This window comes from Papaver somniferum, chromosome 10, assembly GCF_003573695.1.
Source record: "Papaver somniferum cultivar HN1 chromosome 10, ASM357369v1, whole genome shotgun sequence".
In the NCBI taxonomy this organism is placed as follows: Eukaryota; Viridiplantae; Streptophyta; class Magnoliopsida; order Ranunculales; family Papaveraceae; genus Papaver; species Papaver somniferum.
In genome coordinates, this window is record NC_039367.1 from 90,776,977 (window position 1) to 90,849,065 (window position 72,089).

Here is a 72,089-nt window from a genome sequence, read left to right on the forward strand (position 1 = left end):
TGATTTAGGTAATTGAAAGTGAGATTGAATAGTTGGATTTTGAATAGTTCGATTAGGGATTATTGATTTAGTTTTTTTTGTTTTTGTTTTTGTGTTGTTTGAATCAGCTGTGCGAAAATCCTCAAGGTAAGCTAGGGTTTCTTTCAATTGTTTTGATGTTTTCATTCTTGTATGAAGCAGCTTCAACTTCGATTTAGGGGTTACCGGTTTAGTTCATTTTGTGCGTGTGAAATGATATGCTAAGTTCCAATTATTGATTCTTCAGTTAAATGTTGGGTGTATTTTGTGGAATGTGGGGTTGAATCTTGTTTAAAATTTCAGTAATGTGGAACTAATTTTGGGTTAAAACTTCATTTAACCTCTAGTTCGATTTGAGATTTTGGGAAGTTAAAACATCTTATGTTGTGATAGAATTTGTCTTCAACGTTTGATTTGTTGTATTTTCTGGATTTCTTGGAGATATATAGGTAAACTGATGTTTTACTTGCTTGCAGGGCTGAAGACTGGTGCTTGTAACTCTGCAGCAGGATCTGCAAACACGGAGTTTGGAAATACCAAGGTCAGTGTGTCTGTGTGAGTGAGTATAACTTGTATGAGTTTAGGTAAAGGATTAGAGTTTTATTATTGGTTGAAATCGATAAAAAACATCCAACAGAGTTTTACTATTTCTTGAACAACATTCTTTATGCTTTATGACTTTTATGTTCTGTGTTTTACTAATACTTTATTCATGTTGTTCTCAGAATGTCTGAAAGTCATAAAGCATCCAACAGAGTGTTGAATATTCAACAATTGCTTCAAGTTCAACATTCTTTATGCTTCAACTTCAGGCAGTCAACCAAATTCCGAACAACCAGAACAAGAAGATCAAAGTGTTGAATATTCAACAATTGCTTCAAGTTCAACACCTTCTTCAAGTAAGAGATTAGCAGAAGTAGCGGATGAAAATCATCCACTTGTTGTTGCTTTGTTGAAGAAATTGCGTACAACAAGGTCACCGGCATGGGATGAATTCACTAGGAGAATCATTGTACAACCTGTAAAAGGGAAGACAGATGAGGAAGAAGATGTACTTATGGGTGAATGTCATCATTGTAAAAGGTTAGTACCTGCTCAGAGTGAACAAGGAATTACCCGCTTGTCTTATCATCTAAAAACCTGCCTTGAGAAGCCTGAAAACAAGACAGGCAAGAGGAAGATTAGCACTGCATTTAAAAAAGGAGGTAATAACCAAGTTAAATTACTTAATTGGAAGTATGATCCTATTGTTATGAGAGATTGCCTTGCTAGAATGATTGCTAAGCATGATTACCCTCTTAACATGGTTGAGCATTTCTACTTTAGAGAGTTTATTAAGTCTTTAAACCCTGCTGCTAAAATGCCATGTAGGAATACAAGTAGAGAGATGTTATGAGGTGTTATGCTGAAATGAAAGATGACTTGTTACTACAATTAGAGAATTTGACTTCCAAATGTAGTCTTACAACTGATATGTGGACTGCCAAATACACTAAAGATGGTTATTGTTGTGTTACATGTCATTTTATAGATGATGAGTGGAATTTGAAAGCCAAAACCTTAGCTTACATTGTAGTGCCGTCACCACATACAGGAGATGCTCTCTCAGATTTTATCAAAACTTGCACTTTGGAATGGAACATAGATAGGAAATTTTTCGCTTTGACTGCTGATAATACTCCAGCTAATGGTGTTATGATGAGAAATCTTATCACTTGGCTAGATGGTAAAAATTGTTTGTTGCTTGGAGGAAAAATGTTTCACATGAGGTGTAGCAACCACATACTGCATTTGATTGTATTGTATGGCATGAAAGTAGCTGCTGAGTTTATAGAGGCTATTAGAGATTGTGTTAAATATGTAAAGTCTTCACAAGCTAGGAAAGAAAAGTTTGATATAGCATTGGCACAATGTAGATTTTCTGGAGAAGTTAGTTTAGATGTGGACACAAGGTGGAACTCCACTTTCATGATGCTTAAGAATGCAATTAAACTGCAGGAAGGTTTTGAAAGACTTAGTGAGTTTGATTCTGATTTCGATATTCTACCATCTAAACAGCAGTGGGAACAAGGAATAGAAATATGTAAATGTTTAGAGGTTTTTAATACTGTTTCAACTCAGTTTGCAGGGATTAAGTATCCAACTGCAAATCTGTAATATAATGGGGTTTATGAAATTTACAAATGCATCAACAGTTGGAAAGATAGTGAGTTTTTTTATATCAAAGAAATGGGGTCGAAAATGAGAGAAAAGTTTAATGGATATTGGAGTGAGAGTAACTTTATTATGAGCATTGGAGTGGTTTTAGATCCTAGGTATAAGGCAAAATGGGTTAGGTTCACATATAAAAGAATGTTTGGAGATGCTAAAGCTGCAGAACTTTATGAGAAATTCAGAACATACTTGTTCAAAGTTTACAATGCATATGAATCTCAAAACAGCAATGCAGCTCCTGCTTTCTTTAGAAACTCTGTCGCTCGCATGAATGTAAGAAGCTCAGGTGCATCTAGCACAGATTATGCTAGTTTTGTGTTGAAAAATGATGAAGATGATGTTCAGAAATCTGAGTTAGAGACATACTTAGCAGAACCAATTCTTCCAACTCTAACAGCTCAAGATGAAATGAACTTTGATATATTGGTTTGGTGGAAGATGAATGGTTGTAAGTATCCAACTCTGGCAAAGATAGCAAGAGATGTATTGGCTGTGCCAGTGACTAGTGTGGCGTCAGAGTTCATGTTCAGCGATGGTGGAAGGGTCCTAACAACTCATAGAACTTCACTAAGTCCAGATTTAGTCCAAGCATTGCTGTGCTTAAGTGATTGGCTGCCAGACTTCTTTGATGCAGGTAAATCTTCGTTTCTTTTCCTTTACTTAATTCTTTTCCATATTAGAACTGTAACATATTAATATTAGATGAGCTACCATATTAGATGAGCTACCATATTAGATGAAGAACTGTAACATTAGATGAGCTACCATATTGCACTTGTTTCAGAACTGTAATTAGAACTGTAACATGTAAAAACATATTAGATCTCATACACTAGTAGATGAGCTAATATAGTGTCCAAGTATTGAGCTACCCTAACCAGGTTTTTGTGATTGTGAATGCAGATATGGAAGTCGTCGACTGAAGTAGATGCAAAATGAAACCAGCAAAGAAGATCTAGCATGTTTGAGTGTAGTTTTTTGTTTGTAGTTGCAGACTCTGTTTTTGTTTGTTTTTTTCATGTGTGATGTGACTGAGGTGTTTGTGTGGTTTGTATTTCTTACACCTGAAAAAAAAAACTGTCAAAAAAGCTTGAAGAACAACCTAAATTTTCAGCATTTCTGCATTTGCTTCTGTGATAGGCATTATCGGATTTTAACGGATAAATATCCGTTATCCGATAGATTAACGTTAACGATATCGGTTTGTATTTTTGATATCCGCCGGATATTAACGGATATCGGATATCCGATAATTCTTAACCTTAACCTTATCGGATTGTCTAATATCCGGCGATATTTATCCGTTGACAGCCCTACTATTTGGGGAGGAAACACTAATTAGTGATCTTGGAAGAGGAGGAAACGCAAAATAGCCCTTATATGTATAAATTTAAAATATTTTATGATTTACAGTCATTTTTATATTTTTGCAAATTAAAAAGTAACTTACAGAAACAAAGTGAACGGCCTTCGGCCGCCTAATCTGATCAAGATTATGATTGTCGGCATACGAATTTGTCCTCCCAAATTTAAAGTCATGTCTCCGTTTCTGCTTCTCATATATATGATGCAACACAATTCAAGATATATAGTTAGTTACAAGGTGAACATATTTGATTTAAGGCTTATGAAAAGACAATGTTGCGAAACTTGACCAATTTAAGTATTTTACTACATTAATCTTTAATGCACTTAACATGAATGCAAATGAGAGTTCATGTAAAAAATAGAATTTAACCCTCGAATAAAGATTTCTGGTTACGTCGCTGCCCGCCTCTCATAAAGAACCCTCTATATGGAATACTCTTTCTATGCGATTGTTTCCTTTTCCTACTATCAACCACAACCTTATCAAAATAATTATTACCACACTTCACAAAGAATAATGATTCTAATCAGATAAAGCAAAAATCTCAATTGAAACTTAACCAGAAGATTAGCAGACCTTTTGTATTCTAATATATCTATCTTATTTTAAAAAATAAGAATAAATGCAAAATGAAGTAAATCACTGCACAAAAGACAAATCATTTAGAGCCTATTTGGTACAATTTTTAAAAACAGTTTTCGAAATAGTTTTCCACTGTTTTAAAAACATACCTTTTTTTCCTTGTTTTCATTTTCTAAAAATTGTTTGGTAGGATAAAAATTGTTTTTGAAAACCCATAAAAATCAACTAAATCATATCAAATGTAAAGACCCGTCTAAGAGATAGTGATACTGGGCATGACTCACTTGCGGTCATTCCACCGATCTCTTACGTTGTTCTGAAAAGAAGAAGAAGAAACAAAAAAAGAAAAAAGAGAAAATACAGAAAACAATAATTTGTTGTTTTCATTTTTTTTGTTTTCAAAAACAAAACTAATCATAAAAATCCAAGGTGACCAAACTTGTGGTACAAAAACCCCACTCAAATGTTGGGATTCATTAAAAATCCATCTTAAACTAAATTGATACAAAAACCTCAAATTTTAAAAAAAATTGATACAAAAATCCCAAATTTCAAAATTGGTTTCATCAAATTTTATGATGAAACAAAAAATTGGTTTCGTCAAATTCTATGAGGTTTCATCAAATTTTGGTTTCATTAAAATCTTTGGGGTTTTTGTGTTACTTTTGTTTTGGCGGGTTTTTTGTGGATGGATAGTGACACCTTTGGGGTTATAACTCGCGGACCATTTCAAAAATAAAAAAACAAATAGAAAACATTTTCTGAAAATGTCCTTACCAAACACGTTTTCTTCCGTTTTTAAAAACAGAAAACTGTTTTTGAAAACTGTACCAAACATGCTCTTAATTTTTTGTTTTGGTGCTAAATAATTTTTATTTTGTTTTGGGCCTTAAAAATCCCAAGATCCTACTTGAAACTTTAGGTGCGCTCAACCAACCAACATGGGAGTGAGACTCATAATACTCTCTCCTCTCTTACAGAAACAAAAGCAGAAAAAAAAAATTCCTAAAAAAACTCTTCAAATAGCTTCCATCCCAAAAGGACCAGATAACGGAGCAAAAAATTTGTTTTATTTTTTTTTCTTATTAGATTTTAATGTAGGATTTTCAATTTTGTTATGATTTTGATGTTGTTTGACATATCTCTTCGCTTTTGTATGATTACGTCTTCACTATTATTAATTCAAGGTGATTATTTCGAACGCGTAATTGGGGGATATTGGAAAAGGACAAAAGTGGATTTAAATATCAAATCAGGGTCACCCCTTATCTATGTATTTTAACTAATTCCTAATCTACCCTCCACTAATCAGGTTTAGTATTTAATTATAATTAGAAAATTTATAAGATTATTTGATAACTGATTAGTGTGTATATTTGAGTGAGGTGAGAGTAGAAGGAGGGAAAAAAATATGAGTGAGAAATTTTTTTGGTGAAAATGGTGGATGATTGTGATGAGAGAATTGCTGCTGAATCTTTAGCTCAACTACAACAAGGAGTATATCTTGAATCTTCTGCTAATGACAACAATTCATAATTGCAATTATTTGTGGAACCAACACTCTTGGATCATGATTTTTATGAGCATGAAGTGTTTCGTGAAGAACCAACCCAAGAGAGTAAACAAGTTCAACATACAAGCACTCCCAATACTCAGGTGAAGGTGCCAATGTGTTGAAAATGTATTTTTTTCCTTTGAATCCACCATTGTTGCAGCTGAAGCAGCTTGGTGCCGGTATGGACGTAGTATGAACACAATGCTGGAAACACTATTACCGGCATAGTATTCATACTACAGCCATGCTGGCCAATAATATCCCCTATTTTGAAATGCAAGCCGACATTGTATTCAACCAAAAAACTATGCCGGTACAAAAGTTACTTTTTACCTATCACGGAATATTCTACGGAATATGCTACCGGCAGGTTCAATTCTAACGTTATCATGCCGGTATCTCCAAGAAAACATACATGAGTAAGTGAATTTGAAATTTAAATATCCACGTGGTTGATTAAATATCGACCAAGACGGCACTTTGTACCGGCATGGAACCATAGGTAATGAGCATGCCGTCACTAAATTTTCCGGCATTGATTTCCAATGAAATTTTATGCCGAAAGCATTTCAGATTTGGTCTTCAGTTTCGGTTCAGTTCGAGCATGCCGGAATTGTGGTCCGACATAGTATTTTAATTTTTTTTTGGAACTAATTTAATTTTCTTTTCATTCGTTCCTTAGATTGTGACATATATTGATCCAACAAACGCAAGGCCGCTTGGTCAGGATACGTCGGAATACTATAAAATGCCACCGGTATATTACCAAAGAATACTTTTCACCTAGTATCTTGAACTTTACAAATGGATTGCTTATAATGAACCTTATAATCTCCCATTGTTGTCCTTATGTAGGGAATAAAATCTAAAAATGAAGCAATTGTTTGGGATAAAGAGACGGCACTTAAGAACACATGTGTGTTGGTGAGGAATACCCAAGGTTCAAAGATTCGTTTTGAGATGGCTTGCGAGAGAAGTGGGGAATACAAGGAGAATAATAGCCACAAGAGAAAGAGTTATATATGTCCAAAGAACACTAATAGGGTATACAAGACTCGTACGAGGAAGGATAATTGCCCCTTTAAGCTTGTATTCCATTTAAGAGACAAAGAATGGGATTGTATGGTGTGGTTCAGCCACCATAACCACCCGGATCCGGAAGATTTTGTTGGTCACTCTCTAGTTGCGAAGCTAAAATCTCCTGAAATGGAGGATGTGAAGAGATTGACCAAAGCATGTAACAAACCAAGATAAATTCTCAGAGGCTTCAAGGAAAAGGATCAGACGAACATTTATTCTCTAAGTACAATTTATAGTGCATAAGCAACTATTAGAAAGGTGGAATGGGAAGGTACGAGCGTTATGCAAGAATTTGAGAAGATAGCTTGGGATCACAACTACACACGTATCATTAAAAGAGGGCCGGACAACAATCCCCTTCAAATATTTATTTCACATCCTTTGCTTGAAAAATTGGCTCATACATGTTTTGGTGTTCTTATGATGGATTGCACCTACAAGACAAACAAATACAATATGTCGTTATTCAACATCGTGGGACAAACATCAGACAAGGTATCATTCACATTGGCTTGGTGTTTAATGGAAAACAAGAAGGATTATAATTATAATTGGGCATCACGAAAATTGAAATTACTCTTCCGGGAAAATCATCTTCCGAGGGCCTCATAACCAATAACGATGGCGCATTAATGAATGCAATATCCGACGTCTTCCCGGATGCACAAAATTTCCTATGTACATATCATATACGTCAAAATGCGATAAAATCTTGTCATGCTTTGTTTGAACCCATTAAGGCGGATATTAAGAAGAGAATGATTGTTCAACTAGAGGAAAACATTCGCAAGAACAAACTATCACCCGAGGAAGAAAAAGATGAAAGAGGAAAGATTAAAGAGCGAATGGACAAAGAATATGATGAAAATCATAAAAAGTGGTTGGAATTTCTAAGAGATTGGGAGAAAGATTATTGGTCTCTTACCGAGGATACGTACGAAAAGAATTTGAACAAGTTTATTGCCAATTGAAACGAAGTGTATCCAAGTGTCGTCTCGTATTGTCGGAAGCGATGATTGGATAAGTACAAGGAAAAATTTGTGCGTGCATGGACAAACCTGTATAGACACTACGGTAATTAAGCAACTAGTGTAACGGAGTCCGCTCATGGTAGATTTAAAGATCTCCTCGAGTCTAATATAATTTTCAACCAAAGCATATACCCCAGAGTCCTTTACTAATTTCTGGACCTCTTTACATTCCTTATTCAAATGCCAATCACTCGCGGCTTGGTGTTGGAAAACACGCACAACTTCTTTATGATCCTACAATTAAGAGACAATACAATTAGGAGATTTTACATAAATACAAAATAATACATATGCTCGCGATAAAACTTCTTACATAGGTTTGATAGATAGTACGAGACCACGTGTCCTTGTAGCCAAATAGTGGTACCGGATCGTCAGCTTCACCCCAAAATTTATCACCACCAAGGTTAGGTATCATGTCATTAGAATGAGGAAGGTGCGAACCTTTTACTTTGACTACTTTATTCTTCTCTTGATCCCCTTCACCTTCACCTTCACCTTCACCTTGTGTCGGTTGTTGACTTGGCCCACCATATTGCTCAAAAACTTCGCTTTGGGTTGTTAATTGACTTGGCCCACCATCTTCCCCTTCAACCTCATTATGTTCCTCCTCGACTTCCTCTTCATCATGCTCATCGTGCTCAACTGTTCCAGTATGTTCACGGATTACGAGTTTTCTACGGTCACCACCACTCTCTCAATTTTTCCCTCTTGTAGAGCCTGCCCCCAAATGCTTGTTGCGACCTTATTCTTTCTCTCGAGGAGGCAGAGACTCAGGAGCACCAAGATCGTTCTTTTTTTTTTCTTAATGCCAGCATCTTTAGCTTTTGCTTTCTTAGCTTCCTTGGCTTTAGATATCAAAAGAAACACGAAATAAATATAAGACAACTCACAATCATATCTGATGCCGGCATAAATATGCTGAATAATGGCACAGAATCATCGGTGCCGACATTGGTTCACGAAATAACGTCCATGCCGAGACTAAAAAACGACATAATAATTTAACAAAAAACTATTTCGGGACATGAAGCCGACATTGTGGAATAAATGTCGACAATGCCGGTAGTCTTAGGTAATTCCTAGGTTATTCCTGTATACCAAAAGAGCACTGCCGGCATATGCGAGAAAAATTAAAAAACAATGCCGTAACATGGTAGCAGCATGGTATTCATCCTATTTTCAATGCCGGTAGTCTTAGGAAATGCCAAGGCTATTCCTGTATACCAAAAGAGCACTGCCGGCATACACGAAACTATTTATCACAATGCTGTAACAAGGTTACCGGCATGGTATTCATCCTAATTTCAATGTCGGGACAAAAGATTCAGTTTCAGGTGATTTAAGTTTTGTAGCCGACATAGTATTCATACTAAATTCATGCCAAAACTAGTTACCGGCATGGTATTCATACAAAATACAACGCCGAACTCGGTACCGGCATTGTATACATACTAATTTCAATGTCGGTATTGACTGTAACTCAACTGTTTGAGTTAGGGTTCGCGATTCTAACCTAAACCCACTGTCTTAAATCGATTAAAACATTCATAGAACAGTTCATAATCACTTACCTTCTCACAGAAGCCATTTTTTCGAGAGTTTGATGGTCCGAATACTCTTCTTCTTCTTCAAAGGAAATTCGATTGATCTTTTCTTCTTGTTTTTGTTGAGCTATGGATTTTGATTTTGATTGCGGACTGGGATTGGGTTTCTTTCGTGGAGGCATGGTTATAGAATAGGGTAATCGATGAAGAAATTTTTGAATCGACGATGAAGAACGATGAATATTTTTTTTCTTTTCGAAACCCTAACATACGAGTGTCCCGGAACATATGAATAGGGGGATATGAATTTGGTTTTTTGCATTTTTGAATTTAAGTTTTAAGATTTTTATTTTGTGGGAAGGGTAGTATAGTCTTTTCATAATGTTTTTTAATTAACTAAAGGGTATTTTAGTGTTTCTGCACCCAAAAAACACCCCTCAGCAGACACTATTGGATGGGGATAGTAATTCATATCCCCCAATTAATATAAATATCCCCCAATTGTGCGTTCATCATTACAAGGTATTTTGAACGATTTATAAAGGGGGATACCAGTCCTACTAAGTGATGATACCATTTCATCGATCCAACGGCCAGGATCGGTGGGATCTTTTTGTCCTATATGAAACGGTATCAGCACTTAGTAGAACTAGTATCCCCCTTTATAAATCATGGTATTTTGGTTGGGTTTATGGTTTATTATTTTGGATTATTCAAAATGGTTCAACTCGGCGGCGCTTCGATTTTTCCTTCAATCCAAGAGATTTTCGGCATCCGGGTTTGTATCAAACAACAGTTAGAGCAAATTACTTCTCTCTTTTAAAAGCATCTCTTTTTGAAGAAGACAACTATCTTAAATGATCAGATTTGATTCCGATTTTTAGCATCCATGCTCCTCCCTACAAAAATCGGATACTATTGCAGTTCATCGCTTTTTCTCTTGGCGATTTATTTATAATTTGTATCTTTATTTGGATTTTATTTTTCTCGTTGTATGTTGTTCTTGATTATCTTGTAAACATCCATGTAACCTCTATTTTGCCATAAATAAAATGTTACATGATATCAGAAAAAAGTAAAAATAAAATTGCAAGCGTTTTCCTAACAGTAAACTCTGAGTCCGGGCTATGCAGTAAACCGGTGTCCAGATGGACCAGATGGAAAAGGAAGAAGCACCTCTGTTAGGCTGTTAGGCGCTAGTTAGAAACTACTGTACGGCAAGACCTCTACGAATGCATCAATACCAGCGAAACACCTAAATCTGTACCTAGTCACTTGAGTTGTCAAAGCTGCCTTGGTTCTTGGCCGAAGCCAACGCCAAGACAGTCAACTACAAAACACTCCAAACCAAAGCTATACTGATTGTCTTTTTTATTTGTTTACGCAGTTGTACATCCAATTCGCCTAGAGCCGAATTGATTATCCAGCCACCAAAAACCGAATAGGGTCGGCCGATTTTGCTGAATCGTCCGGTTAACCGTACAAATAAAATAACTACACTAGGCTTAGCACATGTTAAAGTTGCCCAATAATTGCAAAATTATCAATCCTGACAAGTGACAATGCCCCACCGAGAGTAATTTGTTCATATGAAAAGTCCGCGGTATTAACACTTGTTTCAGATGGTTATAGAACAAGCTATTGGTCTCGATTAGATCTGTGAATCCGATTAAGTTGAAGTGTAGACACTATTCAAAATTTCAATATCTCAGTAAAGACACACACACAAAAAAAAAAAAAAACATTCAAAATTCAAAAGGGACAAATACTTCAAGTACCAAAATAAGAAACCTATTATAGGGTTTCAAGAAAAGAGTTCTGAGGGCTCCTAAGAATTCAAATATCCTACAATGAAGATAAGGGGACCTAATTCATAAGAAAAATATTAATATACCCTTAACCTATTAAATATTGAAACATAAAATTAATTTATTTTCATTCCTCTCCTTTTAAATCTTCCATTTTCTTATTCCCCATCACCTCCATCGCATATTTCTTCGATTAATCATCAATTCTCAAAATAATTCATTATCGGTTAACACCACTTAACCACCCGCAATGACTTTAATAAGGTAAAAATAAAAAAATCCATCTTATTTCATTAGTTTTAATGCATGGATAGGCGGAATCGATCGAATTAGGTTTTTGAAAAAATAGTTTCAGAACTGTCTACGGTTGGGAAATCCAACTGTATGTCATCTACGGTTTGGAGTTCTTAACTCCAAACCGTATATTCTGGGTTCAAAATTCATACGGTTTGAAAAAATCATACTTCCATACCGTAACTTATACGTACGGTTGGGAAGTATGAATTTTCCCAACCGTAGGTTAGCTTATGGTTCAAAATTGGGGGTTTTCAAAAGCAAAAAAAGATGAAATTAGGGTTTTTAGAAGATCAGTTCGGCTGATCTTGGAGTATCAATTTTGAGCCGAACCTAGTGTATGATTTAGAGAAACACTATGTTCGGCTCACGCGACTTTGCTAAATTTTGTTCGAATCAGCCGAACCTAAATTTGTCAGTTTCAGAGTGAAGTTCGGCTGACAACTTTTCAGCTGAACCTCAATTTTTTAAAATATACCTAGGTTCGGCTGATAACTTGTCAGCCGAACCTAGGTATATTTTCAAAAAACGGAGGTTCGGCTGAAAAGTTATCAGCCGAACTGTTCATCTGGTCAGTAGATCTGGGTTTTAAAAATTCATTTTTTTGAAAGATTCAACTTATAAAAAGAAATTAAACCTCGTATAGAAGTCTACCTCTGATTTGAATCACCCATTTTGGTCACTTCTAATCACTAAAATCTCAAAATTCAAAACCCAAGTTTTTTTCACTTCTTCTTCTTCCTCTCAAAAATCCCAACTCTCTCACATAAATTTGATTTATCTACTAATTCACCACTAATAATTTTATTTTTAATCAATCCTTAAAATTCCTAGCTAATCAAATCTAATTATAATCATTAACACTAATTATGTAAGGGTAGTTATGCCATTATCAAAAAGGGTGGATAAGGGATGATGTTGTTTTTTATTTAGTGACCCTATTTTGACATTATATAGTATGCCTCAAAAAAATTCAGTATGCCTCAAAACAGGTTTCGGAATATAGCCTCAAAGTTCCCAGCACGATGATCAGTTGTAGTGACCCAAATACCTTCTTGACCACCTCCAACAACCACATGATCAAAAAGTGGAGACATTGCAACAACATTTAGTAATTTTTCTGGGTGCTTTTATTTCTCGAAAACGCCTACAAATACATAAAATAGAAAAATAAGTATAAAATAGGTACAAACGATACAAACAATTGAGATCAAAGTAGACACATAAATGTGTGTATTATTGGGCAACAAATGCAAACTCAATAATAGAAGCAGAAGCTCATGCCCTCTTTCACGCAGTCGAATGGCCGAATGGGCTACTCGAAACCAACTACAACATCCAATTTTCAACTCGGGCAATCTCATTTTAGTACAAGCTATCAATGGCGAAGTGTCTAATATCAGATGGACATAATTTTCTCTTGTAAGTTGTAATGACTGTATAAACGACTTGCCGACACTGCAACAGTCTTCTTGTAAATATGTTCCGCATATACTTAACCGAGCAGCTGATGCTATTGTTGGACTTGCTAGAAAGTCTAATGTAACTAAATCCTGGGATCTTTATCAACATGTCTGTATAATAAGAAAGATAACCCCTTCTGTCGGAGGAGTCCAGATAGTGAACTACAAGTACAACTGTGAGATCCTCTAAAAAATCGATGATAACTTGAAATAACAAAGTCTCATGATAACTTTAAACTATCAGCAATTTATTGACGAAAAGTTGAATTTAATTTGGCAATACAAATACGTTCATGGCAATAATTCAATTTAAGAAAGCTATCTCACTTGGCAATTTCGATATACCAATTTAAGATATACCACCAGATTAATGTTGTCAGGAGCATCTACACCTACAAGTCTACAACCACTTTTACTGTGAGAAACTTCGTGGATCAGATCCAACAGTTAGCAGGGAAGCGATACTACACTTGGATTAGTAGCGGGAAGATATTTTGCGGGATTATCCTAGGGATAGAAATCATTTCCCAAAGAAAAATTGATATATTGCTCTTGCAGAGAATAAAGAGGGATCAAAATATGACAAATGTCATTTCCAAATTTGCGAAACTTACATATACATATATAGCAAAAGTGCAGTGGTGGGAGTGAGAGATGAACATAATGGTGCAGAGTGTGCTTTTACATTTGGTTGTTAGTTAGCTAGATTTCCGCTGGTTTATCTAGGCATTCCGTTAGGCAGTAAGCTCAAGAACAAGGTAATTTGGGAGATTATTATTCAGAGATGTCAACAAAGGCTGAGCACTTGGAGAAGGCGATATTTGACAAAAGGGCAGAGATTGATACTCATAAACAGTGTAATGGCTAGTTTGCCAATTTATTACATGACTATGTTTGAGATACCTGTTGGTGTTGTGAAGGAGTTGGAAAAGCTTATGCGTAATTTTTTATGGGGATCTTCGGCAACTAACAAAAAAAGGAGCTGGGTTGCATGGTCAAAAGCTATGGTGCCAAAAGCGAGAGGTGGTATTGGTATAAAATAATTAAAACTTGTAAATAAGGCTTTACATTGTAAAATGGATATGGAGGTATGGTAAAGAAAGGAGGCTCTCTGGAGGCAAATAGTGCTGGAAAAATATGGTGATAATTTTTCATCCTTTTCTCCAAATGTTTCTAAAAAGTGTATGTGGATGAGTCTGTGGTCTGGCATTCTAAGGTGCAGACAGTTCGTCAAAGATAATACCAATCTTGTTCTCAAGAATGGTAAAATAATTAGTTTCTGGTGTGATATTTGGGTGGGTCAGGTCACATTGAAAGAAAGATTTCGTTGACTCTTCAAAATTTCATCCACAAAAACTGCAACTGTAAATGATATGCTGTCTGACGAAGGAGCATGGAATTTTAATTTCAAAAGAAGTCTGAAAGAAAAAGAAATAGGACAAGTAACGGATATGTTACAGGTTCTAGGAGATTATGTACCAAATGTTGATGACGAGGATAGCAGACAATGGGGTTTTGGTTGTGATTTTACTGTTGCAAATTGTTATGCAGCTCTTGATGTAGATGGCTTACTTGTTTTCCCTCGTAAGCAAGTTTGGAATCCTAAAATCCCTCTAAAAGTCTCTTTTTTTGTGTGGACTCTGTGTCATGGGGGCGCACCAACACTTAATATGCTTTACAGGGCTGGGAGAGTGCAGTCTAATCTTTGTGTTCTATGGGGAGCGGAGCCAGAATCTCAGGAGCATCTATTCCTGCATTGTGTGGAAACTAGGAAGTTATGGCATTATTACTTGGACAACTTTCAGGTAAGTTGGGTCTTTTCCGATACTGTCAAGAGCAATGTGTGGGAATGGAAAAAATATAAAAGCAAAACTTTTATGCGACAACTTTAGAGTTTACTGCCATTTGTAACCTGGTGGACAATATGGAATGAACGAAATGGAAGAGTTTACAGGAATCAACGAAGGAATCTTGATCAGTTGATTGTTTCATCAAAATGCATTTTATTTGGTTGGTCTTTAAGTTCAGATTTGTTTTATGGTTTCTCTTTGAGTACCTTAATTGGTAATTGGAATGCTGTAATTCACAGGTAGCTTTAGCTATTTCTTCTGTTTTGGTTTCTCCATCACTTTGATGAAGCTATGCCCTTAATAAAACTTTGCCCTTTCTCAAAAAAAAAAAGAAAGAAGAAAATCTTGGTTTCCCTGTGTTGTGTTCCATGAGAGATAGAGTGAGAAAGTTCCACGTGCAAGTCAGTCGTATACTCGTATGTTTGTTGGATACCTTTAATGATGGTCCGTGACAGTTAGTGGCGGAAAGCATTTCATGCAAGTCAAGTCGTTTGTGGGTCATCATTTAAGGAGCAACCAATCTTTCTAACGGCTCAAAATCAGCTAATTATATTATATCCACATGAATTTTCTTTGTATGAATATATTCTACCGAATTAGTTGAACACAATTATACTATAGAGTGGCTGCTCTTAATTTCTTTACAATGAATTTTCTTCGTGAATAAGAAAGGCGACTATTTTTTATCCATTGAATAATTGGCTAATCTAAGCTAATCCCTCTTTAAATTCTAGACCCAGGAAAACCAATTCTTCATTATCATCTGCAATGAAGTCTCTTCAAAGTGCATGGATATTCCTAATCTTTCTTATTTTGAGTTTTTCAAGCTCTGACAATAGTTGTGTTAGAGGGAAATGCCGGAAAGATCAGAGAGCTCTTGTTCTCCAGCTAAATCAGAGTCTTATTTCTTCTATGATTTTTTCTAAGCGTAGTTCTTGGAGCTTAAGCAGTGATTGCTGCACTTCCTAGGATGGTATTATTTGTGATGCAGGAGGTCATATTGTTGGTTTGGACTTGAGTAGTGAAGATATTAGTGATGGACTAGATAATTCTAGCAGTCTTTTCAAACTCCAGTACCTTTGATAAATTAAATTTGTCTCACAACATTTTCAGTACACTAATTCCATCCGGGTTCGACCAACTTTTTAATTTGAATTACCTCAATCTATCACACTCAGGCTTTTTCGGGAAAATTCCTAAAGATATATCACGTATGACGAGGTTGGTAACACTAGATCTCTCTGACTATAGGGATACTTATATACTCCATGATACGGATCTTAAAACGCTTGCCCGCAATTTAACAGGGTTGAGAGAACTCGTGTTAGACGGTGTAAATATTTCTGATGAAGTACCAGAGTTCTTCGGCGGATTCTTGCGGGTTGTACGGAAAATTTCCGAAAAGGATTCTCCAGATTCGATCTCTTCGTAAACTCAATTTGTTTATGAATCCGCTTCTTCAAGGTACTTTGCCAGAATTTCCTGTACATGGACTGCTTGAGGAGTTGGAACTTTCAGATACGAGTTTCTCAGGTGAATTACCGGATTCTATTGGTAATCTTACATTCTTATCCAGGTTAAACTTTGAGTACGTAGGGTTTAATGGGTCAATTCCCCAATCAGTTTCAAACCTTAACCAACTTCAAGTTTTAACCCTTCCAATAAACCGTTTCACCGGAACAATACCAACAACTATATTCACACTACCTTTATTACGTGAACTCGATCTGTCAATGAATCAATTCACAGGTAACCTTGGTGAGTTCTCCAACGGATCTTCTTCACCAATGAAGACCCTTGATCTAAGTGACAATAAGCTCCAAGGACCTATTCCAAAATCGGTTTTTGAATTGTCCGGACTTGAAAGTCTTGTGCTTTCTTCCAACAACTTCAGTGGCAGGGACGGACCCAAGAAGTTTTCTCAACCTGGGCTAATAGCCTTGGCCCATTATAACATTTCAATTTTCAGGTTGTTTTTAGGTTGTTGGGCTGTGACGACTACCTGGGCTAAAATCCGGGTTAGCCCAGCTGTAGGTCCGTCAGTGTTCAGTGGCACAATAAGTCTAAGTATGATTTTTCATAAGTTAAGAAATATTACGGAGGTGGAACTCTCAAGTAACGGATTGTCAGTAGATATTGCTAATGTTACTTTTGCATTATTTCCTCAAGTTACAAGTTTAAAATTAGGTTCCTGCAGTTTGAAAGAGTTTCCTATTTTTTGAAAGTTCCATCTAGATTGTCCGTGCTAGATCTTTCGAAAAATCAAGGGTGAAATACAGATGGATTATAAACAGATGTATTCCTGTACTTATATCCGATTTAAAAATGTATTCCCTTTTTTTTTTCATTTACAAATATACTCCTGTTTTCCATCCAACTCCGTTTAAAAAGTCAATTTCTCGGAATTTTCGTCAATTTTTCGTTGACCGAGATGAGAAAATGAAGTAGTGGATTACAATTTTATTCTTTGATAGTGGCGAAATCTGGTGTGAACTTGGACATCTCGAAGAAATTAGAGGGCTATGATTTAATCCTGGGCATAGTTTAACGCAAGCTAAATCTAACCCTCTTCGTTAGTTTTTCATTCTCCACATCTCTGTTCGTCTTCTCCACTTCTCCTCTCCACGGCAACATCAGTCCCCATCGACATCACCACCACTCTCGTTGGAATGTCACAGCCGCCACCCACACTACCACCGGTAACACCTTATTCTTCAGTTACTTCTTTTTCTTCTACAGGTAATTCTTCTGATGTAGCGTAATTCAGTTATAAATTGATTTAGATTTCTTTTTAATTCAACCCATTTTCTTAAATTCGATGTATAAAACTTAATGGGTTTCTTCAGTTTCGTATTTTTAGTTCATTGTTTGTGTCTTAATTTGAATTGATGGTGTTAATTTGAGTTGATTGAAATCGGTGGAAGAAAGTTCTAACCCGAACTTGGTACATCTTTTTCTTAATTAAAATCCAGATAATCAAAGGATATGCTGATCATTTGAGATGAATTAATAATCGATGATGTTAATTTGATCAGCACCACCTTAACCAGGTTACTCAGCTTTTCGAGTTGACCTTATTTGTTTATTTATTTTCATACGTATTATTACTCTGCAGGTTACCCAGCTTGATATCCACCACTTTTTTCATTCACTTGGAGCTGGAGTACTTGAAGAAGTTCGTGTCCAATGAGATAAAGGGTTTGGTTTTGTGAGATACAGTACCCACGAAGAAGCAGCTGTAGGCATTCAGTTGGGGAATGCTAACATGCTTTATGGAAAGACAATTAAGGTTAGTGTCACCATCTGAATGTCCTAAGTAGCTTTCTTCAACATTTTATATAAACAAAGATTAACTAAGCAAAGAAGTTGATTCTTATTATGTGCTTGTCGATTTCGTCGCGATGATAGGCAAGCCGCCTTGACCTTCACATTTCGTGTTTTTCATCCTAACCTGATTGTGGGCTCACATATCAATTCAGGCAAGTTCATTGAGCTCTTAATATATATAAGTGAATTGTAAACATAAACCTGTTCAGTGATTCAGTAATGGAATTCATTCTAATGGAAATTGGTAATGTTTCTTTGGTCTGAATTTGCAGAAGGCAATTGAATGTAGGAGGGGGATGTGATGCTAAAAATGAAGGGAACAAACCATCTCAACATATCAAGTATGACTGACAGCAGGCACCTCATAATGTGGTGTAGCTGAGATTGAATTCTAATATCCTTGAGGTATGCTGCTTCCTTTTTTTCCCATAATTAGCTAGTACTAAATGTTGTTGGTGCTGCCAATTTGCTAGTTCACACCTTAATTTTTAACTGATGGATTGACTCGTACTTTATTAACCGGATTCTAAACTATAACGTACTAACTTATTATAAGAGATGTAGTGTAGTTGGTGCTCAGATTCTTCCCCAGATTCTTACTCCATGTATTACTCTGTTTAACCATTCAATTTTGTCTTGGATAATGATGCTCTAATAGTGCTTCTGGAAGCACAATTTAGCAACCACGAAGCCGGTACTCCTGGAAAACAACAGCTTCTTATCTGCAGTTTTTGAGTCCCCATGACCCACACTTGATCATTCTGTATTTTCTTGTAGTTCTGTGCAGGGAGACACTGTTTTCCTGTGTTGTTATTAGATGTTTTTCTTGTAGTGGAAGGTCATTCACCTTATGATCTGGTTCTCAATATAGCTTCATTCAAAACGACAACCTGCTCCTGTTTATAACAGACTTGTGTTTGTGTTTCGATAATTTAGAAAACATAGAATAATGCTATAGTTATATTTGAGTAAATGCAATTGTTCGAACTAATGGAATGGTTGAATATATTTGAACAGATCAGAACGTTGAGATTCTTTTAAAATGTAATGGTCGTGGGGAGATGTCATTTTTGAGGGGAAAGTCAACAGCTACAACTATTGAAGTTTATGGAGGGGTGAACAGTAGGGTGTCAAACCCATTGATGAAGATCAGATGATTCAGATCCACTATAGTGTCTTTATATCTAGAACTGATTTCTACTTTTAGGTTATGTTTTATGTATTTTTGTTTTAATTAGATGGAATGGATAATGTTTTCTATGATATACAGTTTTTAATGAATTTAAGTAATGTTCATTGGATTTAGATTGAATAATGAAAAAAAAATACTTTGTTTTTAGAGTTGTTCATTGGTCTTATGTTATAGACGATCCGAGTTAAGAGGTTAAATTGGTGATTTAAAACAGTTAAACAGGTTCCTGGTTTACTTGGTGATTCAAAGGACTAAACAGTCTTTTTAAGCGGACTTAACTGCTGACGTGGAGGATAACTCTCCATTAACCGTTTTTTCAAAAATACGGTTAAAACAGGTGTACATTTCTAAAATTCAAAAAGCCGGGGTACATCTGTATGCGCCTAAAAAAACAGGAGTACATCTGTATTTCACCCAATACAAATCTAGGCCTCTTTTTTTTTCGCATAACAAAACTAGGCCTGTTTTGACCAAAGTGGCCAACGGTGGTTACCCACCTTTTTGACACCGTTAGTGTAGGGCAAAAAGACTTATGAGCCCTTTGAATCTTTCCGCTCGTCGAGTTGCAGTCTAACTCGCCGATTTGGAACAATAACTCGGAGCTGACTGGGTATACACGTGTATCTATACACATCACCATATGTACATGTCACCATCTTTACACGTCACTATCTATACACGTCATCATCATACACCTGAACCTCACATCTCCAGCTGAATTTCAATGCCATTTCAAGTCTCATCTGAATCCATTACCATCAGTACCACGTTACTTCCATTTTCTTCTTGCACAACCCATATTTCTATTATGTCAGGTTCCAAACCAGATCTATCCACTGCATAACCTAAATGTTTACAGTAATCGGGACAACAACACCATCATCTTCTATACATTTCTCTAAACCAAAAGCTCCAACACTACTGCATTCTCAGTACCACCATCGCAACATATCTAGCTGCCTGCGCAACACCCATCACCTAAACCAACAACAACTCGGCACAATCTAGCCAACAACATCAGCAACACCTGAACTGCAGCTTCAATCACCTGCTGCAATTCTCAAGCCATTCAAGACACATCCACCATCCTTAATCACTATAATCACAGCCTTAACACCTACCACTAATTTATATCTTCACCAGTCATCCATCTAAACTTCAGTTCCTGCATCATTCTCACATACACAGATTCCCCTGTATTTTAACACAATTTTAAAGAGTATACTACAACTCCATAACACACCATCAGGTTTATTTACAATTACCAAATCTCAGGAACTAAACAATGAGATGAACAATTTTACCAAATCAACTCATAAGACAATTACCTCAAACATGGATCTACCCAAGCAAAACTGACTATTCTTGCTTTTGATTTATCACCATCAGGTTCAACTGTTTCATCTGTAATTCAAACCCATAACCCTAAATCTTCATCCAATCAGGACCCTAATTCATGAAGTTCGAATCCATAAAGAAACTACAATCTAAACCTCAACTGAAACAAACCCATTTAGTAATTGTATTAGCTTCTTCGATTTGCAGTTCAGATAAACCCCTTCTTCAATTCTTCAAAATCCAGAAACAAACCAATTAAATCTGAGAATCAATTACTAATTAATCTTATTCACTTTCAGTAACGAAAACCCATCACAACTTCTTCTCAATTAACATCTTAACAAGCAAAAACCCTAAATTCTAATTCTCCCTGCTTCCATTGTCTTCGATCAATATAAACCCTAACCCAAATCAAAATCTCAATCTCAATCATACTAACACCTTCCCAATCCTTTTAATTCACTCAATCGGTTCTTAATTGATATGAACGATCATTCAATTCCAATTTTCAATTCAACCAAACCCATCGAATAATTGTTAGATACATCTTTAATTCCACATAAACTCTCAGACATATCAAGAAACCCTAACCCCTATATCTGCTTCTCTCTCTGTTTTATAACCTCAGTTCATCATGATTTGTAACTAGGGGTGCACATATCCTACCCTTATCCGCCACCCTATCCTACCCGTCAGAATTTTTACCCGTATTCTATCCTACCCGCCATCAACGGGTAGGATGACGGATAAACATTATTTTATCCGCCGTCAAATGGGTAGGGTGACGGATAAAACCCGAAATTATCCTACCCTACCCGTTTACCCGCCTAATATATATAAAAGACCAAGTAATCCCTGTCAGGAGCACCAACAGCTGCTTTCACACAGACTTCCAAAGCCATTATTGAGACAACAAGTGAGCTGAGCAAAAGAACAGAGAAGATGAGTAGATTCATGGTGGTCATGGTAACGGACTGTTTGAGTGAGGCAAAGAGAGAAATCTGAGATTATAAAGGAGAGAGAGCACTGAGAAAATTTCTTTTTCTTTTCAGGTAAATTAATTAAGATGTCGATCATGACACATCTGTTTGGCATGACTCGGGAGTTTGTTTGTGGTTGATAATTTGGTTGTACAGAGATCTCTGTTGTCGACAATGAGTGAATTAATAGAGCACTGACACGACAAATTAGACCACTTTGCGTTTTCATTCTTTTTCCTTTTTTAGCATTCAGCTTTATTAATTCATTTATCCACAGCCTCAAGGATATGCCAAACCTAATAGGGAAGTTACTAGAAATACCTAGAGAGAACCAAACTTCCCAAGCAAAGGTGCAATTCAGAAAAAAAAACTGCTTGATAGTTCCAGTGGAAGTTTTACTTGAACTACAAATAGGAGAAACACCAGAGCACAACTGAATAATATTCAAAGAAACGGGTAAAAATGTAAAGACAACAAATCCAAATTATCATAGGAAAGATGGTTGTCCCCACCATTAAACGGGTAAAAATGTAAAGATGTTAATATAGAAAACTAAAAAGGAAAAAAAAAAAAAAACGATTATACCCGCCACCCTATCCTATCCGACCCGCCAATTAATGGGTCGGGTAGGACCTTATCCGTTTAGTAGCGGGTAGGGTGGCGGGTAAAAAATTTCTTACCCGCCAGTCAGCGGATAGGGTGGCGAAATAGGCCATATCCTCCCCACCCTACCCGTTGTGCAGCCCTATTTGTAACAACACCATCTCCTTAACATCTATACTGTTTCATCAACTGTTCTCTCAATCAAAACTCACCAATAATCACAGAAGAGGAGAAAAGAAAGAGAAAAAACGAACAAGAAAATGATTTTCTTCGATTGGATTTGGTGATAAAATCTATAAGAATTACTAAGGCTCCCAAACGTTGGATCTTATAGCTATAAAGATACGTGGACAAAATGGATACATGTGGCTGCTATCAAATCTGTTTAATATAAACCGTTGGATCTCATAGAGATTGCTCTAGTGAGATATGTGGACAAATAAATACATGTGTCTGCTATCAATTCCATCTAATCTAAGCCGCTCATTCTTTACGGGATTAACACTACTATTAGATCAAACCCTTTTAGCCTTACACGTGTATAAAGGGTGTATGGGTAATTTCGTCGTCATCATCTCATCTCATATGGGGAGAAATTGACCTAATTGACCGAAAAATTGACAAAACTAACTTTTTTGGATGGAAACATGGATGAAAGCCTAATTTTGTCATGCGAAAAAAAAGTGGCCTAGAATTATAACCCAGGATAAAGGTGGCCTATATTTATAAATAATCCAACAATCAAATACATGGGAAAAATACCCCATTGGATTTGGTAGATCGGCAATGGAAACCTATATGACCTAAATCTTTCTCACAACTTGTTGGAAGATCCTGAACAACCCTGGTGATTATGATTTTTCTGGGGTTGTAGTAATGAAGGTTCAAACTCTCGGATTTGTGAAGGATAATTTTTTAGACTTAATAAAAAAAGATAAATATATACAATAAAATATTAACAATGGTGAGAGGTACTGGGACTAATGATTCGGCCAATCTTCATAAAACAAGGCTCAATGAATTATTCTCGACATTAATCGCTCAAAACATAAGTTATATGGACTCTTATTTTGCCAAAGTAGATTCTCAAAAAATTGATTGTAAATGTTAAGCATGGAACATCAAATCACCTAAGCTAAGCATGACCCATCTAATCAAATAACACCCAATTTAATCAAATTATATTTCAATTAATTCTTAATGCAAAAGTCTTAAAAAGAATTAATAAAATTACCCATGTATGAAGCTCGGCCTCCTCCGTCGTCCCAGTGTTGGGGTTTAACTCATCATAGTAAAAATGCTCTCAAAATAATTATTTATGGCTCAAAAATGGTTCACAGTGATGAAATAAAGAGAAAATGATGAAAATCGGGTGTTTGCAACGTTTATAATTGTTGCAAACACCGTTACAAAGAACGATAAAAGACTACTGCAGTTGTCTGTGTAGCTGACTACGACCCACAGGGACTGGTCGTTGTCACTGTTGAAGAACGACGGTTTTTGGCTGTCTGTTCTTCGTGTTCTTCATCTTCATCAATGGCAGCAGCAGCAACAGAGAAAAATGGTGGATTCTTCCTCTGCAGCGCTCTCCTCTCTACTCCCAACTCTCAACACCCTCTACTGTGATACCCAAGCACCTTATATACACAACAGGACACGTAAATCCCGAGAATATCTTTATAATAACTCCCTTTTCTTCTCTGCAAGTCACCAGAGATTTTATTCTCCATATTTCCTTTTGCACGCTTCTGTTTCCTTTCAAACTCTAATTATGCGTTAATAGAAGATATTTGGTATTTCTATCTTTTAGGATTCGATATATATCCTTCTAGGTACAATATCTTCCCTCTTTACTCGAGTATCTTCCACATATATTCTTTCCAGGATGCTTCGGTCCCTGTTTAGCTTTGATCTTCTCTAACGGATTGTTCAGCCCAAGTTTTTCGATCCAATTCATTGTACCAGGCCTGTTAGGCTATATTAGGTCCATCCCAATCATTTCCAGCGATTGAATCTCGCTCAAAGCCCACACAAGATCGAACCCTAAACTGCCAGTGAAGTGTGCATGGCATAAGATTTTCCCGCCATTTTTTGAATCGTGAAGAAAGGGTGTCCCCCTAACCACTGTTGGGTGTCCCTTTAGCAACTGGGGTGGAAACATCCTTTTTTGGGGGGAAATAATAATTTTTCTGGGTTCCTCCAGGACATTTCTGGGACGTTTCCGGTGCATTTCTGGGGCGCTTCCGGCATACTTTTGGGATACTTCCGGTTCACTGTTTACAGAGGTCCAAATGCCACATATTCAGTCACTTTCGCCGCAAATTATTTTTCCAAAAACACCTACAAATAAATAAAATAGCATCATAAATACAAAAATGGGTGCTAACAATATATACAATTGGACTATATTAGACGCATAAATGCGTCTATCACCTGGTCTATGAATAGTTTTTAATCGTTGGGAATTCTCTGACTTCCACTCCAACATGCTTCAAGGGAAGAACCCAATCGTGTCATTATCCTTGGAACTCATGGATTACTCGTTCAACAATTTCACTTGGATGATCCCGAATACTTCTTCCTACTTGTCATGGGAGACTGAAGTTTTCTCCTTTTCTAACAATCAAATTAGTGGGGAAATTCCTTCATCGGTGTGTGAAGCCAATAATCTTGAAGTTTTTGACATATCGGAAAACAACTTGAGTGGATCAATACCGCCATGTCTGGGATCAATTCAAAATCTTGCAGTATTAAATTTAAGAAGAAACAACCTCTAGGGAGATATACCTGACACGTTTCCACAAAATTGTAATCTTAGGACACTAGATCTGGGTCGAAATGAATTAGAAGGGCGGCTACCAAGATCTCTTGCTAATTGCATAGAGCTTAACGTTTTAGATGTTGGAAACAATCAATTAATCGGTACTTTTCCTTGATGGTTGGGAAGTATGTCGCAGTTGCGTGTTCTAGTGTTGCGGTCCAACAAATTCTATGGTCCCTGGGCAAAAACCAACTTCACAATGTTACGCATTATTGATATATCCTCAAATAATTTTTCAGGCACTCTATCCAAAGAATACTTCTCAAGTTGGAAGGCCGTGATGGTAAACCAAGAAGAAGTAGAATGGATCTACCATGATCAGACATTAGGATATAAGGATTTCGAAGACAACTATCACCCCGACACAGTGACAGTTACAAGCAAAGGACTGGATATGGATCTGATGAAGATTCTTACGGTTTTTACGAGCATTGACTTGTCGAATAATTCATTTGAAGGAAAGATACCAGAAGTCATTGGGAATCTTAGGTTACTTCATGTTCTCAATTTCTCAGGAAATGCTTTTACAGGTCCAATTCCGTCAACTATTGGGAATATCACGCAGCTTGAGTCATTAGACTTCTGTCAGAACAAGCTAACCGGAGAAATCCCATCAAATTAGCACAATTGTCATTCCTTTCTGTCTTGAATCTCTCCTTCAACAAACTTTGTAGGTGTAGATAATCCATAGGGCTAGGTGGCAAGATCCTAAGTTATGATACACCAAAGAAAAAAGAGCGGCGAAGCACGGGATAGAACCAAACGGCGCAAAGAGCGAGGTATCACGTGGGTCGGACGTGATGGCCCAATAGGTGTCGGATGTGACGTGACCCTTATCCTCTGACAGGTAGGGCGAACAATCAGAAGGCACACGGTCAGAGTAAGGAAGATGGTCAAACAAAGGAACGAGAAGAAAAAAGGGCGACATCGTGTTAACCAGACGATTAAGACTCAGCCTCGGGTGAAGAACTATCGCTCAAACCAGAAAGTCGGGCGAGCAGTGAAGGTCCGATGGGGAACAACTAAATTGATGTAATGCGACCAACATTGTAATTCTGTTGTATGTCAACCTTGGCTTATAAATATAAGGACAGGTCGAGAGAGAGAGGCAGGTTGTAAGGACAGGAAAAGAAGGCACCATACTTGAGTTGTGAGAGCTTCACCATTTGAGAAGGAGAGAACATTTGTAACCAAAGAAGAGAAATAATAGCATTCACCCTTTCACCCCGTGGACTAGGTAATCATATCGAACCACGTATATCTTTGTACCTATGTTTGTTGCGTATCTTCATTTTGTGTTAATCGATCTTCTACTTCGTCGGATGTGGTGTGTGGTTTTATGGCACTACAAACTTGAAGGAAAAATCCCATCAGGCCCTCAGTTCCAGACTTTCCAAGTGAATTCGTTCCTTGGAAATGATGGATTATGTGGACCTCCCATGTCTAAAGTCTGTAGCAATGTCTCGGATAAGTTAGATTTGCCGCAAGAGGGTTTGAATTCTGGGAATGAATTTCATTGGGTTTTATTGGTTATTGGACCTCAATATTTTTGGAAGAAAGAGAGTGGGCCAATGAACTTATCAACAAAATCCTTTGCATTAGTTGAGATGATGTAATACAACAAAATCCTGTAGTCTCAGACTCTCTCACATGTAATGTGCTTATTTATCGTAAATGGAATTTTAGAGAGAAAACGAAGAAAAATGGTGGTTGGGGTTGGCCTCGAATTATTCGGATTTACTTGAAAATGAGAAAATGAATGACTGATAAAGAGAGAACACTAGACTCCATATTGAGAGAGAGCACTTGCCTCTTTGGGATATCCATACTTCATATAAAATCAGAAAATCTTACGACAATCAGTAATTTTTTCCATTTCTATCATATTCTTTATGCAGCCAAGTTCATCCTCAGTTAAGTTAACATGTATACTACACAGCAGTTTCAAATGTTTTTAACCTTAGAGCACAAGAAGTTTCAAATCAAGAGAAAGGAGCATGAAGAAACCATATTATTTCCAGCTTGATCAAGCGTGTATGTAACCTACCTAAGGAGTTCAAACGTAATTTGCAGGAAAGAACAAGTACTGCTGCCATCTCTTACCAAGCGGCACAACTGTCTGGACATAGAACATTTACCTAATCAAGTTAAAGCTACTTCGATTAAGCAGAAGAAGATAACAAACAGGAAAAGGAAGTGGAACTGTGGAAGCAACACTGTTATTTGAGCAGGACGTAAAAGCACATATAGCACTATGATTCTGGTGTTCCAAGTCGTGGTCGGTAATTACAGTTTCTTTACTTCCACGTCAACAACCATTTCATCCTCATTACACAATTCTATTGCGCAAGGGAGTATTTCCTTCCATCCACTGATGTTGAACAGCTGCAAAGTCTCCGACAGTCAAAGATAACATCCGACCTCTTTATTTGAAGGAAGAATTCCATTTTAAACTACCAATCAAGTACAAGTTGACCTCTGCTGAGTTCGTTTGAGTGGTGACTTGTGTTGTGCTTTACACAATTTGCTGTACACAATCTGCAGTGTTGGATATTATTAGCTTGACTAGTTTGAGGTGTGCCCGAAATTGTTTTTTCATTTTCAGTTGCTTCAATTTCCGTTTCAGTAATTTTAATTCATCTTTATATTTGTCGTTTGATTGTAACATTCCTAACACCTCTATGAAAGGATACACATCTCTAACTTCGAACAATATTCACATGCATGCTTTATATGCATCAGAATTATGTCAGTCTTTATTAGGAGAAATTTTTTTGATGGTGGCGTTTCTTGCAGGGGGTATGAGAGACAAATAATTTGTTGACAAGTGTTTTTGATATTAACTGATTCCCATGAATTCTATTTCCAAAAATATGAAAGAAATGTATTTTTAGATAGAAAATTGGATATCTTAATTGGTGTTTGTATTTTTGGAAACAGAATTCATGGGACGTGTCAACATATCATTTGTCCCCCATGCCCCCTTCAAAAAACGCCCCCATCAAAAATTTACTCCTTTATTAGTAAGTGCAACAAGCCTTTCCTAACAGTAAAGCTCTCGGGTATGGTGTAAATCGATGTCTAGATGGAAAAACCGGAGCCTATATTACCTGGCTAAATTGGGGCCTATGTCACTTAATTGGGGCGTATAGATTACTTCATCTACCTTATACACAATGATAAGGGGTGTCCAAATTTAAAGCAAACTACCAAAATTACCCTCTAAAAATATTAATATTACTAAATTACCCCCATCAACTCTTAATAATAAACCTAAAACTAAAATCAGTTTCCATTTCAATCTCATAAACCGATTCTTCATCTCTTCTACTCCCTCTTTTTTCATTTTTTTAAACCAAAAATCGACGATCCAAAAAAGATTAATCGTTTTCTTTCTTCTATAAAATGTCGAAACCATCAAGATACAAACAAGCCACTGGAATCACTTATCCTAGTGAGTGTAATCCCGGAATTGTTAAAGCAATTGGAAACAAACCGAAGAAGAAAACGGTTGCTCGAGAAGAACCATCTCTAATCGAACAACAACAACAGGAAATGGGTCGAATCAGGTACTTTTCTGTCAACCCAATCCTCCGAACTAGGTTTTAGTAACATGCAATCGTTTAGAAATCAAAAATTTTGAAATCGAAATTTTCTGGGTTTTACAAAATTGGATTATGTTAGTGTACTTGTTAACCGATTGTGGTTAGAAATGGTTGATGTTCATGGTCACATGAACCGATTATGTTGCATGTGAATTGGAATCGGAGAATGTTAATGTATAAATAGCTCGATTCTGATGACCATTGTTTCTGTAAATTTTTTCCGTTAGAATCGGATTACATATGTGTTCACAAAACCCGATTGTGCAGCCTTTGAATTCTTATATGCTTAGTCAATAATCGCACTTTATATGTATATCGAGAAGACCGATTGCTAGAATCGGTTTACATTAGCACTTAAAAAATCCGATTGTTAGTTTTATTATCTTAGGAATCGGACTTTATATATGTAGCATGTAAACCGATTGTATACCTGGACTTAGAAAAAGTGGATTCGATTCCATTGTTGTTTGTCGCTTAACTTCGCATTCTACACGCCAAACAAGGACAACCAACAAAAGCAAGCCGGAAAGAAATATAAGAAGAAACATGACCTTGCTACTCCTAAGCCTTTGGAACCTCGTCGAAAAGGCGGTCAAAATTTGAATGCTTCCCACCGAAGGGCCACGGGGAGTAAAGCCAAAGGGATGAGCATCAATGACCCACCACCTCCAGCGGAGCAACCAACACATGAAGAATCTGATTCTGATACACCTACTGAACAAGAAGGTGGTGATGAGGAAATGAATGTAGAAGAAACTGGTGGCAAGGAATGTTTCAACGGGCTATGGAGAATTCGTAATGGGGAAACTAAGATCATTCACCACAAAGAATATACGACGTTGTACCGACGTGCTCGGAGGTTCATTGACGAGCATTTGATGTATCAAATTCTAGAATTCCCATACTGAATCCTATATATGTAGTGCGCTAATTTCTTAAACTATGTAATCAATATTTTGTTTCTGAAAGTAAGGCAAAATCGGATTATAAGTACTTATGTAAACACCGATTTCGGGAATCGGTTTATGTGCGTATTAATTAAACTCCGATTCTGGGTTGACATCGTCATTCGGCATAAACTCAACCCAGAATCGGTTTACAAAAGCACTAACATAAACCGATTCTGGGTTGAATCTTCTGAAAAAAATATAAATTTTTTACAAGTGTTGATTATGCATTAATGGAAGTTAATTTCAGGACTAATTTGATTAAACATGATTTAATTATCCGAATTAGCACTAAATTAACAAGGACATATTAGGCATTAACATAAATAGTGGATAAAGAATTTCTATAAATTTTTTTGTTAATGACCCTATTTTGTCACGTAGTTATAAGCCCCAATTAAGTGGCATAGGCCCCAATTTAGCCGGGCCATATTAGGCGCTAGTTAGAAAGTGTGCTAAGACAATCCTGTGAATGAATCAATATCAACGGAACACCTAAACCTTGTGCCTAGAAAATTGCCTTGGCTCAAGCCAACGCCAAGACAGTTAAGCAGTTCTACATCAAATTCGCCAAGAGGCAGATAAAAATTGCTACATTAGGCTAGCACATGAAAGTTGCCCAAAAATTGCAAAATTATTAATCCTGATTCCTGACAATGCCCCATGGAGATGAATGGTTCATATGAAAAGTCCACGGTGTTAACACTTGTTTCAGATGGTCATAGAACAGCTAGGTGACAATGGACCAATGGTCGACTAGATCTGTGAATCAGTATCACGGTAAAGACGCAAAAATGTAGACACTATTCAAAAATTTAATATCTCAGCAAAAAAACTTTTTTGTAGTTTTTAAAATGTAGACACTATTCAAAAGACATTAAAAAGTTGTGAAGGAACAGAGACCAAAATAAGACGCCATAGATCGACAGATATATGATGATCTACTTAGTGTCATCGAAATAATCTTGATCAAAGTGATGTAACCTTACATAACCATCTTCTCCTCCGCTTGAGAAACTTCTTCCGTCAGGGTTAAACGCCAACGCATTAATCGGCCCAAAATGTCCTTTTACAGCACCAATCTCTTCCCCACGAATCTTGTCGAAGAATTTAGCCTCAAACTTCCCAGCATGATGATCGGTTGTAGTGACCACCCCTGCTTCTTGACCACCTCCAACAACCACATGGTCATAAAGTGGAGACATCGCAACAGCATTGATTGGACGTTTCGATACATAAGTCTTGATAATTTCCAACGTCCTGGTGTTCCAAAGTATAGCAGACTTGTCTAAAGAACCGGTTAGGAAGTGCGATCCATCTTCAGACATCGAGAGCGAAGTAATGTTCTTATGATGTCCAGTTTCATTGCTTGATTCATTGAGCAGTTGTCCCGTCTCCGAATCCCACATGCGGACGATTGCGTCTTCACCAGCACTGATTATAGTCTTGTTCAACGGTCCCCATACAGCTTTGATTCTTCCTCGGATACCATTAATCGTAAGCACAGAATCACCAGTCTGTTCATCTGGATCGCTAGAGATGGTTTTCACATGAATGCTCGAAGTCCGAACGTCCATGAAAGGATCTGTGGTGATTACAGCAAGCTTATCCCCAAGTGCGAAATCTACAGCTCTAGCTGGAGTATCAAAATTGAAGGAAAAAAGCTCGGTTCCAGATTGAACATCCCACAGCTTTGCTGTCTGATCGGCACTTGCTGTAATAAGGCGCCTGGAGTCTCTTGATACATCACAACACCAAACCGCTCCATGGTGTCCTATGTAAGTACCCAGACGCTCACCATCATTAGCAAACCACACAGTCGGTGTAGAATCTTTTGAGCATGAAAAGAGAAGATCACCTTCTCTGTTATACTTGAGATACGTCAAAGGCCTTTCATGGCCTTTCATCAATATTGGCTTCATATTGCTTTTTTACAATGCTAGGGTTTCTTATATATAGGTTTTTTATATATAGGTTTCAATATTTCCTAAAAGTATCAGGACTAGGAAAAGGAAATCGTCTAAGAAGCCAAACAAGGAAACAAATTAAAATTCGGAAAATTGATGCGTGGCGCCACCCTTAAGCATGAATATGGCGGCTCCATGGTTCAATTTCTCCGCATATCAGTCGTGGCCTCACTAGTTTCCTAACATTGGTAAAATTCATGGGGTTCTTATGGGAATATCCTGCAACTTGGGCATAGTTATCTGTGGGTGTAGCGGAAAGTTGGTGGCACTTTGGACCTAAAAATTATTATTTGCCACGTGGCTTACACCCAGTGTGTCTGTCATAAAGCCTCATACCTATCCCTATTATTTCTCAAACGACAAATGATAATCATCAAAATTTGCAATTTTCATATCAAAACTTCACAACTTATCTTCCCCAAATTGGGGTTTTACTTTCCCAGTTTTCACTTCCACATTTGAAAGATTAACACCGCATGACAAATCTAATGGTAAATTTTCTTCTTTCTCATTTCTCTCCATTAAACATTTCATGTTTTATTCATTTCTCATGTTAAGTTCAATTTATCGACTTTACAGTCACCTAATGAAAAACCCTAGGGTTGCTAGTTGATTGCTCTACATTAAGTAAATGTTAATTCTCAAAATTTTGAGTTCTTCGTCAAAATTAAATTGATAAGGAGTTAGTAATTTGGAAATTGGAATTTATTCTTTTATTGTAGCAGAACCAAGTTTTTAAGGTCAAACCCGTTTGACTTACGTCAAGATGGAGGATAATGCTTTCTTGATCCCAGCTCGAGCAATTGTGCTGTGAGCTCAAGCAATCGAGCAATGGTGTTCATTCTAGCTGAAATTCGCTTTTTTCTTTTGTGCCTTTTGACAGCTTAATTAATTCGGTTCAGTGTCTCATACATGGTTGTAACTGCTCCCACTATTCCGTTTAATGAATCTAAAATAGATGGGAACCATTACTGTGATGTAGACAGTCACTAGTTAGTTCCTTAAGCTTAGGTGAGTTAGCTATGATTCTTATAGTAGTGGGTAGATAAGACATGAATATTCAGAGTTATGTACGCTTTAACTCATTACATACTCATTTCCAAATCTGTTGGGGTGCATAATGACTGAACAGTCTGAACTTCAATTTGCATATCGATTTCTAACTTCCAACCATCACAACTACCTAAATAAATTCAGGTTCAGAAATTGGTATATATTTTTCTTTTTCACTTGTTTCTGAGACCATCTAGTTTTGATTTGTTCTTATAACGTAAAAGAGATGAGAAATACAAAAAACAACTCAGTACTTGAGGTTGAGGATAAAAGCACGGAAATGACGGAAATCGGAGTAGAGGAAACACGAGAGATAATCCAAAGTGTGGCTGGTTCTGTTGGTAGAAGAGGTGGTATGAACAAATATGTGTTGGGAACATCTCTCTTGGCTTCAACCAATTCACTTCTGTTAGGTTATGGTGAGTTAATCAACTTCTCTGAATTTTATCCTCATTCTGCTCTTGTTTTGTACTAGTAAAAATATTTGTTCCCTTGTTTTGCACTACACATATAGTTGCATCACATATGCCTTGCTACAGATCTTAGCTGGGATTCATGCTTAGTAATGCCCTTCTATGCTAACAGGTTTAGTTTGTACGAAGACATTTTATTATCAGTATAATGCTTGTATTTCTAAGAGAATTCTTTTATGTTTTTGTATGTCTGAAGATATTGGTGTGATGAGCGGAGCTGTACTTTTTATCAAGGACTATTTCAAGTTAACAAATGTTCAAGTAGAAATCATGGTAGGATCACTCAATGTATGTTCGATAATTGGGTCAATATTATCCGGTAAAACTTCTGATTGGATTGGTAGGCGATACACAATTGTTCTTGCAGCCTTTACTTTCTTGATAGGAGCTCTTCTTATGGGCCTTGCACCTTCATATCCTTTCTTGTTAGCTGGAAGAGTTGTAGCTGGAATTGGTGTAGGTTATTCTCTAATGGTGTCACCTGTTTATACTGCTGAACTTTCACCTGCTGCAACTCGTGGATTTCTATCTTCACTTCCCGAAGTCTTCATCACTGTAGGGATTTTAGTTGGTTACGTATCAAATTATGCTCTCTCAGGAATACAACCTAAAATTAATTGGAGAATTATGCTTGGAATCGCAGTTTTTCCTGCATTTGCGATTGGAGTCGGTGTTTTAACAATGCCCGAGTCACCTCGTTGGTTAATAATGAAAGGACGAATTGACGAGGCAAGACAGGTTCTTCGGAGAACATCTAATGGAGAAGAAGAAGCTGAATTTCGATTACAAGAAATAAGTAAAGATATTTCAGGTGGCTCAGATGGTTCAGGTTCTGGTTCTAGAAATTGGAAAGGTCAAGGTGCTTGGAGAGAATTACTCTGCAAACCTTCTCGGCCTATTCGAAGAATTCTCATTGCTGCAATCGGTATAAACTTTTTCATGCAAGCATCCGGTAACGATGCAGTGATTTATTACACCCCACAGGTATTCAAAGCAGCTGGAATTAAGAAAAAGAAACAATTGGTTGGAGTTACAGTAATCATGGGAATTGCCAAGTCAAGTTTTGTATTGATTTCAGCTGCATTTCTAGATAGGTTTGGGAGAAGGCCATTATTGCTGTTGGGAACTACAGGAATGGCCATTTCACTAGCTGGTCTAGGTGTGGGATCTATGTATTTAGCTGGTGCTACTACTAAGCCAGTATGGGCCATAGCATTATGCGTAGTTGCAGTTTGTGCCGATGTTTCGTTCTTTTCAATTGGGCTTGGCCCTATAACTTGGGTTTATTCATCTGAGATATTTCCTAACCGATTACGAGCCCAAGGTACCAGCATTGCGGTATCGGTGAACAGGTTGGTGAGTGGTGCAGTTTCAATGAGTTTTCTTTCAATTTCGGATCGAATTTCTTTCGCCGGAACATTTTTCATCCTTTCGGGTATCACAGCTTTAGGTACTCTTTTCTTTTATCTGTATTTGCCTGAAACCAAGGGGAAGAATTTGGAGGATATTGGGGCACTATTTGAAGATAAAAAAGAAACCACCGCCAGTAGGGATATAAGTGAAACATAGTTTTTAATGTCTTTTAAGGTACCTAAACAAGCACCTATAGGAAAAAGAAAAGTTCTATAATTGCATTGAATTAATAGTAGAAGTTTTGATAATTATTAACTACGCTCCTTTTTGAGTTCTGTACTGGAGTGGAATGAATTTCTTCTTTTTACACCAAAAGGCAAAAAGAGTGACTTATTGGGCCGACTGTTCGGAGGGCCCGATGGGCCTGAAGGGAGGGAGTCCCTGTTTATGGCCACTTTTATGTAAAATGAAGCCTAATGCAAATGTGTAATTTGATAAAAAGATTGGAAATTGTTACTATTAAAAAGCCAAAAATGACAATCCTTTTTAGTCAAATTATTATAACTCCTTATGTATCCTATTTTTTCAGGGGTATAGTTGGCAGGCAAACTAGAATATAACATACAATATCTAAAATTTGTGTTTTAGAATTTTAAATTTTTTAACTCGTTAGAAAGACTTTAAAGAGATCTACACAGTGAGTACAAACAACGATATCAAATTTAAAGTTTTTACGAAAAACTCGGAGATGTTTATCCTTTTAGGCACAATTATGCAAACCACCACAAAGAATGCATAACACATTATGAAACCATATTTAGATTATGGATCAATTAATTTTCCATTGCAACTAATAAAACGATATACATGTCTAAAAATATCATTCCAACAAAAAAAGAATGTATAACACGTTAATTTTTAGTTTTTCTTTGGCCGACCATCTCCACCATGACAGCTGTGTTCTAGTTTATCTTAGAGAGGCTTACATATGCTAATGCACATATAAGACTGGCTAAGGAACTTTTTTGTCGTCCCTTTTTGGCGTTTTGAGTAACCAAGCATCTCAATGTTCGTACGGTAAAAGCTACATTTAACTTTGAATTTGGGTATAATAAGTCACTGTGGTAGTGGGATATTTTTTTATTTTTTTTCACAAACCATATCTAAGAAGGAGCAAGACGCTAGCCGCTAGGCTATTTCTCAAAGCCATCCATGTAGTGAAACTAATTCTTAAAGTGAGACCTATATATACACCAGGCAAGTTCTCAAACCTAGCCTTGTCGTTTGGCCAGTTCGAAATTTTCAATTTTTCAACTGGGTTATCTTTGGTATTTTCATGAAGGGCACACAACATCGTAACTTGTACGACTCAATTGGGAATACTATAATGAAATATGTGTCTATTTCTGAACACATACATAATCATTTGAAGTTAACTTTGTGAAGATGTACCGTTATTTTATCCAAAAAAAAATACAAAATGATACGGAAGATCTTGAGTTTACAAAATAATATTGAAGGTCCTGAGTCTGAAGGCCTGGATACAATAAGCAGACGACCACTCAACCATTCAAGCAACAATAAAAACACTTCTTTCTTCCATCTCAAGCTACCAATTATCCTTGCTAAGCCAAACTCAGAAAACTTTGAGTCTAGTGGAACTATCAAATGAATATCTTGATATTTGTAAGCTGCAGGAACAAAAATTGTGTAACTTAGAAAATCGCAAATGTGAATCTTAACTTTATGCACGTGAAAACAAATTAAAAACTTCAGAAATAGAAAATCTTTGGACATCTAATAATACAATCAAAATATAACATGCACAATGATGGCATAATCAAGCTTACATGCAATATTTAAATTGTAATATCCTCGGACATAGTTGTATCATAATAAAAAAATTTATCCATAATTGATACCTTATAACCTTCAAAAAATTATAGTTTGCAGTAATAAAAACCCTAGATTAAAATAGTAAAATTTGTACTCATGATATGTTTTATAGTAATAAAAACCTTCAAATTTGAACATGTAAAATTCGAAACTCTAAAAAAGACTATGGGCTATTTTGCGTTTCCTTCCCTGAAAAGATCGCTAATTAGCGTTTCCTCCCCAAAAAAATTGAAATTAGTGTTTCCTTCCATCGTTAGATTTTCCATCTATTGCTCGGTTAGCTGAGTCAACACCTGTGTACGCCTGGCATAAATTGTACACGTGTTTTATGATAGTCCCAAAATACCCTCTAATGTTCTCTTCCTCTTCACCAGTACGCTGGCCTTTTCTGCCATTAATCAACACCAGAACTTTAATTAACCCTGGAAATCAAATCCACCATAGTTACTGATATTGTAACCATCTAACTCGATCAATTTCTTCATGGTATTTTTGCTCTAGAATCTCTCTTCAAGAGCTTTCATCTCAAATTCAATTTCGTACTGCATCAAAACCCCAAAACATATCCATATGACAATCCCAAAATTTGTTGTTGCCAAACCATCAAATAAGAATTGAAGCTGTAATATTGGGGAGGAAATTAGCGTATTATGTTGTTGTCGAACCCTCTAGCAACAACAGTTGTTCTATACACCACCAATACCAATTTCATTCGTATTTCTCTCTACCTAGCTGCAATCACCAACACAGAGGCAACATGTTCTTTCCCCAATTCCAGAATCATCACTATCCGTCTTCTCCAATCATACTCAAATTCCATCTGTTACTGTCAAACCCTAAATCCACCAAACAACCAACATCCACAAATTAAATGCATATACAACCATAAACTCCTCCAATTCCATTAAATCTGAACCAAACCCATCTTTAATTCATCACCTGAATCATTCAATTCCATTTCTAGGTTTTGGTTTCAAAACAAAAAAAAATATACAGAAAAAAAAATCAAACTTATTACAGAATCGATTTACCTTTAGCAAATTATTCACTGCCTCAATCGACCACAAACATACTACCCAACCATTCTTTATTGTCAATTGCCCTCCAATTCTCAAGAACATATATCATTAAATACAATATCGGATGACATGAAAAACCCCCAAATCTTCTTCGTTTATTGTTGTTGATCCTGCAGTTTACCATGGCGACATATTGAAATAACATCTTCAAACGATTCACCCACTGTTGAATAAAATAACAAATCTAATTACTATTTTCTTAGGGTTTGTACAGATCCTTCCTCAATTAAAAAAGATAATTGTTCTAATTAGGGTTATATTTGCAGCAGAAAAATCAACAAGTGTTGGGTGGATGCGGTTAAAGCAGCCATAAAGTGAAGCTTGAGATTAAAGCAACCATGAAAGCAACAGAAGAAGAAGAAAGGCATTGGTACGGACGGGAACAAGAGTTGAGCAGAGAAACAAAATTGGTTTCACGATTATAGCGTTTATTAGTGAGGAAGATGAGGGTATATTAGGAAATTCAATAAAATAAATTTTATTTATGCCACCTGTGAACAGGTGCTGACTCAGCTAACCGAGCAATGGATGGAAAAGCTAACGATGGGAGGAAACACTAATTTCAATCTTTTTGGGGAGGAAACGCTAATTAGCGATCTTTTCAGGGGAGGAAACGCAAAATAACCCAAAGACTATCGAATGAGTAATCATCAAAAACCATGATAGTACATAGTATTGTTAAAAAATAATAATTAATCAATAGCAAAATTGAACATGAAAAATTAGAAACCCTAATTCGAATTCTGTTAGAGAATTGTTCGGTTGCACCCACCAAGCATTGGTATGTCAAGTTTAGTTGTCAAATTTAGTTTCAAAACTCGGAGTCGTTTGAATTGATAACTAGAGTCAACTTCGTGAGGTCATAGTCATACTAATAACATATAAGTGTTGAGACTTGTTCTTATTACTCATGAACAACCTGAAGACTTATAGGAAACAACGAAGATATCATCCTTCATTTTGAGGTTAGTAACAACATACTTGAATTGTATCATTTTTATCTTTTGTTCTTTCAAATCAGTACATATTGAAAATATAACATACGAAGTAAAGTTGGTTTACAATGAGTTTAGTATTGGTGACTTGTTTATTATACTATGATCAAAGTATCAAAGAATAATGGGGTAATTTCCGTTACCTCCCCTTGCGAAGATCATAATTTGAGTTACCTCCCCTACAGAGGTAAAATTAGTCTCCCCTCGTTACATTTTTCGTCCACAGCTGGTTATCTGAGTCAGCAGCTTTGCACAGGTGGACTATTTTTTACACGTGGATGTAAAAGCTAGTTAGCTGAGTAAACAACTTTGCATAGGTGGACCATTTTTTATACGTGGATATTGACTTCTCCAAAATGTCTCGCCGGTAGTCCACCGCCGGACCGACGATTTCTTGTCGTAACGAAATTCACCATCTCCATTGCAGACGAGATTCACCATCTCCATTGTCTCGTCTAGAGTTAATTCCGGCGGTGCGGATTTCAATTACCTGCGGTTGCAGAAAAACCGTAGAACAGTAGAACTAAAACAAGAACTCCTATGGAGAAAATACATGGATTGGTAAGTTAAAGCCTGAATTCTATCCCGATGAGGTTAACGACGCGCTCAAATCACAATCAGATCCTAATCTTGCTCTAGGTATCTTCAGGTGGAGTGATTTACAGCGTAACTACAAACATAATCATAATACTTATCTTACCATCATACAAATTGTAGCTTCAGGGAAACAATTTAAACACACGGAAACTCTTATTGATGAAGTAGTATTAGGAGTCTGTTGCCATTAGAGTAGAGTTGTAGCATTTGAAATAGTGGATGATTAATGAATGTACCGAGATTGAGATGGATTAGGAAAGTGGGTTTGTTTCCAATTCGAAATTGCAGGGGAGAATTAAGGTATAGAAGACGTTCAAGCTACACTTTATGTTGCACCTAAAGTGTTTGACGAAGCTCTTCAAATAGGAGATTAAGGCGGTAAGATTTAACATCTGTTTTTATCTCTTCTTAGGTATCAAGACAACAAATAAAAAGATATACTGACTAACCTCATTCACTCACAGACTCACCTTCTTTCTTCTTTACACTTTCAAATCATCAACAAGCCATAATATTTATTTTCCGGTGTCTGCTCGTCAAATTGATTCTTCTTTTTATGGATCATAAAAACGGTGATTATGATGGTGACCTTTCAGAGAAACAGTAGTAGTAGTGTTTTTAATTATTGGTATTGCAATATCCATTGCTTATTTATTTGTTGAATTAGATCTTGAATAGCAACACCACAGCAGCAGATTTCGCTGCCGCCTCTTAAATTCCTTGTTCCACTGGCAGTTGAATGGCTATAATTGATCTGGTTGTTTAAATGACTAATTGATCTGTTGGATTGGATAAATTAGGAGGATTGAGATCCAATTGGGGATTGAGGATGAGAACGGGAGAAGAAGAAGAAGAAGAATGGGGAAAGTGACAGCCGGAGCTGACACAATTAATGTCGTGGATGAGATCTGTTTCTTTTTTTTTTTTAAAGTCCACATCCACATGTAAAAAATAGTCCACCTGTACAAAGATGCTGACTCAGATAACCAGCTGTGGACGGAAAATGTAACGAGGGGAGGTTTCACTAATTTTACCTCTGTAGGGGAGGTAACTCAAATTATGATATTCTCCAGGGGAGGTAACGCAAATTACCCCAAGAATAATATACTAGTTATTTCTACAACTTAAGTAGTAGGATTACGAAGTATGAATATCTAGGGACTTCGTAATATCGACATAACACTAATTGGTAATCGTTATTATTTAGTGTGCTGAATTTTCGAATGAATCCATACCTTGGAATTATGTTCTTTTACATAGTTTAAGGGAGTAGACCTGTGAAACTTGTTTCATAGTTGAATAGGTGATTCAAGGATCCGTTCTAGGATTGATTCCTTACAAAGGTATAATCTATGACCGATCCCTTACAAGGATCTAAATCCATTTCCAATCCCTAGTCAGGATCCAATCCATAACCGATCCCATATATCTAACCGGACTTGGCATTTATATATCTGTTATCTTAGAGTTTCCACAGATATCGAGATACGTATTAGTTAGAAATGAAAGTACACATAATGCCGACATAATGATTTGAATATGTGTCAAACTCTAATATCTTAGTGTTCAAGTATTTTTCTTTGATACTTAAGGCAAGATCCTGAAACTGATTTTCAGTATCTTTTGGTTATCGAAAATATATGCTTACCATATCCAAAAGAATTGCATATCTCTAGTTCTTGTTTCTATATTATTAAAATACATGGATATGTGTTATCTAATGTTAGTTATCAACTAAGTGATTTCAGTTTATTAGATGGAATACAATTGGTATTTGTAAAATTCGAAAATTAACATTCATCGCACATCTTAAGAGAATTTTGATCTGGTAATGCTTTGCCTTGGTCATAAAACTATATATCATGGAGCTTGTATTCTTACAATATAGTTACCCCTGATGGATCAAACTTGTTTATTCAATGTAACGTCTCTCCCGATATAAGATCACTCAAGTTTGTTTGAGGATTTGATTATGACAGATCTAGTTATTCAAGATAAGTAGATAGAACTGTTGATCAATCCACGTTAACAGACTCTGTTATTGTGTGTTGATTAATATAAGGAATCAAGTTAATTTTGTGTGCATCAGTTACTTTGAAGATTGAAAATTGAAGACTTGAAGACTTTTCTTTTTGTGGTTTCTGATCTTTGTGATGCTTCTTGCCCACTTGATTCTATGGGATTCAACCAAGCATGCATTTTGTTTCTATAGACTTAAGACTTATTGTAAAAATCGATGAACTTGTCGTTGCTTCTTCTTGTTAAGTCGCTTGAATAAAACTTGTTCATTGAGATTGATTATTTCGATAATCATTATCTTGGTTTTATCTTTGACTAAAGGAGTCTATATTATTAATAAATAAAAAATCATTTATTCTATTATCCCCGATCGAAATCTTTATTTGTGATACTGATAAATGAGTTGATTACTGAATTAAATTTAGTCTTTTGCTATTTTAGTTTACGATCCAAAAAATTTGAGAGCGGAAATCTTCACGGCACGTGACCAACTCAATATAGTGACTCTGTCTTACGATTCACGTGTGTGGACCATATTGGTTGTAGGCGCAGGGATACTGGAGGAACTGAGTAACGAATGAGTGTTTACTTGGTCTCAATTATACAAAGTTGTGGTAGTCGGTTTGTATAGTGGATTAATTCTGAGAGTACTCAAAACTGGACCAGGTCTCGGGGTTTTTCTGCGAGGAAGTTTTCCCCGTTAACAAAATCTTCTGTGTTGTATGATTTACTTGACTCCTGCATTATATTATTTATGTTTATAATTAATCCACTTGGTACGATCCGATAATTAGTTTTTCACGGACTTTACTATATACCAAGTTACATCTTGTTGAAGTGATTCTTGAACCAATATTGATTTGGTAGAATTACACAAGGTGTGTCTGTATAGGTAAATATAACAAAAATATTACAGTGTACTCGGTATTCTCTTCTTAAAATTGCACCCTAAAATTGTACAAAAATCCTAAGATTTAAATTATCGGAAAAGAGGAAAGATCGATTAAGGAAAAGAAATAAGAGAGGCAAAAATATTAGGGATAAGGTTTCTCTATAAGTATGAGAAGAGGGAGACGCTTGGAGGCGGTAAATAGAAAGAAAAAAAATGGACAAAATGATAATCAGGTCTAAGTAGAAGATTATATACTTCTCATAAGGGGACAAAGGCATCTGATTTTCTATATGTCTAACTTTTCTTGAAAGATTTTCTGTTGGTCTAATTTCTCTATGAAAGGGAGACGTTCGGTTTAGTGAAAGGGGACAAAAGATTTCTCATTTTTATAAATTTTTATTGGTTCGAATCTTCTCCAGCGGGACCAGATGCTCTGGGAGTTAAGCTTTATTCATCTTTACTGGGAAATATTGCTGAAATCATATATATAAAATAAGGACCATCAGACATATGTAACTAAGAACCAACATTGGGTGACATATATGTCAAGCTATAAAGAGTAGTTGCAACTAGGTACTAATTTTGTGTAATCGATTACTCCTTCATCATCAAATGCAACACAAATTATAAATTTGCATACTGTATATAAAACCAAACTTTCACATAGTTTCAGACGGAAAGTTTCAAACTCAATTAATATTAGAATATGAATTGGGATCCCAGTTTTCTTATTCAAGTAATTTGGGACAAGTAGAGTCTCACATTTTCCTCAGCGTGAAGCAAAAAAGAAGGCTCACCACCAAAGGAGAAGTCCCTAATCGAGCCCCTTCATTTTCTTGGAAGACTCGATGTTACAACCAAAGGATCCGAACCATGGAAGTACACAAATATATTATCATGTATCGAACAAAAAAGTTGGCCTTCATGGAATGCTAGCTTAGAATAACTGTTTTTTATTCTTAATTGACGCTCAAAACCCCATTGAATGTTTCCATTGTTACTTTTAAAATCTACGTAATACAAATCATCATAATTACTTACCACCCATATGGAGTTATCTTCCTCCAATCTAATTGCATGCACAACATATTGCTTCATGTAGTTTGAAACATTATTCATTTGCATTGACAAAACAATATTCTTAACTTTAAATTCCAAAAATTTAATGCAACTTTGACTGTTCACCCTAAGAAATGTCAAATTCAAAAGAAATAGACAATTTCTTTCATCTAGCGACTGCATTTCACCAGCAACACCAACAGGAAAACTGCCCAAGGAATCAAAAAATTAATATGTTGTCCATATTAAAGCTCTAGCAGAAAAAACCTTGACATGACCTCTTTCAGAGTTTAGGGTGTATCGATGCCTTTTGTTGACCTAATACCGAACTAAACAGACCCGTACCTCCATAAAAACTAGTGAGGAGTAGATTTCCAGTATCCATCCATCCAATGTCGTAAACATTTTGACATTTGAGATCTAACGGTGAATTATTCAACCATATACATGGACCAACATGTCATGATTAAAAACAAAGACTCCCACCGAGACTTGCTCTAACTGTTATCTAATTTCCTAAATTGTGAACCTTAACATAATTTTCCAAACTTTGTAGTTATGATATTATCTTCAAACCCATAAAATAAAGCTTCATTGTAGAATTGTTTTTCAGGTATATTCGGTGGAATGTAAAGTCACGTCTGCTCAAGAAACCAATGAGTATCGAAAAACATTATGACCCTCGATCGATGAACTGTCATGGTATATTCTATAACCATAACAACTCTCACTGTTTTTCAACTAAGTCGTTATGGTAAACTCTCAAAAGACCATGATGACTCTCATTGTATTTAGTTGACCTTAGGAAACCTAATGAATAATCTAATTTAATATATTATATCAATCAATAAAAAAACTCAAAAGACCTCGTAACATAACTCATATTATATTAACATATTAGTTTGTGTATTAATATAAACCGAATGTAAATAAATGAGGTAACAAAATACTTCTTATCTTATAAAATGAGTTTTCTTTAAGAAAAAATAATAATTAAAATGTTGTCATGTGTTGAAAATATAATTATATGAAACTGTGATATTTCTTTGGAAAAGAATGTGAAATAAATGATATAAGTAAGGTAATGGTATCAACCTACGCCTAATATCATTCTTAAATTCATTTTATAGTTCCAGTTTCTATCATAGTGCAATGAATGTAGGGAAACCATTTGTGTTAACAAAATCATTAATCAAAAACTCTAGAAAATTTCATTTGGAGAATTATTTCCTTTATATAGAGAAATGAAAAAAAAAAGCATCTTGAACTAAAAAAAATTAACCGTTATACAGTGAAAATAGCCGTTATATATAAAACGAGTCATTACAACAACAAAAAATACTAACCTTTATAAATAAAACAAGTCGCTACAATTCAAAAAAAAGTAGTCGTTATGAATAAAACAAGTCGTCAATAAATTTGAAAAACTATCCGCTCAAACAAACTCTAAAATGAAATTAGTTTTTATATCTAGTATATGGATCCGTATATGGCGATAACCATATATCATCTCTTTGTGCATCATAACCAGGATTTTCATAGGTTTTCCTACTTTGATGGGGTTGTTTAGACACATTTTGAGGATGTTACACAATCTCATCTTGATTGTTTGGTACAAAAGATCTGACGATTGACCTGAATCGCGAGAGTAGCCTGGGCTAGATGACTCACATGTATATACTGGTTCATAATCTTTGACAAAAGATATACGTGCAAAATCACCTTTGGGATGGAGTTGGTATTACAAATCCTTTGTATGGTCGAACATCAATTATTCTATAGCCATCCTATATCATCGTTCGTTATTATCAAATTGACACCACATCTCATGCAAACACCAAAAAAGATTAAATTTTTATTTTGACAACACCAAACTACATTACAAAATTCTCATAAAAGTGTTAATAAGAAAAGTGATACTCACATTTGTACCCCCAATTGAGATTATAACTGGGTTTACGAGATTCAGTCAATTGTTGGCTTCCAATAGGTCTAATTATCGGCTTACCATCCGCGTGGGATATTCGATCATGAGGATATATTAATATATGTAGGAAGATATAACGTTCGAACGGCACCAACTCTTTTGAATATGTGGACGCGGTGCTGGGCGACATACATAAGCATTAAAATCTTGCTAAACATACACATATCTATTTCCTAGATGTTCAATCATACCAGAGTACTTCCCAACTGACTTTTGACTCTGCCACTCGATGTACTCAAAATATTGTATTTGTATGAAATGCAAGGAATTACGACATGTATCGTTGTACAAGTAGTTGGCGGTGATGTTGACAATTGAATAATATGGATTAACATGTATTATTGTAATTCTAACAATTTTTTTGAGACAACGTACCCCAGGTGCAAGCCGTTGTTGCCAAATAAATCATAAAAGACCCTATGTGTTTCAGAGAGTTTTTTTGCAAGTCTAACCTCGTCCTTAGTTTCCCATATACTGTCCTCCCACGGTCTCCGTATTACTTGATTGAACGAGAAGTTGTATCTTTGGCTATCATCATATGACTGGCCCGCCTTTCATGGATCTAGATCTAGCAGATGTTGCCCTTTTATATTGGAAAATAGACATCGGAAATATGCTCAGAACCAAGACAGCAATATCATTAAAAATTAAAAGATTATTTACTACTAACGGTATCATACTTTGAAGAATAATAACAAAGTAAATAAAATAAGTTTACGAGTGTGCATGAATATTTTACCGTTAATATACAAAAAGAAGTGCAGCTCATCCGTGTCACTCGTTACTCCCTACTGAAGTCCCATATCATACAACCATAAATGGACGAACCACAATCATAAGTACGGTGTACATCCAAATCCCTGAATATCGGTAGCTATTTTTTCGGAACAATATCGTTTTTGTTTGGGAAAAGCACATTCCCTGGAACCCACATAAAAAACCACCTTGCCATTTTTTCTCGAGTGTCAATATCGTTTACTTGGTCACAAGCTTTTTTCTCACCTCGGCTCTGTTTTGGGGTGTAACTTATTTGGATTGTACTTCTCTTGTTGCCTCTCCTTCCTTCTTTTTTATTTTCGTATCCGCGTTAGTATTCCGAAGAAAACAATCTTTGGTTTGGGGAGCAAGTTCATGTAACTCGGTATCACTCAATGATTATTGCAAACATATGGGGGTTTCTTGACCAATGGGAATCCCTGATAGTTGTGTGAAATTTAATGGTGTAAACCTTATTTCAAAATTAGGGAAGTGAAACATATTGGTGGTATGCCACCACCTCTCGAATATATCACTAGTTAGACCCAAGTCGTTAAGTTTTGGGTAATATATTTTAAAAATTGATTCAAATCCACAGTTGTGGACAATGTTTCAAGCATGTGGATTTTTGGCAAATGTCGGCATACAACTCACTAACATTTCTTGAGATGCCTTGATGTCTCTTTGTTTCAAACCTATCATTTCGCTTGGGACATTTTAACTTATGCTCATTATTAGCGTCCTAGAAATCAGATTTGTAGAACACATATATAACCATATGAAAATTATCCAAATACGTCTAATCCAACACACATATGCATAATTATATTCCAACACATTGGTTTAATTAACCATCAACTTTAATCACAAAACAAGTAATAATCAAGGTTTTTTTAACTATATCTATGTCATATAACATAACAAATCAACCTAGTATCAACAGTTTTATTGTTTTCAAAACAGATAACTTCAAACCGTAAAATCAGAATGACTTACCTTTGATGATGTTGTGGATATAGTTCAAAATTAATTATCTTTGAGTATGGATCGAGTCCTTTTAGTTTCCACCAACGAATGATACAAAATCACCATTAAAATCAAAAGGGGGTAAAAAAAGATTGAGAGGGTTTAGAGAGGAAAAACAAATTGAGAGCGAAGAAATAAATGGCTTATCCGAGCATCTACTGGGTGTTTATACTCCAGAAATGGAAAATCAATATCCGTTTGGGTCAAGTCAACTCATTGACCCAAACTGATTATGAATATCAGTTGTCTACTATTTACAAGCTAAGAGATGTGCTGCCCGCATAGTGAGGTGTGCCTCCTAACCATTTCGCTTAACTTTAAATTAGCTATAGCTAAGGGAAATCCTTGACCATTGTTCTTGGCCTTATGGTTTAGTAAAAAATCGTGCATAACATGTACAATCCTAACATTTTTTGAACAAACTCCCAATAACTAACTCTAACAATTTTATATTATTGCCGACCATCAAATGGTCTGATGGTTGGCATGCTCCCTTCCACTGTGGAAGTAGAGATTCAGACCTCGTAATTCCTAGAAATAACTCCTTGAAGAGTTAAGGACGTAGTCCAAGACCATTGTTCCATACCATCAAAAAAATAAAATAAATACTCCATCCGTTACTTTTTAATAGGCCAGTTTTTATAAATAAATATTTCTAAAAATAGGTCAGTTTCCTAATTGGGAAAGTCAAATGTTACTTTAATTTTCTGGGACCACTTTTCTTTTAATTTCTTTTGATGACAAGTGTTATGTGGACCATTTCACTTATTTCTTTGGCTGACAAGTATCATGGGGACCATTTCACTCCACTTCTTTTATTGGCAAGTGTCTAGAGGACCACTTTTAATAATTAGTTCTCTTAATTTCCTTAATTTTCTCAAAAAAAGAAATTGGCCTATTAAAAAAATAACCGAGGGAGTATTACATTACTACTTTTGGTGTTTTGCAAGTTAAAAAAAATGGTTTCGGTCAAGATATACTTTATTAATCATAACGTAGGATATTTTTGGTGGATGACTGCATTCCACAAGAAGATTTTTTTTTCTAAATAGTGAAATCCGAACTCTCTACAGTCTAACACCCTATCCACCATCTTTTCATCACTTCTAATTGATTGATATGTACCCCTTTTCATCTCCACCCAAAAATGCGACCTCTACCCTATCCATAGTAGAGATAGTCGATAGCTCTGCTTCTTGGCTACACTATGCAAGGACGGAAATGACCACTATATTCACCAGTGGAATCCCATTTCGATGTACTCACTAATGAGATTAACTGTTAAGGGTTGCTAGACTAGAGTCGGATCTCAAAAGTCACTACCACCGTTGTTATGCAAAATGGTGAGAGCCCACCGGCCCACGGATGGTTAAAATACCATCAATTAGGTGAGGGTAAAACATGTACCAAACAAATAAACGAACTTCGGGTTGGTCTTGTGCTTCACGATTTATAAAGGGGATACCAGCATTACTAAGTGTTGATACCATTTCATCGATCCAACGGTCAGGAACGGTGGGATCTTTTTATCCTATATGAAACGGTATCAACACTTAGTAATGCTGGTATCCCCTTTATAAATCATGTTGTGCTTTGTTTTGAATTTTGAAATTTTGAAAAGATCATGGGCCTCAACAATTTTATATAAGATCCTCCTCATCGAGACTACTGTGAGAATACCTTTAACTTAAAAGAAACCTATTTTGAGGCATATTAGATTTTTTTGAGGCATACTAGATAATGCCAAAATAGGGTCACTAAATAAAAAACAACATCACCCCTCATCCACCATTTTTGATAATGGCATAACTACCCTTATATAATTAGTGTAAATGATTATGATTAGAATTGATTAATTATGAATTTTAAGGATTGATTAAACATTAAACTATTAGTGGTGAATTAGTAGAAAAATCAAATTTATGTGAGAGAGTTGGGATTTTTGAGAGGAAGAAGAAGAAATGAAGAAAAAAAGCTTGGGTTTTGACTTTTGAGATTTTAGTGATTAGAAGTGACCAAAATGTGTGATTCAAATCAGAGGTAAACTTCTATCGAGGTTTAATTTCCTTTTATAAGTTGAATCTGCCAAAAAATTGAATTTTTAAAACCCAGATCTGCTAACCAGATGAACAGTTCGGTTGATAACTTTTGAGCCGAACCTCTGTTTTTTTGAAATTATACCCAGGTTCGGCTGCTAACTTGTCAGCCGAATCTAGGTATAATTTCAAAAAAACAGAGGTTCGGCTCAAAAGTTATCAACCGAACTTCACTCAGAAACTGAATCATCCACTAGGTTCGGCTTGAAAAATTGAGGTTCGGCTGGAAAATTGAGGTTCGGCTGAAAATATTGTAAAGTCGCATTAGCCGAACATAGTGTTTCTCTAAATCATACACTAAGTTCGGCTCAAAATTGATACTGCAAGATCAGCCGAACTAATCTTCTGAAAACCCTAATTTCATCTTTGAAATCATATTCTACCGATCAAACAGAATAAAGTCAATCAAAAACAAGATGGGTTTGTTACGCATACATTCTAAAATACATCTAAGAGCAATTGAGATTTGGATTTCGCATTCCAACATCGCTCACTTCGATTCGTGTTTCCTTTGTTTGATTAATTTCTTTATTGAATTGGAGTCCTAGATGTTTAAGTTTAAAGTTTATTTTGATTTTTAATTTTAGGTTTTTGAGGATAAGGGAACTATGACAAATTGAAATTATTTAGGGATATATAGGTAATTACACTATCTTTAGACACCCCTTATAAACCCACCCTAGATAATATAATGGATGAGTATGCCTCAAAAAAAAAATGCGTATGCCTCAAAATAGGTTTCACTTAAAAACCTAGTGCCTACTCAAAGACAAAAGAAAAACTCACCTCAGATGTCAGAACCATTTTTTCACCAAAAAAAGGTCAGAACCCTGAACTAGAAAATAAACCTAACCCAAAAAGATGAAAAAAAAATCCCTGAATTTGATCAAGTTACTCAAGATGTTTCATCCAAAATGATTAAAACAACACCATATGCATGCAAAAAGCAAGTCAGGAAAATATGAATGAATCTCAAAACTTTTGAAAAATATTGACATTTTTCACTGTCTTGTAGCCTTTGTTAGAAAGTGAGTAAAGGTGAATCCATACACTCATTTTTGTGTTTGTTCATTGTTGGAACCTTTTTAAGGTTTCATGATTCTGAAAAATCTTTGGGGGTTACATAAGAATCAGTTCTTGAAATCCAGGTTTAGTTTTCTTGGAAATTTTGTTTTGGAATGAATGGATTAGAATCAACCAAAAGTTAGTGAATCTTGGTAATGATGAATCTTAATTGAATTAATCCCATTTTAGTTGTTTTCTTATTTGTCTTCGATAGTTTGAAATTTTAAGTGGACAAATACATGGTGACATGATATATTTTAGGGTAAATGTGCCACTGCCACCACTATCAAACATAGGAGAAATGCCAATATTACCTTTGTCCAATCACTTTTTAGTACTCGAAGAAAATTTCTGTCCTGCTCACTTGGTTTTTATGTGAAGGGTCGTTTGTCCGGGAGAGGAGGGCCTTTTCAAAATCAAATCTTTTGGCGCCAGGTGCTTAGCACTCTTGCTCGAGACTCAGCCTTGAGTCAACTTGTAAAGAAATGTCAACTTGATTTTTGATTGTTAAATATATGAAATTTGATGCGTCATTAGCCTTTTTTTTTTCTTCTTGCCCATTCTTTTCTGATTTGAAATTAATATTAAACTTGATGTGTCATCAGGCTAACTTCGTTTTTATTTATTTTATAAATTTCATATTTTTTAGTGTCGAATCTGAGCTCAGACTTAATCCCCAATATTTGAATACAACTTTGTCCTACGGCGATCGGTCGTGAAAAGTGTGTTTCATCAGTCCAGTTTTCATAACCAATTTAAAATCACGTCAGTTTTCTTGAATATTTCTCTCGTAATAATAAAACTGAGCTGCTTATTCCGCTATTTAGCAAGAAATGCTTCCTGCATCCCGAAACCTACCCGTACTAATTTGCTGGTTGGGAGACCACTCATTCGGGAGCGGCAAGACAGACTGCGGGATTGAGTCACGGTACGTCTATGAAGTGTCACCACCGAATTTCTCTCAACTTGGGTGAAAGGCTTTGTCTTATTTAGACATCTGCGGCTGATCTAGTGGATCAGATTTTTACTGTGAAGTCAATTAGAAAGCCTGACTTCTGTTATACAGTTCTCATCATCATACTGTAATGATGATGGAAAAAGAATTTGACACAAAACTAGAAAACAAAGATAAATTACTAGAGAGAGTTAGAGTATTTTGGACCTTTGGTACGACACGATTACCTACAAACTTTTGCAGTAAATATATAACTGAAAGGTAACTTGGTTTGCCTTGAACACCTGTTGATTTTTCGAGTGTGATTCAGTAGGAGTATTTGTTTAGAAATTGCATTTAGGTGAAATGCAATTTCTAACTTTTTTTTTTTTTGTATTATACTACTCTTAAATACAATCTTACGATTTCTTTTTACTTCACTCTTAATCATGAATCCGGAACCCTGAATCATATAAGGTTATGTCCTGTTTCAGAATTATAAGAAAAAATAGAAAATCAAAGACGACCATCAGTGACGTACTGTGTGTACGGATAGACCAAGTTTAAGCGGACTGTTTTGAGTCCAAAGCTCATGCTGTCGTTGTTTTGAAAAACAAGTAGGATGCACTTAATAATTGGATGAGAACTAAGTAAGTTTATCAAGTTTTAAATCTGTATTTAGGTTGAAAATTGACAAGACAATGGCATTATTAAGAGACAACATTGCATTAATTTCCAATTGATAGTTCAAGGATTATCTTCGCCCAACAACTACCCTAATCAAATTTCCAAATCCAAATTAAGACAATGCAACGTCCTAATCATTGTGATCTGTTTACTAATTTTAAATCAAGTTATTAGTCCCCATACGAGGTATAACCAGTCGAGCAAAGCCCGAGAGATGGTGATGGAGAAAGAATATCAGCTCTTATTTAGAGAATAAGATAGATAACCAAACAATTTGGTAGTATCTTCTTTTCATGAAAAACTTGTTAGATAAGGCTTTTGATGTCGATTATGATTTCTTTTTTTAGGTACTTTGTCTTTCTGTGTGTTTGGTTTCTTTTTCTATTGGTTTATTACAAAAGGCACCATATTATCATTGATCAAGGCCATTCCAGTAGGCGGTGCTAATAAATTTATCCCAACTAGGTATCCAAATTGACCTCCAATGGGGACATTTCAGCACAAGGTCATGTTAGAGTCATGTAAGAATGTGTTATGCTTTGTATTTATTGCCTATGTTATCTTTTCCTCCATTTTCATCCATTATCTTGTAAGCATGAAAGCAAAGTAATTGTGTCACACAAAATTGATATTTTTGGAGAACGGAAAATGTAACAAAAAGTATATATCTCTCTCATTTCATAATTGATATGTTTAGATTATACTTGAATTTAGTAATTGTGGGTGTCACTGTAATACAGTGGTAAAATCGAGCTGATGATACCAGTGATCTGAATTCGAAACTCGCCAGTATCAAATTTTTTACCGATTTTAATTCGTCTGAGATCCATTTCTCCCATGTATTTGGTCATGATTAATTTAATACTACTCCCTCCATTCCTTTTTAATAAGCTGGTTTCTATAAATAAATGTTTCAAAAAAAAATAGGTTGGTTTTCTAATTGAGAAAGTCAAATTTTACTTTAATTTTTGAGACCACTTTTCTCTTAATTTCTTTTCAGGACAAATGTCATGTGGACCATTTCACTTTCGTTCTTTTGCTGACAAGTGTCATGAGACCATTTCACTTCACTTCTTTTATTGACAAGTGTCATGAAGATCACTTTCAATGATTAGTTATCTTAATTTTCTTTAATTTTTCTCTAAAATCAAAATCAACCTATTAAAAAGGAACGGAGGGAGTATAATTTAAACCAAATTAGAAATTTATGAACATTAAAGTGTTTGAAATTTACTAGTTAGACCATCTTCTTGTAACTTTCTCAATCTAATGGTAATTTGGAAGTGTAGAATTTGGTTGTTATCCATAGATGCGGAGTCTCAACTTAACAAAGTAGACATTGCATGAATATGGTGCATAAGAACAACAGCATGATTGAGAATCTTCCAAAACCATATGATTACATATAATTCTTTTCATTTTTTTGTTTAAAATTCAAAATGAAAATTTAATCAAAATCTTAACTTTAGCATTACACTCACTCACTCAACCATTTCAATTCAAACAGATGCATCATCTACCTAACTCTAATAATAATCACAAAAATTTAATATCAAGAAAAACAAAATTAATTTTCTTTTGAAAAATCTAGACGTTGATCTGAAAAATCAATTTAAGTTTGTGGTCCCGTATTAAACACAGTAAATTTAAATGTAATGATTTTTGCTTCAAGGTAATTGAATGAACATGCTTCAAAAAAAAAAATTAAATGAAACTTTCTTATTTTAACCTCTTAAATTCTGATTCCTCTGTTCTTCAAAATTACTCCAAAAGTCTTACTCATTTCTCAAACAAGGACTCTTTTTTGACTTTTTCTTTCTATGTAGACTATGTTTCACCTTTGAGGACTTAATTCATATTTAATTAAATTAAAAAAGAGACCAGAAAAGTAAAAAAAAATTCAGAATTCAGTACATTTTCAAAAATATTAAAAAATTATTCTCCCACTCTATATTTATACCACCACAACCCCTTCAAAATCTCTTCATTGCTTTGTCTGAAAAAATCATGGAGTCTGAGTCAAAGTTGAAGTTGAAAATTTCTAAAATGTTCCGATCTTCATTTGGTTCATGTAAACCTAAGAATGTGGTAGATTTAATGGAAAACCCAGTTTTCATTTCTCAAAATCGTCATGATTTTCAAAAGATTGATCAACAGTCTTTAATATTATCACCAAAAACTCGACCTTTTCCATCTATTTGTAAACCCAGTAAGTCATTATCAGAATCAGCAGAGGCTGAGAAGAGACAGAGTTTTGTATTACAGAGGAAGATCAAAGGTATTACTGGTGATCATACTACAGAAGGAGTTGTAGCAGGAGGAAGAAAATGTCCACCTGTATCACCATGTTCACCATCATCAAATTCAAATCTGTTTTATAATTTTTATCATGATTTCTATGATAACAGAGAAAGAAAGAAGAAGCCAAAGAAGAAACAACCTGTTAAGAAGAATATTAAGAAGAAGCCGAGTTTGATTCGATTGAGTTCTTCTTCTAGTAATGGCGGTTGGTTTAGCAGCGAAGAAGAAGATGATGATGACTATTATAAAGATGTAAAAGATGAAGATGAAGAAAATGAAGATGAAACAGAAAGATTTTTCTCATCGAGAAGTTTCTCATCTTCATCATCGGAATCACAACGCCGTAAAAAGACTCATTTACGTCGAAAAAGAGCTGAATTACGACGAAGAAGCAGATCAGGCCGAGACATAATACCTGAAAGCACGACTAAAAAGGATGTTGGTCTGGGTATTGGTGAAAGTTTCGCAGTTGTTAAACGGTCAAGTGATCCACACACCGATTTCAGGACATCAATGGTGGAAATGATAATAGAGAAACAAATCTTCTCAGCTAAAGATTTAGAGAAACTTTTACAATGTTTTCTTTCATTAAACTCTTCTCATCATCACAGAGTTATTGTTCAAGTCTTTACTGAGATTTGGGATGCTCTCTTTTCTAACTATCTTTAATCATCAATCATGTAACTCCATGTTTGATGATCATCAGCTAATAGTTTTCTTTTATCTTGACTTTTTATTCAGCTAATGTTGACTTATTTAGTAATATAAACTTTCTGAGTTGAAATCTGATGATGATGATCTGGGTTCTTTTGTTTTATTAATTTTACTATAAGTTGATCTGAAATGTGAATTAGTAAAAAGAAAGTGAAAGAACAGTTGTTCTCCTTTTCTGCAAATGAGATTTTGTATGATCAGTAAAATAAGATTAAAAGACAAAGACTTTTGGATTTTTCTTCTTACACCACGCTTTTGGGTTCAAATCCTGGATCTTGGAGGTCCATTAGACCCAGTCTTAGATGGGTATGTTTAGATGGTATCTGAAAGAACAAATTGAACCAGACAAATTTTGATTCTGCAGGAAAACGATTATAATAATTTGATTAGTTCTTGTTTTCTTTATTAAAGTTGATTACTATTGCTAGATTCCTTCTCCTTTTTCTTGATTGAAAAATCTTTCTTTATAGATTTTTTTTCATTTGTTTTTCAGTTCAATCTATATATATTATATTAAGCCGGCAATGATTCTTTAGAAAGAAACCTTTCCACAAAATCAAGTTTCATTCACACTTAAAGTTCAGCACATCCATCCGTGATTCTAAGATCAGGCTTAAGATTTTATTTGTACAACTTTTGAATTGTGATATGAATCCTTTGGGTGACGGGATCCTAAACTTGGTCTTCTTCATTTTTGTGTCGCTTATATTTATTGAGTTGTGTAAATTTTTCCGATTTACGGATAAAAAAAAATTAAATGAATCTATCGGCGAATTCTAAATTTTTTTTTACCAAGATTATTCTGAAATGTGGATTGAAGTTGGTTGTGAAAGACATTGGACCCAATTTTTACTGCCAACAACTAGATTTATCTAGGAGATAAATCACAGATGTTTTTAAGGAGCCTGACCATTTTCTACATAGTAGATATTGAATTATAAGTGTGTGAAAATAATAGTATCGCCTTTTGGGGCACCAAGATAAACTAGAATGAAAACAACATCCAATCCTGAAATCGAAATTGTTTTAGATTTGAAGGGATAAATTTGATAGGAAAGAATTGGTGGAAATACTACAATATATATGACTGTTTTATGATCTTGAAAACTTTTTGTACGGTTTCCGATTACCTAAATCGGATTTCTCAATATACGTTCTGAGGTTAGCCTCTTTTTTCGAACAAAAATAAATCGGAATTACATGACAATAAACTAGTCGTCTCCCCTGAAAATTCAAATGCACCGGCAGAGCCGCATAGATGTATCCTAAATCGGTGGTGTGGAACCAACAAGAGAATCCGATGGTAGTCTATTGAAAGAAAAACATATGTAGTTGTCCTTTAGGAAGAAAAAAACACGTAGCCATTGAAGTGCAAATGCAATGTATAGTTTTGTGAGTTCAATTAATGGAATCATCTGATCCAACAGGATTAAATACAAAAACATATCTCGCTTTTGTCTTTGTTTTAGCCTAAACCATCTCCTCCATATTCTTCATGTTTTTGCATTAACATTGTGGGTATAGAATGGGGCATTGCATTCTAATATAAATTCTCAAAAATACCCTCACCCATTTTTCAAACTTAGATTTGAAATACTGGATTTGGATCTAGACAATGAAGAGATGGAAAGAGACAATTGAATGAGAGTACAAGAGGTTTTGATGAAAGTTGCTAGAGAATAAGCCAAAACAAGCTAGTATAGTGGTGTTTTTCCATTTGTTGCAAGGGTGGATAGCCAAAGCCTTTAAGGTGTTGGTTGTATGTGTAATAACTGTAATCTCTCTATGTATAGAACTGCACTGCATGCATGAATTGAAAAGTGAGAAATTTTTCTGTGACAATTAAGAAAAAGGATGGAAAGCAATGTGAGCTGATGCATACACAAGGAATTCTCGAGGACTTGTTATTGGAGGGATATTGACATGTCAAGGATCAAGAATGTCTGATGAATCTCTGTTACTACTTTTCTTCATCTCTTTCGTCTCTCATTCATTAATGCACCCCTCCACCGTATTTTTTCGATCCTTGAGCTCCTCTCATGAGTCTCAACCTCTGTTTGTCTCTCTGTATCCTAGTGCGAAAGAATAAAATAGAGGAGGGGAGGGGCCTAGTTGGGTCGACTGATACTAAACTCACGGAGAGGAATTTCAGATTTTCCTCTGGGGCAACATTATAGAACCGGTTTTCAAAGTAAGCTGTTAGATTAATTCACGGGCTCGGTAAATTAATCATTTTTTTGTTGGCAGACAAGCATTGTTTAGTCCACTTATTCTTCTTGACTAAAGTCTATTCAGTTGACTTGAGAAATGAGATTTCGTAAAGATATAGTAGATATATCAGAAGAGGCTCGATACAGCAATATACAAAAGGGAAAGCCCCGAAAATACAAGAGAGAACAGATTAAAACGGAGTAAGAAAGACCAAACACTCCTACTCGACTACAAGGACAAGAGGAGCCAGAACAACAAGTAAATTCTGGAGGATCGAAAAAGAGTTATTTTCAATCGACAATAATGTCGTCTATAAATATACCAGTTGAAGATAGAGGAGAGGAAGCCCAATCAAACACATGTATTTTTACTTCGATTATCAAGTCCTTCACCTTCTTCTTCTTTGCAAAGAAAGTTCTTGAGTTACGTTCTGACCAAATGACCCAGAAAATTGCAACGTACAATCGTTTCCAAATTTCGGAACCTCTAAAGTTGAAAGAGAAATTACCCAGTTCTTAACCACTTCCATTGGAGAAGAACCTCTAATAGAAGGCATGTTCGCGGAAAATGCGAAGAAATGCCAGATCTGAAGGATGAAGGACACTCCAAAAACAGGTGCTGACAAGTTTTCGGGAGCATATTACAAAAGGGACAAATGTTTAAGATATGAAGAAATGAGATTTTTTCTTTTTTTTTTTGGCTAATAAAATTTAAAAGAGAGTCTCGAACTATCGACCTCAAAACTTTGACTCGAGAAATGAGAGGTATACAAAACTGGGAATTGATGATGTGTACATTAGATTATTGGACCCGAAGAGAGGGAGTCTCTTTTATGGCAATTTTATTTATAAAATGAAGCCTAACGCAAATACATAATTTGATAAAAAATATTGGATTTGGTGAAGCTTTTTTTGGTGAAAACCTTTCACATAGCGAATATACCCATCTTTTTTAGTCCAATTATTATAACACGTTATGTATCATGTTTTTCAGGAGTATAATCGACAAGTAAATTAGAATATAACATATCCAAAAATCTGTGCATTGGATTTGAAAGATTTAATAGGGATCTACACAAAGAGTAAACAACAATATCAAGTTTAGATTTTTTACGAAAAATTCGGAAGTGTTTATGCTTTTAGGCACAATTTTCGAAAATTGAATGCATAATAATTATGCAAACCACCACAAATGATGCATAACACATATGTAGCAATATTTTGGCTTATACATCAATTAATTTTCCGTTGTAGCTAATAAAATGATGTATTCCCTCTATTTCACGAAAAATGATGCCTTTACTTTTTTTATTCAGCCCAATTTTTTTAGAAAATGTCGAGAATCACAAATTTTCTTTTATAGTCCCATTTCAGCGATGTTTCTTTTTTTCTTCGGTCGGCCTCCCAACCGTGACATCGACCGGTGTTCTAGTTATTAAAGTCAGTTCTAGATCAAATGAAAATCCACTCCTCTCAAAATTGCACAAGCTTTGTGTAACACCAAAAATCATTATTAATTTATATGTAAATTCTAATACAAACATCGTCATTGCCGGTTGAACATGTTGCTCATTCATTTTATGGAAAATTTGTCACTTGGGTTAGTTTTTTATTACAAAAAGCAATTTGAGAGGAGCGAAAATTATAGTCGACAAATCACCAAGTAGTATCAATCTTAATTGTCCTAGTGAATTGGGCTAAAACAGTGAATCAGGCTAAAATAATCATACTAAGGCTTAGTCTAATGAGAAAGATTCAACTTTCTCCCTTAAAAGTGTCGTTTAAGTGTCTCTGTTTCATTGAATTCAATGAATTGTCTTCAGTTTAATTGCGTGTGAGAAGGAAGCAACATTGGGACGCTATTAGGAATGGCGTCTCTAAAAAACATCAGACGCCATTAGGAATGGCGTTTTGTCACTACTTTATAGAAATTCAAAAATCAGTATCATATAGACCATTGGATTCATACTCTTATTGGAGATCTAAACATTCATAAATGAGACTTCATTTCAAATGGCATTTGATGCCATTTCAAACGGCGCCTTTGCTTTGAATTTTGAATTTCCATAAAACTTGGTCCTTAGAATTTGATGACGTGGGAGATCCAAAAAAGTTGAATCTTGGGTCTCCATTAGAGCCAGCCTAACACATAAAACACTTTTAAGTTAGGGTTAAAAAATCCTCCTCAATTATGTAGGTGTGGATAAATGTGGAAATTTTATTAATACCCCTCTTTTTCATGGATTTCACAAATACCCTTATCCATCAATAATTATACCCCTCGTCTTCTAAAATGTAATTCATTTATATATCACATGTTGCTGGTGGTGGTGGTGGTGATGCCGGCGGTGGAGGTGGTGGTGCCACCAGATTTTGGGATCAACTTTTGTTGTTGACACCATATTTTGGTATCAACTTGGGTTGTTGGCACGTAATCTTGACCTAACTAATTTCCGAGTTTTCAATTTTAGTAACAACTTGGGTTGTTGACACCAGATATGATATCAACTTCCGTTGTTGACATCAAAATTTGGTGGTTGCGATGGCGGTGGCGGTAGTGTCGGCGGTGACGATGAGTGGTGGAGTTGTGATGGTGAAATGTTGGTGATGGTTGTGAAGTGGTGGTGTCTATGGTGATGGTTGTGGAGTGGTGATGGTGGTGAATTGCCGGCGTTAGAGTTTGAGGCGGTGATGGAGTGATCAAGATAGAAAATTATTGTTTTTTGAAATAAATGAAAATATCATATTGAATAGATTACTAAAATAATTTATTTCTAAATGGATAAAGATTTTATATATAAGAGGAAGGATATATTTATAATGTGATAGGCGTATTTTTGAAGGGTTCCAAATCGAAGGGTATTTAATTAATATACCCTGGATAGATTATGCACTTATAAAATTATTTTAGTCAGACTTAAAAACATTTAGAGTTGATTATAGTTTTTTGCTCTCTTCAAAGAGGAAGGATCTACTTAGGCCAAGCATTATGGTATCCTATTTCCCTTCTCTATCCCTCATATGTAGAGAAAAAATCTAATTTGGCAACTACTATGGTCTCCATATCCCTACTTCTGTATGGATATGCCTTCCCTACTATTCAAAGTGGGTCAGATCTGATCCCCTTATAGGGAAGGGAAATCACATGGAAACTCAGTATTCGTTTGAGTTTTTTTTCACTATTGGTTTTCACTTTTAACTCTTTTATTTCCACTAAAACTCTTTATTTCCAATTATATCTCCATTTTTTTCTCTTCAATTTTTTTTACCCATAATAAATATTTATCTAAACCCGTAGAAATAAAATTTGGAAAAAAAACGGAAACTGAGTTTCCGTTTGGCACTATTCACACGGAAACTTAGTTTCCATGCAGTATAGAGAAGGGATGAAAACAGACCATATTGAAGCTGCCTTTTGAGCCATATCCCTTCTCTACATTTGAGGGATAGGGAAGGGATGCCCTCTCCCATAGTGCTTGGCCTTACACTTTTATTCTCACACTATGTCACATTTGGACGCATTTGCCCAAAATATTAGCTTCAAACCTGATAGCGGGGTTGAAGCTAATATTTTTGGGATATGTTCCACGCCACCTCAGCACTTGGAACTGTGGATGAAAGCGCAAGTGTAATGGTGGAATAGTAGAAATGCTATTCTTAATGGAGCTAAAAAAACACAATTAAGAATGAAGCTTTTTTTCAGCCGTTAGATTTCAACAACTCATTTTAAATCTACGGATAAAAAAAAAACGCAATTCTTAATGGCGTTTTTTTAGCACTAATCTTATTTGCGTTTAGCGCTATTCTTATTGACGTTTAGATGGATTCCACGAACCCTTCCACCAAACCATGGAACCCTCCTTAGATTTTTTGTGGAAAGCCCCAACTTGGAAGCCACTAGACTTGACATTGCATGATTTTTCCACACTTGGAATAGGTTGGATTCCACCATAAGACTTGCTCTTAGAGAGCTCCATATACCTATCAAATATACCGCATTCTGAAATGCCAATCCACCCTATCTTCCATTCATAATTGCAATGGTTAGAGTTTGTTGATTTTCAATGGCGGATTTTCAAAACAACGAATGGTGGTGTTATACATTTTGGAATGCCTAATTTTTTGTAGATATATAGAGCTTTCTAAGAGAAACATTTTTCCCAACTATTAGCTTCAAATCTTTTATCGCTTAGATTTTATTTAAAAAAAATAACGTATAAAATGTGAGATAGTGCGAAAATTACCATACGAGTAATCCGCCCTCCTCTTCGCACTGCAAATTGTTCTCCTTGATAAAAACTTATTTTATTATTTGTATATGCATTGCTCTGTGCACATAACGAGGGATGTGATCCTCCTCCTACTCGTGAAGGTAAATGACATCATCTGTGAAGCTTGCAAATAGATCCACTTGCTAACTCACTCTAGAACTTGTGAAATCCGAAAGTTAAATAGTATCTCTTGTTTACTTCCACAAAATAGATAAGTTGTTTTTACGTGCCATCTCCTGCGTGAAAATCATGGCTCCAGCATTGGCCGTGTACTTGTATTAGGTCATCCATTCCTCCATTTAATTCTACTTGAACCACTAACCTTGTTATTCACCGACCGACACTTCCAAACCACAATTCAGTACCAGTGTACTCAGTTCATCACATACACAGAAGCAATTGAAGGCACTCTTCAAAGCCGACAACAAAAACCTTCCAAAGAATTTGAAAACATTGCAGAGATCATATATATACTGAGAAGTGAGAACGAATTGTACTGAGAAATCATAACAGAAACAAAGAGACTAAACTCATTAATACTCAAGGTTAAAACTTAAAAAGTGGTGTAAGAATGACAGGTGCAGGAGCTACCGTTGTACTTCCCTATGCCCTATGATCAAAGATTCATGGACCCAAGTCATTCGTACAAATCCTGATTAGATATAACTTTTTTTTCTTCTTTGGCCCTATATATCAAGAGCTTCGTAGGTCAGGATTTGTAGGACTACGTAGTGCGTACGCCAATTTTAGCCTCTTGTTCGTTCATTTTAGCGCATGCCCATGTCAAGCTGACAAGGTCTGATGCCCCAACTAAAAGGGAGAAAAGATGGGAGTTGAACAAAATAGGTTCACATGAGTAAAACGTACTACTTGCATTTAGGTTACGGGATTTACCACAAGCTCGTCCCAGGTAGGCATTTGTTGCATTTGCTAGTATCTGCTCTGGTCCATGAATGTGGCATATGGTAAAACCAACTCAACAGGAAACTGGATACTTCTTGCATTTGAAGCATGATTTATGGCAAAATTGTTACACCTTGTTTGTTTACTCCTGACTCATCTCTGGATCAGTCTTCCCAATCAGTACGCGGCAAATGTGGTTGTATGCAATAATTTTGTTTCCAACGGCTAGAAAGTTTAGAACTTAAAGGTTGGTATACTAGCCGTAGCGTTTGTCTAAAGGAGCTAGGCTTTTTAGACTTTTAACCTTGTAGCTTTGAATATGGTATAAACGCACTGACCGCACATTGAGAGTGGAAAAAGTACTTTAATGGAGATTAATGAGTGGAATTACACGTCTGAAACATCTTGAACAAAAATCAACGTTTTTCAAATCATATAAAACTGTCAAAAACAATTACATCTGTGGTGGTTGGAAGAGAGCTAGCACTACGGTGGCTGCAGCTTAAATATTTATACTTCATTGATGAAGACATACTTCCTAATGAGCTAAGCTAACCAAATAAAACAACAAGTTGAATTAGTGTCAAAGAAAAATCCCTTAATGCGCTGCATAATATCGAAGCTCACAAGTCAATATCAATTCAAATTTAGATCGAGGCTAACGGGAATACTGAGCACAAAATCTTCTATTGTTTTTTCTTGTCTCATCTCTAAAGAGATAGGGAGGCTATAATTGGCAAGAATTATGTAGTAAGTAAGAAAAAGAGATGCTCCCCTTATAAGCTTATTAACAATATTTTACTCATATTTGATCCTCTAAGCAATGCTGCAAACCCCACTCAAATTATCTAAGCAATCATGCTTAAAAGATACGCCATTCAGAGAAGATAAGCAGTTGAGAATATAGAGAGAAAGAGGAGATGCAGAAATGTTGTTAACAAACACCATATTAGCAAACACAAAGAAGTTCTTCACCAAAACTTTCCGAACATTCAAATCCTTAGTCTCCAGCAGTGGAGGAAGAAAACAATACCAAAAGCTTCCCAAAAACTCTACTACCTGCACAACTATTCAAGACGATGAAGACGATAATTATCCGGAAGGTACCCATCATCGTACAACATCACTAGTCATCGATGATAAAGAGAACTACTCATCATCAATCATCAAGACGGCGCCAAATGATCAGGAGATAGTGTTGTCATCGGCACCTACCAATATTGCAACTACTAGCAGCAGTCAGGGAGTGAATAAGAGAAGAGTACTTCAAGGAGAAGATGAAAATGGGTATGAGAGGTTTTCAATAGATAAGAAATTGGAGATAAAACAGAAGATGATAAAGAAATTAGGATTGGCGGATAATGAAAAGATAGTGATGAGAAATGATCATAAAGAATATGTTATGGACATTCAAGAAATGCTTCACTACTATTCTCATATTACATGTCCTAGTTACTTGGATATTCTTGATAAGTTTTTGATGGAATTAACTTACAACTCTGAATATCATCAGCATCATGCATCATCCATACATCCTAAAAAAGACTACTAGCTTAACATGTCTGGATTCATCAATAAGAGTGTCAAATAACATCAATTCCATTAGAGATTAATTTCGTTAGATTAATTATTGAGTTTGTATAATATGCGCCATGGCATTGCAGCTAGCCATTCAACTTTTTTACGTTATGCCTTTCATGTCTAAGTTCATCTAATTTGATTGTTGTTGATTTCGGTTTGATTCTGGTGTACTTAATTCATACTAAATTATAGAGTGGTTTGCCATATATTAGTCGATAATTGATGTACTTTTACCCTTAAATAAAAATATATTGCTTGTCATATTCTATTTCTTGAATTGCAACTTTGAAATGGTTGTTGATAGTGGCAAAGGGTGGTGGTTGTTCGGGTAGGGTAGTTTGTGTTTTATTTTTCACTTCTCCTTTTCTTTTCTTTGATATTGAGAATTAGTACAAAATAAGAAGAATTAAAGGACAATTATGGAAGCAGCATCTTGGAAATTTGCTGCTGAATTTCTAGCAATAGCAGCACCAGATGACTTTAAGTTGGTCCTAACCATATCACCGGTTGGAACTACAGATTCAGCTTGGTAACTTTCTCATAGAAGAATTAAGGTTTTCTGATTGAATACCTATAGAGATGCAAAGAGTGGAGCTCTTGATCTTTGGCAATGTAGAGAAATAAGTGCTTAAGCCTTTTGTCCCTGCCCGGACAAAAGCAGCAGTTAGGTGCATTATGGTGGATGAATTTGTTGATCCTTTTCCTACACCCAAAACCTTTGTGCACCAAACGTCATATGAACACCTGCACCTTGGTGGAAATGCACTTGGCTTGCCATACTCTCTTCCAGAGGAAGGAATCATTCATTCAGTGAAGGAGTCTGCCGCTTTTCCAGAAGTTTTTGGAAAGATTTAGTTTGAGCTAAACTCAACAGTGGGAACTCGAATGAACCCAGTTGCTAATTATCGAGTAAACATCAAAATTTGTTCATGTATATAACAAAATTATAATGTAGGAAGTTGAAACATTGTTAATTTGTGATGTTCTATATTCCTAACAAATCTGAAAGCATTGTGAATTTGTGGTGTACTCTATTCCCAACTACTGTATTGTTTGAAAACACTAAAAACACAGTATTTGGCTTGGTATTAGAATAAAGCTTTAGGCAGTGAGGGCTGGGTCTGAGAATAATATGCCTCCTTACTTACCGATAAACCCTGCTTTAGGGCATACCTAAAACTTCAGGGCATACAAAACAATAGTCCCATCTTGGATGACCTTATAAGGGGTACCCTATGGGTAGTTCAATTACCTATATGCCCTTAAACCTTTTAAATTATTAATCTATCCTTACCCCTAATACAAAAACCTAAAATCAGTTAATCAAAATCAGTTTCATAAACAAGTCTTCTTCTTCCTCCTCTCCTCTGCCAAACCTCACTATTTTTTTTCATCGCATCGCCGTGAAACTGATAATCGTCGATTCGTGAAAATTTGATCGACGATTAAACTCACCTATATAATGGATCGTGGTACAAATAATAAAGTAACGCGTTCTAAAAAATCAATTGAAGATGAAGATGAAGATGTAGAAACTGAAATCCAACCAGAAATCGAAACGGAAGAACAAAGTGAAGAACCAACTCCTGAAATGAGAATAAGAAGGTAAGTTCTACAACCCATCTCGTATTTGATGTTTTTGATCGGTATAATAGGTTAAATACGTCAAAAATTAGGGTTTTGCGGCGGTTACAGTGTAGGGTTCGGCTTAAAAGTATGTCCAGATTTGCGCCGAACTGTTCTTGAAACTGCATATGAACAGTTCGGCTTAACAATTCATATTAGTTTTGAGCCGAACTTAGTTACATAGAAGCCTTGTATTTAGGATCGGTTTATTCGATACTATTAGTTTTGTGATGAATATGTATTGTTAGAATTTCCTAAATTGTGCAAGTGTAGAGGTTCGGCTTATTCTACGATTTCATTATGCGTCGAATATGTGTTACAATTCATAAGTATAAATTCGGCTTATTCGATACTATTAGGTTTGAGCCGAATATGTATTGTTAGAATTCATAAATTGTGGAAGTGTATGGGTTCGGCTTATTCTATGATGCGCCGAATATGTGTTTCAATTCATAAGTATAGATTCGGCTTATTCGGTATTAATAGTTTTGAGCCGAATATGTAGAATCGACTTGGAAGTATTTTGTACATATAAGCCAATCCACTCTCTGTGTATAATAATCAAAAGTTTAAGACATAGTTCGGCTCATTTGTGTTACTTCGGGTTAGTCGAACCTGTTGATTTGTTGACAAATTTTTGGTATTCAAATACATATTTCATATAGTTCGTATGCCTTTGTTGTTCGAAGAATTAGGCTTATAAGTTTTATACTTGTGTGAGGAACAATGCAGCTAAAAAGAGGAAGAAGATGGAGGTAACGCCTTCTACTTCTAAAACTCCCGAATCCTCGAGGAGGAGGTAAGAAAAAATTGGGAGCGGGAGGTAGAGGAGGCATTTTAGAAGAAGAAGATGAACAAGGAAGAGTTGGAAGACAAGAAGAAGGAATAGATGATGATGAAGAAGTTGAAGATAATCAAGAAACACAACCCCAACGAAAACCCGAGACAGAGAAGAAAGTTGCAGAACAACGGATTACAGGTTTACACATTCCTGATGAAGATGACGTAATTTCACCTCGATCGGATGGTTTGCCTCATGGTCTTCCGAAAGATGGAGGAAATGTGTTGATTGGGTACGCCGATTCTTGGGCAAAAAGAATTTATGAGACTCCTGATCACAACCGTGCAGTCCGGGTACTGAGACACCATAGGGAAGCGAAATTGAAACTTTCTGAAGAGGTTCCTGAGGTGGTTGCTTACGTACAATCCTCTGCTTTATGACCTGCTATTCAGTATGGACATCAAGAATATGATAGTGTGACGGCCTCCGCCTTTGCCGAGAGATTTTGTCCAGATACTTACACATTTCAATTACCTTTTGGAGAGATGGCAACCACTCGTGATGATGCGAGTAAGATTACATGCCTTAAAACAAGGGGTGTAAGCGTGGATGCTGATTATTATGACATTAGTTGGGATGAGCTCTGCTAGTTGTTCGAGGAAAATCTTGGTTGGGATGCATACAAAACTGAGTTGGAGTTTTGTCGATCCGTTAAAGATGTCAATTTCGTTTTCATACCCAGTGGGAAAAATAAGAAGAATAAGAAGTTCAAGCTAACTGACTTGAAAAGGGAATTTGAGAACACAAAGCAGAAAGTAAAGGATGGGGTGTTGGTATTGGACGAGATCAAATTGAAGCAAACCGGAACCGCCTACTTGCTTTATACTCTTGGCAGAGATATCTTTCCTGACCTTACCGGAAACAAGGTGAATGCTAATTATCTCCAATTGGTAAAGAATCTTGCTACCGTTAATAAGTATGCTTGGAGAACGGGTGCGCTAGCTTACCTGCTGGACCAACTTGCGACCGCCTCTAGGTTGACAAGTACAAATATTGGAGGAAACTTCACTATGCTTCAGGTAATTCTTGACGATCAAACTTCAAATTTTCTGGGTCATCAGTGTCTGGTTCGACTTATAACTGTACTCACGTACAAGCCGAACAATGTACTTGTCAGGTTCGGCTTATAAGACTTGTTAATTATAAGCCGAAAAATGCACTGAGTTTTCAAATTTCATTCTTACTTTGTTGTGTCCAAGCAAACAATTTCTAGTGTTCTGTTTCTATTACTTCAATTCCTTTAATTTTTGGATGTGGTTCTTTGGATGTAGGTGCGGGCATATGACCATTTCCAAATTTTGGAATTGGCCAAAACATTTGAGAATGATGTCGAGTGGGTTGATACAGAGCCAACTGCAGCACGGTACGAGTAAGAGGACTCGAAGAAAAGGAATAAAAAATTATTGGTGGCAAGTTTGAGAGAGAAGTTAGACATAATGGGTGTTGATGACGTCGTTTTTCAACCATGTGTGAAGGAAGATGAAGAATATGAATTTGTTGAATATGAGGATATGCCGGTGAGTATGTACCATGGGCCATTGTTTTATCCCGGTGGTTATGTAATATACGATCCTCGGCGAGTACTCCGTCAATTAGGATGCATCCAAAAGGTTCCTTTGTTTGACTAGAAATTCAAGTTGTTTCCAAAGGGTGGTAATGGAACTAAAAGTACCACTTCATCATGGGAACCAAAGTATGATCCCGAACCTACCCTTGAGTATTGGAAGAAATTAGATATTAACAAATTAGATGTGGCCAAGTTAACACATTTAGGTGATGATCCATGTGAATAGGATCTTGGCTACATGGATTGGTATAACCAAATTTCTCATCCCTTCATTATCAATAAGAAAAGTCAAAAGGTAGCTGATAAGGGGAAGGCGAACGCAACCAAGATCTCCTACAAGTCTACTTCTGAAGAAGTAGTGAAGGCTTTCAAGATAATGGTAAGAATGACTTTACTTTATACTCTTGCATATATTAGTTCATGGTAAAAATGTCTTCAATCTCACGGTTGGAATTTGTTGACAAATGAAAATAGGTTTCCGCGGGTAAGGAGATGTTGAAAAAAATGAAGACCAAACTTGGTTGCAAAACACCTATAACTGTTGAAGAACAAAAATACCTCTACAACAAGTGGGATGCAATTATAAACAAATGACAAGGACCCTAGGAACCCGAGGTACCCGCACAAAGGCCTACAATTAAGAGGTCTCGACAAGTTGGTGAAGGTACAAGTGGAGGTGGTACTAGCGGCCCATCCGGTAATAATGATGCGTTGAAAGATGAACGTCAAAGAGGAAGAAGAGGTGGTCGTGGAACTAACAAGAAGGGTCGTCGTTAAGTGAAATTTTATGTTTGCAAGTTCTTTTTAATGTTTTCTTAAGTATTAAGTACACTTTGACTTTTAGGTGATGAACTATCTTTTTAATGTTTGCGTAAGTGCACTGGAATCGTGTTATGGACACCTTGAATTTCATGTTTTAATCGATAGCGTAACAGTTAATTATTTAAGTGGTTTTCCTGGAAATTGTAATGTTCGGCTTATCTTCTAATTTCAGTTGCAAGCCGAATCTGTATTCCTAAGGTTCGGCTTATCTTGTAATTTCAGTTGCAAGTTGAATCTGGTATTCCTAAGGTTCGACTTATCCTGTAATCTCAGTTGCAAGCCGAATCTGGTATACCAAAGGTTCGGCTTATCCTCTAATTCCAGTTATAAGCCGAACTTACTATTTTGTAATTGTTAGGTTCGGCTTATTCTATAATTTGTGTTTTAAGCCGAACCTACCAAATTAAATTTCATTAACGGCTAGTTTTTTTTTTTTAAAGCATTGATCCGTTGGGGAATTTCTATATATAGTGTTGCCCCTCTCTAACAATTTTTTTACTAAACTTAGTGTTGTTTCTCCAAACCAACTTTTATTTTTTGCATTTCTACTAAAAAATGGAACCATTCACCGTTGAAGATGATAAAATTCTTGTCAGAGCTTTCATTCGAACTTATCATGAGCGGCCTAATGAACATCATTCGATGTTTTGGAAAAGAGTTAAAAAATTCCATTTTGAGTTAGATGGGAATCCAAAACGTCGTAAGTGGATGGAATTATCTGAAAGATTTGAGAATATCCGTTATATTATGCGAGATTACATCAGAATATTAAGATGGGTCAATCAGTATCATCCCACTGATACTAATGAAGAGAAAGTTAGTATTCCAAATTCCACCGCGCTTATAGGTACGCTTTTGTTTGAATACTAACTTGTGTATTCTTCTTTATTAAGGATGCTAGAATTCAAAGCCTTTGGAAAATACACCATAGAGGAAGATACGAGCTTGAAATGTGTTATACATGGTTGAGGAGAAGAATTCCGAGATTTATTACAGAACTATTCGCCGAGATTCGATAGAGATATATCCCTCAAGATCCATTGAACTATTATGTAAAACAGAGTAGTAGAGGATAATTTAAGTTTCTATTTAAGATTTTAATTAAAATGCAATCGTGGTAGTTTATATTCAAATCAGTATTGGCATGTAACACAGTAGATAGTTCGGTTTAAATGGGAAAAATTTGGTATGTCGAACCTGTAAGAATTTTCAAAATTTTGAAAATCTAGCCGTTACTTATACAGATTCGGCTTATGTTCCAAAATTCGTATCAGCCGTACTTTTACATTTTTCACGAAATCTAGGAACGACTCTTTTTTAAAAGATATAGCCATTGTAAACCTGTATTCTATATATACCTACTTGTTTTTTCATATTCTAAAGCACATATGCTCAAAAAATGGCACCCCCAACTCCTAAGTTTACTCTAGAAGAAGATTTGTCTCTTTGCACTAATTACATAGAATATTATCCAAAGAAGGGTGAAGAACGATGAGTGAAGGGTCTGATGAGTATGTACTACTTGGTTAGAATTCATGAATCCATCTACATGGAAACAGGTAATCCTCACAATCGGGATAGTGCGTCCTTGTTTTACCGAATTGAAACTATTAAAAAAAGAGTCACAAACTTTATAGCTTTAGTTCGGGTTGTGAGTCGATATCGACTCAAGGGTGAAACAAACTCTGAGATTGAAGTTCAAGCTCTAAAAAAACGACGAAGATGGAAAGGAAATAATTTCAAATACGACGATCACTACAACATTCTTAGAAGGTTTCTCATTACCCGTTTAGGATATTAGAAATTTATTGTAAGGCTATTATGTAACAGGGATGTAATCCACATTTTCTATGAATGAAAAAACTCTATTTGGAATGACAATAATTCTTGTGTTCAAGAATCATGTCAGGTTCGGCTTTCATGAAACTAATATTACAAGCCGAACCTGATGAACAAACTCTGGGTTTTTTTAGTTGTCAGGTTCGGCTTTCATGAAATTAATTTTACAAGCCAAATCCGGCAAACAAACCCTGGGTAGTTTTAATTTGTCAGGTTTGGCTTTCATTGAACTAATGTTATAAGCCGAACCTGACAAACAAACTCTGGTTTTTATTAAGTTGTCAGGTTCGGCTTGCATGAAACTAACCTTACAAGCCGAACTTTCGTTTAGTTATGTATTCGTCTCATAATGGATAAGCCGAACCATCTCCTGTGTTCTTAGTTCTGGTTTCCATTGGTGATTCGTCTTATTATGTCAATTACATACAAGCCGAACCTATCAGTATTTGGTTGATGAATTAGTACTAAGGTTGTTCCAAAAAATGACACATTCCATAACAAAAAAGTAAATCATTCAAATATTTCGTTTTGAGGGTGCATGTAATTTCAATTCTAATGTTGTATCATCCTCATCATACACGAAAACCAAAATACACAAAATATATTGAATACGCGGATAAATCCATAGAACATTTTTTTGGAGATCCGAGACGAATCTCATCATCTTTACTAACCTCTTTGTCATCATCTTCATCCCCATCACTTGATAATAAATTTACTTGTCCACTTAAGAGCGACACATTCAAAGCATTTCAAAGATTCATCTCCGTTTCATAATTTACACACCAATCCATCGAGTAATTATTTTCAAATCTAGGCCAAAAGGCTGCACTCATCAAGGGTGGTAATGGGCAACTGGGTCTAAGTTTGAGGTCGATAAAATGACAATTTTGAACAACTCCAATAACAAGTCTTATATCTTTTACACCATCATGGCAAGGTTTTGTTGGAGGCGTGTAAGTAAAACTACTACCCATCCACCCGAAATAATGTACGACGCAGTCGAATGTCTTCGCTATTAAAAAGCCACAAACGGGCATTGACATCCAATGTTCTTGGGTGATTATTAAATCCCCATGTAAACAACGTTCGAATGCAATGTACTCCGCTGCCACCCCTCCATCTCCTCTTGGACATCCTATCATCATTGTCTTGTAGAATTCTTTGTTCCGGCGTAGGGTTTGTAACAATCGTTGCCTAATATGACTTCATTTTCATGGGGCACCGGATTGTTCCCTTACTTAAAAGGACCAAGTTGTTCCGCCGTGACGTAATATTTACAATTTCCATCACCTTGTACGTCGTCCGTTGTTATTCTCATGAATTATCGGCGATATATCTTCCAAGTAGTTATCGTATATAAACTTGATACGCCTCAAATAGTTACCGGACTTATCTCTTTTGGGTACTCTCATCCTACCAATTTCATGTACGGTCCTTTTCTCCTTTATCTTGGTTTGTGAAGGATACATATGACTCTTCCCCTTGACGTCCTCTATACTATTCTTTGCTTGTGCCGGACATTTATTTTCCTTGACCTCTTTGTTACTTGTTTCGGCTTTTTGAATACACAGACAACCACGTTTTATTGGAACTTTCACTTCTTCCTCCTTCATCAGCTTATCAATTTCCTTCTTTGCCTTTTCATACCTTTCATCATGGATCTCAACGCCGGATGGATCCCTATGGGTAGCCAATAGTGCCTTGTTTTCTTGTCTAGTTTGGAAATTATTCATTTTCTTACTCTTCCTATCTTTCGGGACCCCCTTCTCCGGTTCCAAAATATTCTCTTGGGTGAAGGGATACATGACTGGCATCATGTTGTGCCATAGGACTTCTTTTTGAGCTCGGAACAT

At 35.8% G+C, this 72,089-nt stretch overlaps 6 protein-coding genes and 2 long non-coding RNA genes across 10 annotated transcripts in view; 7 read left to right on the forward strand and 1 right to left on the reverse strand.

Moving 5' to 3' along the window:
- The window catches only part of LOC113318245, a 660-nt gene extending 101 nt beyond the window's left edge, over positions 1-559 (forward strand). Inside the window, exons 2-3 of the long non-coding RNA XR_003344364.1 lie at positions 108-126; positions 495-559. This is a non-coding gene — a long non-coding RNA (uncharacterized LOC113318245). The remainder of the gene's footprint in view (positions 1-107; positions 127-494) is intronic.
- Positions 560-16,157: 15,598 nt separating this feature from the next.
- On the forward strand, positions 16,158-17,033 carry LOC113315915 (receptor-like protein 50). The gene has a single exon (XM_026564160.1). The coding sequence runs from the start codon at positions 16,158-16,160 to the stop codon at positions 17,031-17,033; it is 876 nt and encodes a 291-aa protein (XP_026419945.1).
- Positions 17,034-17,559: 526 nt separating this feature from the next.
- Positions 17,560-19,443, forward strand: LOC113318648. Its single transcript, XR_003344741.1, has 3 exons — positions 17,560-18,100; positions 18,411-18,543; positions 19,156-19,443. It is a non-coding gene; the product is annotated as an uncharacterized LOC113318648 (long non-coding RNA).
- A 5,756-nt stretch (positions 19,444-25,199) lies between these two features.
- LOC113315916 (receptor-like protein 32) lies at positions 25,200-25,694 on the forward strand. The gene has a single exon (XM_026564161.1). It carries the CDS (start codon positions 25,200-25,202, stop codon positions 25,692-25,694), a length of 495 nt encoding a protein of 164 aa, XP_026419946.1.
- Positions 25,695-30,565: 4,871 nt separating this feature from the next.
- LOC113315917 (eukaryotic translation initiation factor 3 subunit I-like) lies at positions 30,566-31,549 on the reverse strand. The gene has a single exon (XM_026564162.1). The coding sequence runs from the start codon at positions 31,544-31,546 to the stop codon at positions 30,566-30,568; it is 981 nt and encodes a 326-aa protein (XP_026419947.1). The 5' UTR covers positions 31,547-31,549.
- A 393-nt stretch (positions 31,550-31,942) lies between these two features.
- Positions 31,943-34,996, forward strand: LOC113316914 (polyol transporter 5-like). Of its 3 annotated transcripts, none has more exons than XM_026565073.1 (3): positions 31,943-32,082; positions 32,869-33,063; positions 33,314-34,996. In XM_026565073.1, the coding sequence occupies exons 2-3, from the start codon at positions 32,871-32,873 to the stop codon at positions 34,684-34,686; spliced, it is 1,566 nt and encodes a 521-aa protein (XP_026420858.1). In that variant the 5' UTR covers positions 31,943-32,082; positions 32,869-32,870; the 3' UTR covers positions 34,687-34,996. The 3 variants fall into 3 exon arrangements, with proteins under 3 accessions (XP_026420858.1, XP_026420860.1, XP_026420859.1); XM_026565075.1 differs by having other exon boundaries at positions 31,962-32,082; positions 32,314-33,063; XM_026565074.1 differs by having other exon boundaries at positions 31,962-32,082; positions 32,317-33,063.
- Positions 34,997-53,562: 18,566 nt separating this feature from the next.
- Positions 53,563-54,648, forward strand: LOC113319140 (transcription repressor OFP8-like). Its single transcript, XM_026567413.1, has one exon. It carries the CDS (start codon positions 53,566-53,568, stop codon positions 54,526-54,528), a length of 963 nt encoding a protein of 320 aa, XP_026423198.1. The 5' UTR covers positions 53,563-53,565; the 3' UTR covers positions 54,529-54,648.
- An 8,237-nt stretch (positions 54,649-62,885) lies between these two features.
- On the forward strand, positions 62,886-63,509 carry LOC113315918. The gene has a single exon (XM_026564163.1). It carries the CDS (start codon positions 62,886-62,888, stop codon positions 63,507-63,509), a length of 624 nt encoding a protein of 207 aa, XP_026419948.1.
- Positions 63,510-72,089: the final 8,580 nt, after the last annotated feature.

What these genes read in the sequence shown, in the direction of transcription:
- LOC113315915 (XM_026564160.1), top strand. Translation starts at nt 16,158, where the DNA reads ATGAAGTACCAGAGTTCTTCGGCGGATTCTTGCGGGTTGTACGGAAAA.
- LOC113315916 (XM_026564161.1), top strand. Translation starts at nt 25,200, where the DNA reads ATGTCGCAGTTGCGTGTTCTAGTGTTGCGGTCCAACAAATTCTATGGT.
- LOC113315917 (XM_026564162.1), bottom strand. Translation starts at nt 31,546, where the DNA reads ATGAAGCCAATATTGATGAAAGGCCATGAAAGGCCTTTGACGTATCTC.
- LOC113316914 (XM_026565073.1), top strand. Translation starts at nt 32,871, where the DNA reads ATGAGAAATACAAAAAACAACTCAGTACTTGAGGTTGAGGATAAAAGC. An exon ending in TTCACTTCTGTTAGGTTATG is followed by an intron (nt 33,064 to 33,313) that starts GTGAGTTAATCA and finishes GTATGTCTGAAG; the next exon opens with ATATTGGTGTGATGAGCGGA.
- LOC113319140 (XM_026567413.1), top strand. Translation starts at nt 53,566, where the DNA reads ATGGAGTCTGAGTCAAAGTTGAAGTTGAAAATTTCTAAAATGTTCCGA.
- LOC113315918 (XM_026564163.1), top strand. Translation starts at nt 62,886, where the DNA reads ATGTTGTTAACAAACACCATATTAGCAAACACAAAGAAGTTCTTCACC.